Genomic DNA, 71,592 nt, shown 5'->3' with positions numbered 1-71,592 from the left:
CGTCCTATCTTGCCCCAGCGACCGGCGCGACACACCAGGGTGCCGAGTCGCGACCCTACGGGGAGCAGACGGTGTAGAGGCCCCACGTTCATTACTGCAGATGATATGAGTTTCCTCCTGGACCGTAGTGGTTGTCGTATGCTTCCGTCAGGATTTGTGTCCGAGGGCAAATGCCGGCGCCCATAACACTATAGGACAAATGTCGATGCCCACAATACTGTTTAGGCTCTGACATGCCTAGAAGGGTTTAAAGCTCCTATCTGGTCATATCCTAATGGTACTTTCCTGCAGGCGTGCAGGGTACGATCCTCGGTATTGCGGTTGACTTGAGTGCCCCGCCTTATCTGCACATGTAGTTATGAAGGAGTAGCGCATAGACATCGGGCGAGGCGGAGTCTGCCCCCAGATGTCGGGCGAGGCAGAGTCTGCCCCTAGACGTTGGGTGAGGCGGAGTCTGCCCCTAGACGTCAGGGAGGCAGAGTCTACCCTTGGACGTTAGGCGAGGTGGAGTCCAGCCCCTGGACATCGGGCGAGGCAGAGCCAGCCCTCGAACGTCGGGCAAGGTGGAGCCTGCCCCTAGATGTCGAGCGAGGTGGAGCCAACCCTCAGTCGTCGGGCGAGGCAGAGTCTGCCCCCAGACGCTGAACGAGGCGGAGTCCAGCCGTCGGGGGTCAGGCGAGGTGGAGCCAGCCCTCGGACGTCGAGCGAGGCAGAGTCTGCCCCTGGACGTTGGGCGAGGCGGAGTCTGCCCCTAGACGTCGGGCGAGGCGGAGCCAACCCTCAGGGGTCAGGCGAGGCGGAGCCAACCTTCAGTCGTTTGGGCAAGAAGTGTAGTTGCGTTCTTGTCTATTCAGAAGCATCAATGTTTGATGGTTATTAGCTCCTCCTCTTTGGGTACCCTAGTATTCGGTCCCCGACACTGCTCAATCATGTCAAGACACCACTTCAACCTAGTCTTCTTGTTAGCATCTGTGAGGTATGGTTTGATGACACTAGAGTGATGCCTAAGCAAACCTTTTTTCAAATACTTTTGTATCCTAGCTTTGCTCATACCAAGTTTACTAGACACATCTTCTATGGTCATTCTTTGTTTGAGAGGAATGTTGCGCAATTGTTCCAAATCAAGAGGGACTGCCTTACGGCCTCATCTACCCTTCTTTTTACTTGCAACCACAACAGGAATGTTATGAGCAAGTTGGTGTTTACCTCGCTTCCATAAGCGCTGAACTGACTGAATGTGCACTCCAAATTGATCCGCAACAATTCTTGTATCCTTCTTGCCTAGTGTCCCATTCTTGCATCTAGCCAACAATGCTTGGTACACTTGTCTTGTGACTTCTTCTGCCATGTCCTTCCTTCTATGGTGTACTTCAACAGGAACCTCAACATCTTGTTCTATTAAAAGAAAAAAAGAACATTCTTCTTGTTAGCCACAGATTACATAAAAAATAATCAAAAAAGGAAAGAACAAACCGAAAAAAAATTACCAGCGAGGTTTTGTATGTAATCAAAGTCAACCGCACCATATTCATCGAATGGCAAGTTCAAATCAAATCCTGTCCAAAAATGAAGCAACAAAATCAGAAAAGATGGCGCTTGAGGGAAACAACAAACTCAAACAAGAGAGGTGATTACCATTGTCGTTGTCGGACTCCAATATTGGCTCGTTGAGATCGAAGGCAAGATTGCCATTGTCATCTTCTTCTAAGCGAACATTCAGATCAAAGGCAGCAACTCTAGGATCAGCCATTGCATGCGGTAGTGAAGAGAAGAGAGAGAAAGTGAGGAGATGAAGCACGGTAATGGAAAGAGAAGAGGCTGGGGGAAAGACTTCGTTAAAATAAGCACGGTGGAACACAAACGTTGGAGCTATCGAGCGCAAAAATTAGAATCTCGTGGCGCCACCGCAAAAATCGTTTGCATGTGAAAAACCAATGAAAACATGGCGCCCAACACGCCCAGAAACATGCCCAAACGCGAGCACAAATGCGCTCAAGCGGCTCAGCGCACTCACTACGCCCAACAGAATCAAATCCGCACGCCATGCAGCCATAGTGCACGCGACACGCAGGGCCAAACAGTGCCATGCAAAATCAAGCCAGTAATAAAAAAATGGCGCCCTCCAGGTATCGAACTCGGGTCCTCAGGGCCAATGCCTCGCTGCACTAGCCATCTGAACTATGGTTGTTTCTCGTATGGAATGCACCCACAACCGTTTTTTAATAGGGGCAGACAGGGAAAAATACCCCCTAATTAATCACTCCTTGGTAAGCACAATCATGTCCTAAACGACTTCCTTTACGACTACAGAGGGAGTACTTTGCATAGCCTTTCATAATGACATGGATGGCTAATTTATATATAAATCTAGGGGTTATTTTAAATATTTTTCGTAATGGCATAGGTGAATAATTTAGATATAATTTTAGAAGGTTATTTTAAATTACCTTTCATAATGACATATGTGGCCAAACGACTCTAGCCCAAGTGGTTAGGGAATTCCGGCGGCACCCCTCAGGTCTTGAATTCGACTCCCCGTGGGAGCGAATTTCAGGCTGAGGGTAAAAAATCCCCTCGCCCATCCCCATAAGCCAAAGCGTAGAACGGCCCGGTCCGGTTCTCACAGGGCAACGGATTCTGCTGCGTCAGAATGGGACGAGGGTTCGGGAGTTTTCTCGATCTGTGTGAGAAGATCATCCTTCTTCTAAAAAAATGCCCTGGGGCGTCATGACTGAAAGGATCAAGATGCCCAAGAGGGGGGGTGAATTGGGCTAATTCTAAAATTTCTTGCAATAATCAAATCCTATGAATAGCCCAATTAACCCCTTGTGCCTAGAAAAGTGTTTCTATCAAACTAACGCACAACAGACTTTCAACCTATGTTCCAAACTTACTCTAGCATGGCAATTCTATGAATGTAAAGACAAGTATTGAATTGCTCAAAGTAAATACTCAAAGTAAGTGGAAAGAGAGAGGAATGCGGCGATGTTTTGCTGAGGTATCGGAGAGTCGCCACTCCCCACTAGTCCTCGTTGGAGCACCCGTGCAAGGGTGTAGCTTCCCCTTGATCCGCGCAAGGATCAAGTGCTCTCTACGGGTTGATTCTTCGACACTCCGTCACGGCGAATCACCCAAAGCCGCTCACAACTTGAGTTGGGTCACCCACAAGCTCCGTCGGGTGATCACCAAGCTCCCAATCACCACCAAGCCGTCTAGGCGATGGCGATCACCAAGAGTAACAAGCACGAACTCTCACTTGACCACGCAAAGCCTAATGAGAAGATGGATGCACACTTGTCTACTCTTGATTCACTAATGAGGCTACTCTCTTGGATTCTCAAATCTCAATCACCTCACTAGGACCTTGCTCTTCTTGGCACTCACAAACGTGTTTCTCAGCTATTGAAATGAGCAAAAGTAACTCCACACACGAGCGGAGCTTCTATTTATAAGGCAGACTGAAAAACTAACCGTTATGAGCTTCTGCGGGGTGACCGGACGCTCCGGTCGTACTGACCGGACGCTCCGGTCAGTTCAACCCGCGAACCAGTGAAAATGTATTGACCGGACGCTGGCAGGGTCCGGTCAGCACTGACCAGACGTGTCCGGTCGCTTTAAACACTTACTAGAACCTTACTGGACTCGACCGGACACTGAACCCTCAGGGTCCGGTCAGTACTGACCAGATGCGTCCGGTCACAGATTCCCTTCTCTGGAACCTTACTGGAGTCGACCAGACGCTGCCTTTCAGCATCCGGTCACTTGACCTCTTCAGCGTCTGGTCACACCGAACGCAGACAGCTGATCAAATGAACTGACCGGACCCTGCGGCCAGCGTCCAGTCGCACCGGGGCCAGCGTCCGGTCAGCATTTGACCCTCCATTCACTTCCAACTCTCGATCATATGTGAATAAAGTTTGCTCCAAAGGATCTTAGGCATTCGTAGGAGCTACCTAGAGCTAGTTTTAACAAGTGTGCACCACACCTAACTCACTAGACTCAACTAGGTCAAGCTACCCGTCCATACCCCCCTTAATAGTACGGCCAAAGGAAAAACAAGGTCCTAAACTACTCTAAGTGTCTCTCCAACTCCAATCGACACTTAGAACTAGTCATCCTTAACCTTGTCGTCCATCCTTTAAAAACCGAAACGATTTCCATCGTAGGGGCAGGACAACTTTGATTGCCCAATCGATCTTCATTACCATGACCTAACATAATTGCCTCTGCAAAACACATGTTAGTCATAGTAATTTTGTATTGTCATTTATCACCGAAGCCCAAATAGGGACCTAGATGCTTTCAATCTCCCCCTTTTTGGTGATTGGTGACAATACTACCTCGAGTATGTGAAAGAGTGAGGTTTTTGATGGGCTTGGTTCATATAAGCTTTTGTCGATAAGAACAAAAGTGTTAGTCAAGCTTATATGACCCAAGCCAACATAATGTACTTAAAGGATAGGAATTAACCATGAGTATGAGTAACAAAGCTCATTTGCATCGAAGTATAAACACGGAAGCAAAGGCAAATGAACATAACACAAGTGATATAACATATAAATAATATAAAGTAGCGAGCACACATGTCATATATCACAATCACGTAGATAGCACTATCACATAGATATAAGTGTATGCATGAAAGTAAACACACGAATGCATAATAGTGTATCACACATAAAAACTCCAAATGTAATAAGCTAATAATAAATTAAGCTCTCCCTTAAACAGACGCTTCCCCTCCCCCTAAGTCTACATACTCGTCCCTCTCCCCCTTTGGCGTCAAACACCAAAACTAAGGGTCGGTCGGCAGGGGTGCAGCGGACGAGTCGGGCGCTGAAGTACGTGTAGCAATGTGGAACTGGGCGCCATCATCATCTGATCCTGAACTCTGAACTGATTGACCCTCTGAAGCAGGAAGTGTCGCTGAAGCAGTCTGGGTCTGAGCTGGGGCTGGTGCTGCTTGTGATGCTGCTGGTACATTTGTCGGGTCTGAGGAAGCAACTGAGCTGGGAAGCCGTTGTGTCGTCACGGCGACTGGAGCTATAGTAGAAGGACCCGAGGCATGCATGTGAGGCGGTGTAGGCATCCCCGTCAGCTCACTGAACGATGCTCCAAGACTCCTGGAGACTGACGTGTCAGGCACAAACAGCGAGGCTGACTGGTCCGGTGTGAAGCCCGTCTGTAAAGGAGTGAACTGCGGGGCTACCACTGGTGAAGACAACCACTGGGACACCTAAACTAGAGGTGAAGCAAACTGCACTGGAGGCTGTCCCTGACTCTGAAGCCCACTGGGCTGTACTGCTGGAGTCGTCGAAGTGGTAGAAGGCTGACCAAGCTGGGGCGAAGGTTGTGGCTATGGAGCCCCAAGTGCTGTCACAACATGCTGCATGAAGCCCATAAGCTACTGCTGCAATAGGATCTGCTGCTGATGCATCTGCTGCTGCTGCTGGAGGACCTGCTGCTGCCTCTAAAACTCGTCCTGATGAGCCTGGAACTGTGCAAAGTTGGCAGCTGTCTCCTGTGCCTGGCGAGCCTGGTCCTGCTGCATCCGCTCAAGTATGGCAATCAATGCAGGGTCCGTCTGCGGTGCTGGTGGAGCTGAGCTAGAACTGCCGGCCTCTGCATCATGTCTGCGTGGAGGCATCTGAGGAATCGGCTGATAGTCATCATCCGAACTGTCACTGGACTCGGTCATCTCCTGCTGTGCCTCAAGCTGCTCCTCCTCAGTAGCGGCTATGCCTCTGATAATCTCGTCCTGCTGAGCTGCTGACTCTGGAACACCTGGACGACGACTGGGCCGAGTAGGTGCCTGTGGTGTGCTGTGCCTGATCCTCTGTGCCATGTTATAAGCTGGAAACTCAGTGGTGGCACCCTTGTACTCGGCAACCATCTCTGGGGTCCTAACCTGCATAGACTTGAGCATCAAGAATGTGATCCAATGTGCATAAGGATGCTGCCTGCGACCCTTGAAGCCCTCAGCTATAGTATCCTCCATCTCTGATAGAAGGAGGTCCCAAATGTCAAACATAGTCTGCTACATCAGGGCATTGAGGAGCCAGAGCTGTAGGCGAGTCAGACCCTCTCTGTATCCCAACCTAGGAAGTAGTGTCCTCCTGATATTGGCCTCTAGCACACGAGCTGTAGGTGTTAGGTCACCGGGGATCCTGCTTGACCCCTCACCAAAAGGCTCCTTGAAGCAATGACACACCAGATCTGTAGGGGGCACCAACCCTCCATGAGGACGTCTGGGAGGCTCCTGCTGTCCATAACATACCTCATGCAATTTGACAGGCTGATCCTGTAGTCTCAGTATCTCCCGGGCCCTGAAACTCATCACCCTGTAATCTCTACCGTTGAATGCAAAGTGAATGAAGTTGTGATGCGGATCAATGTAGAGTGAAGCATAAAACTACCGAACCCAAGATGGTACATATACTCCTGTCCGGCCAATCAGATCTACGAGCCCCGGCAAATATGACAAGTAGGGGCGGATGTGCTCTCCAGCTACTGCCACAATAGACTCTAAACTGCAGACTCTCTGAGATCTAAACATTGCCCCACTGTTGAGATAAGCATTGTAGAAATCCTCCTGCAGTGGCGTGTAGAACCCCTCTGTTGCTCTCTCATCCCTCCTCGGAGGGAACCACACGTCGAACTCAACAAACCTCAGCTGGCGAACCTGTCTGGCTGTGGCGGCCCTCAAGTCAAGATGTACCACTGGAGGCGGACCCTGTGGTCTAGGCGGTGGGCGTGAACCCCTGCGCTATGTAGCTGGCCTTGGTGGAACTGCAGCACTGGTATGACCAGAGCGGCGTAACTGAGGTGCCGGCTCAGTCTCTTCGGCCTGCTGACCCTCCTGAGTCTCCTGAGCTGGCTGAGGCTCTACTGGTGGGGGCTGGTGCTGTGGCTCCTGCTGGGACTCCCCCTGGCGCTGAGGCTCCACAATGGGAAGACATCATCCTGCCATAGTCATTGTCCCTGGTGGACTACCATGAAGATCCTCAATTTGCCGAAGTCTATCCTAAGCTCCTGGTGAAAGCCGGTCAGCAATGACAACTCCACTCTGGCGTCCTCCTGCCTCTACACGGTCAGCTGCCTCTGCAACTGCTGCTGCTCTGGCTGTCTCTTTATCAGGGTATTTTCTCTTCTTGGATGCAGTCTTCTTTGTCGCCTTGCCTCTTGGATCTACAGACAGGCGAGGCGGGGGCCTACGATCATCATCTCCCGGACCACCACCAACATTCTTGGTGCGAGCCATCTGATCTGACAAGAGGATGAACTACCACTGATGAAGATCAACTGTCAAACTAACACTCCCGAGGCTTGGCCTCGATCCTTACTCGCGAGCTTGGCTCCGAGTTGACTGCCAACTGCCATAGGAATCTCAATGGCACCGACTCGCTGCACGATGGAATAGATGGATATACAAATAAATACAATATATCTAATAGATGCGAAAACCTAGGAAGCAAGCAATGTAGGTACGAAATTTGAGACGACGGGCAAGCTACCTAACGATCAGCGATCCGGGAAAAGAAAAGATGTCACGCGGGGGAAACCTCAGAACCGGCCGGATCTAGGGTTGCGAAGAACGGTGAATGGATTGACTGCCCTAGATATAATTGGAAATCATTGCTTGGAATTGATCTAGGTCATGAACAAATCACAGGGGCATTGTTTTACCGGTGCTTGACGTGGATGGCACTAAGAAATTCGGTGACAAAGGCGAGCTTGGCGACTGCTAGCTAGGGCACGGTGGTGGCTCACAGGCAGGGCAGCGTGGAGGTGCGGGCTGGCGAGACAGCAGTGGTGGCACGGTGGCGCGGGTGCGCGGGGAGGCTCGGGCGGCGCTGCTGGCGCGCGGTGGCGATGGCGAAAGGCTATGGCGGCGCGGAGGTGCGAGCGCGTGGTGGTGCGGTGGCTACTGGCCCGGAGGAGCACGGGCGGTGGCTAGGGTTAGGCGAGGCAAACAAGGTACGACCGTGCGGTTATAAGGGTCCCCTGATGCGACGGAAAAGGAAACGGAAAGAGGAGTCCTGAAGCCATGCGAGATCCATTGAACGGACGCTCCGGTGGTAGCGACCGGACGCTACCACCCAGCGTCCGGTCGATTCCAGAGAGGTCCCATTCCTCTAGAATCACGACCGAACACGTCTGGTGGTCCATGACCGGACGCAGGCAGGGTCCGGTCAGTATAGCCTGTTCCTTCTCCAAACAACCGGACGTTGGATCCCTTCCTGACCGGACGCACAAACTCAGCGTCCGGTCACTCTTTCAGCAGCAGTTCACCTCCTGTGAACTGACCGGACACTGGACAGCAGCGTCCGGTGTAGCGTCCGGTGCACCTTTTCCAGCAAATCTTCAAGGATCCTTTGCGCTGCCTGTTCCCAAACAAGTCCCAACTTGAATAAGATCCAAATAAACACCAATTGGGACTGATGTGAGTGACCTCTCTCAAACCCTCAAGTTTTTCAAAATATTTTGCCTTAGGCTATAATTCTTTTTAAGAAAGTAGGCAATAAGAGGGCAAATGGAACAAAACGACAGAACAACATTCATGCATATGAAGTACTTGTAAGTAAATCTAGTTGCTTGTCAAGTTTGATCCAAGATTAAGCTTCTTCACTCGCTTTTCGGCGGTTATCTTAACCATGTTAGACAAGCCCTATGTGCATTGACATGAAATAAACATGTTATATATTACAATGAATGCAAAGGACAACACAAGCTCATCTTTAAGTGAAGTTACTAAAATCAAGTACATTGAGCTCATTCCGCAATCTACAAAATGTAGCCTCATCTAGCGGTTTAGTGAAGATATCCGCTAATTGATCTTCGGTTCTTACACCTTCGAGTGATATATCATTTTTAGCAACATGATCTCTTAGAAAGTGATGGTGGATATCTATGTGCTTGGTGCGAGAGTGTTGAACCGGATTGTTAGCAAGTTTTACCGCACTTTTATTATCGCACAAAAGAGGTACTTTTTCTAGTACTACACCATAGTCTAGCAAAGTTTGTTTCATGTATAAAATTTGTGCACAACAAGCACCCGCGGCAATGTATTCCGCTTCGGCGGTGGACAAAGCCACACTATTTTGTTTCTTGGAGGACCAAGACACAAGTGATCTACCAAGCAAATGGCACCCTTCGGATGTGCTCTTTCTATCAACTTTGCATCCGGCATAATCCGAATCGGAATAGCCAATTAATTCAAATATAGCTCCTTTGGGTTACCAAAGGCCAATGCTTGGTGTGTGCTTAAGATACCTAAGGATTATTTTTACGGCAATTATATGAGTTTCCTTAGGATTAGCTTGAAACCTAGCACACATACACACACTAAACATGATGTCGGGCCTAGATGCGGTTAAATATAACAAGCTACCAATCATAGAGCGGTAGAGAGTTTGATCAACCGGGTTACCTCCCTCATCTAGGTCGAGATGTCCATTTGTAGGCATTGGTGTCTTGATTGGCTTACATTCATCCATCTTGAATCTCTTGAGAAGATCTTTTGTATATTTTTCTTGAGAGATGAAGATGCCTTGTTTCATTTGCTTGACTTGAAAACCAAGAAAGAATGTAAGCTCTCCAATCATTGACATCTCGAACTCCTTCGACATCAATTCACCAAATTCTTTGCATGAGTCTTCATTTGATGATCCAAAGATAATATCATCAACATATACTTGGCAAATGAAGATATGTCCTTTAAGCTTCTTGGTGAATAGCATGGTGTCGACCTTCCCAATGGTGAAGCCCTTCTCAATGAGGAAGTCCCGAAGGCGCTCATACCATGCTCTTGGGGCTTGCTTAAGCCCATATAGTGCCTTGGACAACCTATAAACATGATTAGGATATCTAGGGTCTTCAAACCCGGGAGGTTGATCAACATAGACTAGTTCATTAATAAAGCCATTTAAAAATGCACTTTTCACATCCATTTGATATAATTTTATTTCATGATGTGAAGCATATGCAAGTAGGATACGAATGGCTTCTAACCTTGCAACCGGTGCAAATGTCTCTCCAAAATCCAAACCTTCAACTTGAGAGAAACCCTTTGCAACTAGTCTTGCCTTGTTCCTCACAACAACACCTTGATCATCTTGCTTGTTGCGGAACACCCACTTAGTTCCAATAACTCTTGCTCCTTTAGGTCGCTCTTCAAGAGTCCAAACTTCATTGCGAGTGAAGTTGTTCAACTCTTCATGCATAGCATTGATCCAATCCGGATCCTTGAGAGCTTCCTCTACCTTGGTAGGCTCATAGCAAGAGACAAAAGAGTGATGAGCTATAAATGAAGCAAGTTTTTGAGATCTAGTCATCACTCCCTTTGATGGACTCCCTATGATAAGATCTTGTGGATGATCTTATAGTAGAGGTGTATTCTTTCTATTGACCACTTGAGGAGGAGGTTGTGGAGCATCAACATCTTGTGCTTGTATCACCATTTGCTCATGGGAGACATGAGTATCTTCATTTTCAACTCTCCCATCTTTTTCACCATCTTGTGGTACACTTGATGAAGAGGGTTGATCAATCACTTGTACATCATCTTCATCATCTTTTGGCTTGATGTCTCCCACTGGAATGTTCTTCATAGCCTCCCTCAAGGGTGCATCACCTACATCATCAAGATTCTCATGTGCTCCTTGGGAGTCGTTAGATTCATCAAACTCCGCATCATATGTTTCTTCAACCAAGCCGGTGGCATGATTAAATACTCTATATGCTTTGGATTTTGATGAGTAACCAACAAGAAAACCAATATCACAACGCCTTTGAAACTTCCCTAGGTGTTGTCGCTTCTTGTAGATGTAGCATTTGCAACCAAACACTCTAAAGAAGGAGACGTCCGGCTTCTTCCCATTGAGCAACTCATAAGGTGTCTTGCCAAGGAACTTTTGAAGGAAGAGGCGGTTGGATGCATAGCATGCGGTGTTGATTGCTTCCGCCCATAGAGCTTCCGGGGTGTTGTACTCATCTAGCATTGTCCTTGCAAGAGTGATCAATGTCCGGTTCTTCCTCTCAACTACACCATTTTGTTGAGGGGTATAGGTTGCGGAGACTTCATGTTTGATTCCAACTTCATCATAGTATGCTTCAATGTTTGTGTTATCAAACTCTTTGCCATTATCACTTCTAATCTTCTTGAGCTTCACTTCAAATTTATTTTGTGCTCTCTTGGCAAACTTCTTGAAGCAAGATGCAACCTCGGATTTGTCATGAAGGAAGAATACCCATGTATACCTTGAATAATCATCAACTATCACAAGACAATAAAGATTTCCTCCCAAACTCTTGTATGTTGTTGGTCCAAATAAATCCATGTGGAGGAGTTCAAGCACTCTTGTGGTTGACATGAAGGCTTTAGTTGGATGGGTGTTTGCAACTTGCTTGCTGGCTTGACATGCACTACAAAGCTTGTCCTTCTCAAACTTCACATCCTTCAATCCTCTCACCAAATCATTCTTCATAAGCTTCTTGAGTGAGCTCATTCCAACATGAGCAAGTCTTCTATGCCATAGCCACCCAAGTGTTGTTTTGGTGAATAGACAAGTCATCAAGTTTGCATCTTTGGAGGTGAAGTCCACTAAATATAAGTTGTTGTGTCTACATTGAATATTATTTGATTATCATCCACCTTGGATACAACAACCTCCTTCTCGGTGAACAAGCATTGGAAACCAAGATCACATAATTGTCCAATGGATAGCAAGTTGAAGTTCAATGAAGCAACATATAGTACATTGGAGATGGAATGATCATTTGATATTGCCACTTTGCCCAATCCTTTAACTTTGCCCTTTGAGTTATCTCCAAATGTAATTTTCTCTTGTCCATCAACCTCTTCATCTAGTGAGGTGAACATACGAGGATCACCGGTCATATGTTGAGTGCAACCACTATCAATAACCCAATGACTTCCACCGGTCTTGTAGTTCACCTACACATAATAGATTCAAACTTTAGGAATCCAAACTAGTTGAGAGCCCTTCACCTTCTCAACAAGTGACTTAGCAACCCAAATCTTCTTGGGCCTACTCTTATTAGGGGGTCCTAAGAACATGACTTTCATCTTTCCATTTGAATCTTTTCTAAGCATGTAGTGAGCATTGAAAGCAAAGGGTCTAGCATGCTTGGGCAAGGGTTGTGGTGGTGGAGTTTGGCACTCATGAGCAAAGTGGCCTTCTTATCCACACTCAAAGCATCTCTTTGGCTTTGGCTTTGGCTTTGATTGTTGTTGTTGAACTTGAGCTTTCTTCTTCTCTACATGTGCCACATATCCAATGCCACTTCTATCCATCTTCATGACGGTGTTCATTAGAAGCTCACTTTGTAGATTATTGCCTCTTGCAAATTTGCTCAAACCAATCTTGAGATGTTCTTTCTCCAACTTGAGCTTCTTGTTCTCTTCCATGAGTGCATTACTACTTTTATCTTCATTGAGTGCAACATTGTTTCTCTCTTCTTTGAGTTTCTTGTTTTCTTCTTTTAGCTTCTTATTCTCAAAGACCAACTCTTCATCATGATCAAGAGTTTCTAGCACAATGGTGTTGTGGCTTTTGATCTCTTCAAGATCTTTCTTGAGCTTGGCATTGTCATTCTTGAGCTTGACAAACTCATCATAGTCATCGGCCTCAACCACTTGCTTGCCCTTGCTACTAGATCCTTGCTCAATACTCTCATCAATTAAGTCATCACATGATGTTGCTATATCAATCTTAACAACATGGTTAGTAGCATCATGTGGCTCATTTGGTAAAAATTCTTGAGCAATAACAAGAGTATCATAGTTGACCTTAAGAGTAGTATATTCATCTTTTAGCTTATGGTGGCTAGTGATGAGCTCATTGTGCACCCACTCAAGTTTATCATGTTTATCTTTAAGCTCTTTCTTGGAAGATTTGAGCTCCTTGAGTTTGGATGATATAGCATCATTAGTTTCTCTAAGCTCATCATTAGCCTTTTCCAATGTATCACACTTAGCTAAGAGTGAATCATTTTTAGCATCAAGCTTTTCATTTGTAGCTCTACTCTTTCTAATGATCTTAGTGTATTTTCTTAGTATTTTGACAAGATCATCATATGTAGGTGAATCATCATCATCGCTATCACTATCATCATCACTAGCTTGCTCATCATCACTACTATCATCACTCTTAGTTACCTTGCGTTCACCCTTAGCCATAAGGCATAGGTGTGTAGAGGATGATGGCGGTGAAGATGCAAGATCAATAGCAATGGCGGCCACCTTCTCATAGTCACTATCATCATCGGATGATCCACTTGATGAATCAATGTCCGTGAGCCAATCACCGACGATGTAGGCCTTTCCACTCTTCTTCTTCTTGTGGAAGTCTCTCTTTTTGACATCTCTCTTCTTGTATGGCTTGTTCTTTTTCTTCTCATCTTCATCTTCATTGCTTGAGTCATCTTTCTTGCCCTTGTTCTTGTTCTTGAACTTGTCTTTCTTGGGCTTTGTGCATTGATGAGCAAGATGGCCAAGTTCGCCACAATTGTAGTAATCCATCTCGGAGATTGGCTTTCTTCTTGAGCTAGTGAAGAACTTCTTCTTCTTGCCGTCAAACTTGATGCCACTCTTGTTTAACTTCTTTAGCATCTTGGCGGTCTTCTTCACCATGAGAGCAAGACTTTCTTCACCATCTTCTTCATCACTTGAGCTCTCATACTCAAGTCTTGCTTTGCCCTTATCTTGGCTAGCTTTAAATGCTAAGTCCTTCTCTTTCTTCTTTGTAGAGGATGAACCATCTTGTGGGGTGATGTGCATGTACATCTCATGAGCATTGATCTTTCCCAAGATTTGTGTCGGTGTAGCGGTGGAGAGATCACCTTGATGTAGCACGGTCACGATGTGCCCATATTTGTCAATGGGGAGGACACTCAAGATCTTTCTCACAACATCGGATGGTGACATTTGAGTAAGTCCAAGCCCATTGACTTCCTCTACAAGAACATTTAAATGAGAATACATCTCATTAGCACTTTCTTTAGGAAGCATCTCAAAAGAATTTAGCTTTTTAATCACAAGATGATAGCGTTCCTCACGCTCACTCTTGGTTCCCTTATGGAGCGCACAAACGTCCGACCATAGTGCATGGGCGTCTTTGTGGTTCCTTACACGGTTAAACACATCTTTGCAAAGGCCTCTAAAGATGGTGTTTCGAGCCTTTGCATTCCATTTTTCATAGTTAACCTCATCGCCTTGTAGGTTAGTAGCATCCCGAGGTTTTGGGAAGCCTTGTGAGGCGGCTCTAAGAATACCAACGTCTAGAGCTTCTAAGTACGCCTCCATGTGGATTTTCCAATATGGAAAGTCATCTCCCTCAAAGATAGGAGGAGATCCATCCCCATGAGACATCTTTCTCTAAGCGGTTAAGCTTAAGAAGGAGAGCACGAGGCTCCGATACCAATTGAAAGGATCAAGATGCCCAAGAGGGGGGGTGAATTGGGCTAATTCTAAATTTTCTTACAATAATCAAATCCTACGAATAGCCCAATTAACCCCTTGTGCCTAGAAAAGTGTTTCTATCAAACTAACGCACAACGGACTTTCAACCTATGTTCCAAACTTACTCTAGCATGGCAATTCTATGAATGTAAAGACAAGTATTGAATTGCTCAAAGTAAATACTCAAAGTAAGTGGAGAGAGAGAGAGGAATGCGGCGATGTTTTGCCGAGGTATCAGAGAGTCGCCACTCCCCACTAGTCCTCGTTGGAGCACCCGCGCAAGGGTGTAGCTCCCCCTTGATCTGCGCAAGGATCAAGTGCTCTCTACGGGTTGATTCTTCGACACTCCGTCGCGGCGAATCACCCAAAGCCGCTCACAACTTGAGTTGGGTCACCCACAAGCTCCGCCGGGTGATCACCAAGCTCCCAATCACCACCAAGCCGTCTAGGCGATGGCGATCACCAAGAGTAACAAGCACGGACTCTCACTTGACCACGCGAAGCCTAATGAGAAGATGGATGCACACTTGTCTACTCTTGATTCACTAATGAGGCTACTCTCTTGGATTCTCAAATCTCAATCACCTCACTAGGACCTTGCTCTTCTTGGCACTTACAAACGTGTTTCTCAGCTGTTGAAATGAGCAAAAGTAACTCCACACACGAGTGGAGCTTCTATTTATAAGGCAGACTGAAAAACTAACCGTTATGAGCTTCTGCGGGGTGACCGGACGCTCCGGTCGTACTGACCGGACGCTCCGGTCAGTTCAACCCGCGAACCAGTGAAAATGTATTGACCGGACGCTGGCAGGGTCCGGTCAGCACTGACCGGACACGTCCGGTCGCTTTAAACACTTACTGGAACCTTACTGGACTCGATCGGACGCTGAACCCTCAGGGTCCGGTCAGTACTGACCGGACGCGTCCGGTCGCAGATTCCCTTCTCTGGAACCTTACTGGAGTCGACCGGACGCTGTCTTTCAGCGTCCGGTCACTTGACCTCTCCAGCGTCCGGTCACACCGAACGCAGATAGCTGATCAAATGAACTGACCGGACCCTGCGGCCAGCGTCCGGTCGCACCGGGGCCAGCGTCCGATCAGCATTTGACCCTCCATTCACTTCCAACTCTCAATCATATGTGAATGAAGTTTGCTCCAAAGGATCTTAGGCATTCGTAGGAGCTACCTAGAGCTAGTTTTAACAAGTGTGCACAACACCTAACTCACTAGACTCAACTAGGTCAAGCTACCCATCCATACCCCCCTTAATAGTACGGCCAAAGGAAAAACAAAGTCCTAAACTACTCTAAGTGTCTTTCTAACTCCAATCGACACTTAGAACTAGTTATCCTTAACCTTGTCGTCCATCCTTTGAAAACCGAAACGATTTCCATCGTAGGGGCAGGACAACTTTGATTGCCCAATCGATATTCATTACCATGACCTAACATAATTGCCTCTGCAAAACACACGTTAGTCATAGTAATTTTGTATTGCCATTTATCACCGAAACCCAAATAGGGACCTAGATGCTTTCAATGACACCCGCAGGTCGAGTTTTTTAATGACATAGGTGGACAGTTTATATGCAAACTAAGGGTTACTTTATGTGTTTTTCACGATGGCATAGGCAATTATTTTTTTTAAAACAAAATAGACCCGATGGCTATTTTTTGTCCTATGGTTGTAGTCTACCAAATTAAACGCCAGTTGTTTTTATTGCTATGAGAAATTTTAGGATTTATCTTTTTTTTTCTTAGTGTATCTTATGATGATTAACATGCCGTCTCTAATTAGCCTTAGTAAGATCATATCATAAAATAACTCTTTTGCCTAATAGTGCAACACGGTGGACAATTTATCACGTATGTTTCATCGAAAATTTATGGATCTTAGATTAGAGTTAACATGGTGGAAGCTACTTCTGATTTTGTCCACCTACTAAGGTATATATAGAGTTTAAATCATTTTGTTTCTTCTGATATTGTCAAGGAAAAAATAGGACTCGTTTTTCTTCGAGTTGTACTATATATACATTCAGATATACAACCCTGCCAAACCTGTTGTTGTCTGAGACAGTCAGGCTCTCATATTGCACTAGTCCTTCGGGCGCGCCCATGCGCGCGGTCCACTGGCCACACGTATTTTTTGGGGGAAAAAAAGATATAATCAAAGTTGGCCTGTATGTTGATTTGAGAAAAATCCGAGGAGGTGTTCGCAAAAAATGGTGAGAGGGTTTGTGGAGCGCGGGTTGATTTTCGAAAAAGGTAAGGTTTTTTTTGCAAAAACCCGGAGGGCATCCGTTCTGGACTGCGGCTTGATTTCAAAATAATCTGAGGAGTTTTTTGCAAAATATCCTGAGAGGGACTCTGGAGCGTGGGTTGATTTCCGAAAAGTAGAAGGGTTTTTTCAAAAAATGACCGCGGCTCGCCCGATCTGGGCCGTCCGCGCGGCCGATCGGACGGCCACGAAAAGCAGGCGACGTGGCCACCCTGAGGCCGCGCCGTGGCCACAACAAATGTAATCTTTAGATTTGTTCAGTGCATGTGGACTCACTTAACTGATGATGAGTAGTAGGGTGTTTCTCGATCCAACTAATAATAAAGACTCGTTGACATGTAGTACGTACCCTCGCAGCGCCGCAAACCTTGGCATGCATCAGATTGATGGATCCAATGCAACCTGACGGTCAGAGACGCGCCCGTGATCGATCGATGACAATTGACGATCCACACGTATTTCAGTCCGCGTATACACGCGTACTGTACTGCAAGTTGCCACAAGTACAGTCGTAGTCCTGCTTGCAGCAGTTTGGATCCTTCCAGGAAGCTGCAGCTGCAGATATATACACTTGTTGCCTTGCGTACGTCCAATCCAACATGCATGCTTCATTCTAACACCCTACCGTAGCAGTACGTGTGTGGTTGCGTAAGAATAGAGGCCGTGTTACACAATCGAGTATATATTACCGCTGCATGGACCCAGAATTACAATGAAGATCTTTTGGAGTAGACAGTGGACTACATCATGCATGAATGATGGATCCCGCGATCAAGTGATGATTAGCAAAGCTGAGCTACCCAGCTCTCTGGTAGATTGGTACTGATAGATGGTACATGTACATCTACAGGATGCTTGTCATGTGAGTCGGTCAATGTTGGCTCCACTTGCCTAAACTACTGCTCGTCGTCGTTGATCTTGACCTCGGGCTCTGTACTGCGAGGTTAAAAGTCTCTACAGGGGGGCAGGGGGGAAGAGAGAGAAAAGAATCGCATCGTTTGGTTGCACTCGTGCTTGTGTGGTAATATAAGAGTGAGACACCGTCGTCTCCACATCTCAACTAAACTAAACTGGATCTCTCAAGCTAGTATATCGGTAAGTCATGCATGACGTGAGAATATATTATTTGTAACAAGCGTTAAAAAGAAATGGGTGCGATGTGAAACGCGCCTAGCCAACCAACTTTAATTTAATTAATAATTTGGATGGGCGGTGTGGTAAGCACATCGGTTTGATTTGGTGGCACATAAGATAATTAAATTCTTTTACGTATTGATTTAGCTGGCAGAAAATACGTACATAAGTAGCAGAAAAATAATACTCGTTAATAGTACTCGATTGTGCGTCGTGTGAACGAACGAGAAGAATATGCGCGCACGGGGGCGTCCAGTCGTCCACGACCATCCATGCAAAATGGACAATGCATCGCGTCCTAGCACTACTAGAGAATAGACTTTAGAACGATGTTCTAATTTGACATTAGCCTCGGCATTTTTTGTCGCCGGGACTAAAGGTCCCTGCCCAACGGTCGTCCGCGTGGCAGGGATCTTTAGTCCTGGTTGGTCATACCAGCCGGGACTAAAGGTTTTAGTCCCGGTTTGGCCACCTAACCGGGATTAATTATGCCGGCCTATACACCGGCTCATTTCTTTCTCCCCGAGCCCGAGCCATTCCATTCAAACTCACTGCCTCTGTTCTTCAGCTTGCTGCTGTTCTTGCTCTCTCCCCCTCCATTGATGTTGCTCTTCGATTTTGGAGGTAACAAACTTAATCCTCTTATGTTTTATCAGTAGCTTATCTCATTTTGCGATGTAGATGCATGTGTAACTTTATATGTTGGACTTTATTATGATTTTATATGTCATTTTTAGCTCAAAATCACATGATGATTTGCATATATGTTTAGATAAACAAAAGTTAAATTAGTTCATCAAAATCACGCCTCGCTCGTCCTCGCTGAACTTGCGGACCGTGATCATCTCGGCGATCATGTTCTCTGCTGAGCGGTAACGGACGTCAAGGAGGAGCTTTGATTCTACGAGGGAGAGCGGCAACGGTCGTGGAAGACCGTGTTCCCTTCCTCGTAGAATCGGAGCTCTTCCTTAGCCAAGAACGGTGTCGTCCGATGGAGAAATGCTCGCCGAGATGATCACGTAAGCAAGGTCAACTAGTACGGATGGTTATTTATTGAAACATGTTTTTGAGCTATAATTTGATGGATATTTGATAACTTCAGACCTACAAATGTTATCTACAAATGTTACTATCCTCGGCAACCTAAACGCCCGCGAGCTCGCCGATATCGAGCAGGTCACTTAGAATTATTTTTTCCATAAAATGAAATACTTAGAAATCATGCCTTTTATTTTTTAGAATTAAATTTTTCATTAAATGAAAAACTTAGAAAATAGTTAGAAAATTGTAGAAAATCCGTACTAGTTGAACTTGCGGACCGTGATCAGCTCGGCGAGCATGTTCTCTGCCGAGCGGTAACGGACGTCAATGAGGAGCTTTGATTCTACGAGGGAGAGCGGCAACGGTCGTGGAAGACCGTGTTCCCTTTCTCGTAGAATCGGAGCTCTTCCTTGGCCAAGTACGGTGCCGTCCGGTGGAGAAATGCTCGCCAAGATGATCACGTAAGCAAGGTCAACTAGTACGGATGGTTATTTATTGAAACATGTTTTTGAGCTATGTGATTTCTATGTCATTTTTAGCTCAAAATCACATGATGATTTACAATAGTAAAATCACTTGATAGTTTGGTATTTTACTATTATACATAGTACATATTTCATGGTTTAGTTAGATAAATAAATAATTTTAGTTTTGTTTAAATATATTATTTTAGAAAATGTGAAATTTACACTAGTTTGCAAAAATAAGTATAGAAAGTAGATGACAACTGGTACCGGATCCTCGGCCTCTCGTTCGGTTGCGAAACGACTGAGGCCAGAACTCCCTCTCATTATCTGCGGCAAGTGTAAGCAGAAGATTGTGATGGAGTACCGAGTCAAAGAGACAGAGACCCAACAAGGGTCGTGTTTTCTACAAGTGCCCGGATCGCGATATGAGTTTCTTACGCATTTGATTATTATGGCTAATTGACTTGCTTTTCTTGAATATTTTTGACTAAATATTTTTTGGCTTTAATTTCAGTGGGAGGGCAATGGATGCGATGGTTGGTACTGGGAGGAAGATTATGCTACATACGTGCAGAATTCGGCTGCGCTTGAGGTAGCGGCTGCTGCTGATGAGGCAGTGAGCCAGCAGGAGAAGCTTATTGATATTCAACAGAAGAATGATTTGTCTGTTTTAGTTGCGTACGATCACGAAATAATTATATTACTGAAGTGCATTGTAGTTTTAGTTTGTTTAGTGATAGTTGAGATTGCTTACGTTGTAGCCAGGCTTAGTTAATTAATCAACCGTGTGTGTGTCATCTATGTTGTGTAATAAAATACTTAATTATGTTCAAGGTTTTCATAATTTGTCGTGTAATGCAGATTATGTCACGCCATTGGATGTACAATGCCGATCGCCGCTCCCAAGACTTTATTGAGGGCGTGCACTATTTCTTAGATGTGGCCGAGGCAAATAAGCGGGATGGTTTCGTGTGCTGTCCATGTGCCCTATGTAAGAATTTAAAGGAATATTCAAGCTCAATTAGTCTTCATTCACATTTGCTTAAGTCAGGTTTCATGTCAAACTATATATGTTGGACTAAGCATGGAGAAAGCAGGGTCATGATGGAAGAAGGTGAAGGAGAAGATTTAGACATTGATGACATTATTGCTCAGTATGGTGCCTTTGATGATACTACAATGGGGGGAGATGAAGAAGAGGTAGCGGCAGAAGATGATCTCGGTGATGCTCTTGGCGATGCCATTGGTGATGCACAACAAGAATGCGAAAGTGAAAAAGAGAAAGTTAAGTTCGAGCGCATGCTTGGATCATAGGAAGTTGCTATACCCGACGGCCGAAGAGGGACAAAAAAAGCTGGGTACAACATTGGAATTGCTATAGTGGAAGGCAAAGAATGGTGTATCCGACAAGGCATTTGGGAATTTATTGAACCTCATAAAGAAGATGCTTCCGAAGCCAAATGAATTGCCCACCACTACGTACGAAACAAAAAAGGTTGTCTGTCCTTTGGGATTAAAAATCCAGAAGATACATGCATGTCCTAATGACTACATCCTCTACCATGGCAATGAATACGATAATTTGGATGAATGCCCGGTATGTAAAGCATCGCGGTATAAGATCAGGCGCGATGATCCTGGTGACGTCGAGGGCGAACAACGTCCTAGAAAGAAAATCCCTGCCAAGGTTATGTGGTATGCTCCTATAATACCACGCTTAAAACGTTTGTTCAGAAATAAAGACCATGCAAAGTTGTTGCGGTGGCATAAAGAAGACCGTAAGGTAGACAATATGCTGAGACACCCAGCTGATGGGTCCCAGTGGAGAGCGATAGACAGGGAATTTCCAGAGTTTGCAAATGAGGCTAGAAACTTAAGGTTCGCCTTAAGTACAGATGGTATGAATCCTTTTGGGGAGCAGAGCACTAGTCATAGCACTTGGCCAGTTACTCTATGTATCTACAACCTTCCTCCATGGTTATGCATGAAGCGAAAGTTCATTATGATGCCGATCCTCATCCAAGGTCCGAGGCAACCTGGCAACGATATTGATGTCTATCTGAAGCCATTAGTTGAAGAACTTCTAGTTTTATGGAACAAACCAGGTGTACGTGTCTGGGATGAGTACAAACAAGAACACTTTGACCTACGAGCAATGTTGTTCGTAACCATCAATGATTGGCCTGCTTTAAGTAATCTTTCAGGTCAGACAAACAAAGGATATAATGCATGCACACATTGTTTTGATGACCTTGACAGTATATATTTGAAAAGATGTCGAAAGGTCGTGTACCTTGGCCATCGTCGATTTCTTCCTTTGAATCACCAAGTAAGAAAGAAAGGGAAGCATTTTAAAGGTAAGCCAGACCACCGGAAGAAGCCTCTTAACCAAACTGGGGAAGATGTACTCGCAATGGTCAAGGATGTGAAAGTAGTATTTGGAAAGGGACAAGGCAGTGAATCTATTCCCAAAGATGCTAAGGGACACGCACCCATGTGGAAGAAGAAGTCCATCTTTTGGGAGCTACCCTATTGGCAAGTCCTAGAGGTCCGCAACGCAATCGACGTGATGCACCTAACAAAGAATCTTTGTGTGAACCTGTTAGGATTCATGGGTGTGTACTAGAAGCCAAAGGATTCACTTGAAGCACGCCAGGACTTGCAGGGCATGAAAGAACGAGACAACCTTCATCCAGAGAAGACAGATGATGGACGTCATTACTTAAGTCCTGCTAGCTACACGCTTAGCAAAGAAGAGAGGGACAGCATGTTCGAATGTCTAAGCAGCATCAAGGTCCCATCGGGATTCTCCTTCAATATAAAGGGTATAATAAATGTGCCAGATAAGAAATTCCTAAACTTAAAGTCCTACGACTGCCACGTGCTTATGACGCAATTGCTTCCCATTGCTTTAAGAGGAATTCTACCTCCACATGTACGTCTAGCCACCGTGAAGCTATGTGCATTCCTCAATGCAATTTCTCAGAAGGCAATCAATCCAGTGGAACTAGCTACTCTATAGAATGATGTGGTTCAATGTCTTGTCAGCTTTGAGTTGGTGTTCCCTCCATCCTTCTTTAATATCATGACACACATCCTAGTTCATTTGGTGAAGGAGATTTGTATTCTTGGACCTGTGTTCTTACATAACATGTTCCCCTTCGAGAGGTTTATGGGAGTCTTGAAGAAATATGTGAAAGTCTGTTCTAAGCCTGAAGGAAGCATCGCCCAGGGCTATGGAACAGAGGAGGTCATTGAGTTCTGTGTTGACTTTATTCCTGACCTTGCCCCGATTGGCGTTCCCAAATCACGACACGAGGGGGGACTCAGTGGTAAAGGAACTTTAGGGAAGAAAACATATATCGACATGGAAGACGATTATTTCAATAAAGCACACTACACAGTTCTTCAGAACTCGTCATTGGTGCATCCGTACATCGAGATACATAAGGAGTTCTTACGATCCAAGTTTCTAGGGAAGACTGAAGCTTGGATTAGGCGTCAGCACATGGAAAGTTTCAGTGGTTGGTTGTGAAAAGAATGTCAAGGCGATGACAATATTGATGAGCAACTGTATTTGTTGGCTAGGCAACCATCATGGCATATCCTCACGTACCAAGGGTACGAGATAAATGGGAATACATTTTACACAGTTGCCCAAGATAAAAGGAGCACCAATCAAAATAGTGGTGTTCGCATAGATGGTACAGATCCAAAAGGAAATATACAAACATATTATGGCCGCATAGAAGAGATATGGGAACTAGACTACGCACCTAATTTTAAAGTCCCTTTGTTCCGGTGCCAATGGGTGAAGCTGGCCAGAGGAGGGGTAACAGTCGACAAAGAGTATAGAATGACAACAGTTGACCTCAACAATATTGGGTACAAAGAGGAACCATTTGTCCTTGCTGCCGATGTGAGTCAGGTGTTCTATGTGAAAGACATGTCTACAAAATCAAAGAGAGGAAAAAACGAAGACATCAACTCAATGATCAATGAGCCAAAGCGCCACATAATTCTTTCTGGGAAAATAAATATAGTGGGAATTGAAGACAAGTCAGACATGTCAGAAGATTACGAAAGAAATGTCCGAATTCCACCCTTCATAGTGAAGAAAGATCCAAGCATCAAGTTAAACGATGAAGACACTCCATGGTTACGACAAGATCATAACCAAGGGTCATACGTCAAGAAGAAATTCACTATTGTGCCCGCATGATACAACGATGCATGTTTAATATATTATGTTTTAGAGACGGATATTATGTAATATGTTATGAATTCACATTGTAATATGTTTAATATATTCAGAGTTTTTTCATCTGAGGTCATTTAGTGTCTCATTTGAGCAAGTTTGACCAAGTCAAATTTGGTCAAATGAAAAAACAACACTTTGACTCTAGTATTATGAACTCTAAATTACTTCTAATTGAAAAGTTTTGAATACCAAGTTTGTTAAACTCAAAAAGATCTACAATTGTTGTTTTGGTCAACTCTCCATTTGAGAAAGTTTGGATGGTTCAAATTTGTGATTTTTAAATTTCGACTCCTACAAACTAGTTTTCGGGACCCTAGATTGTCTCAAATTGAAAAGTTTTGAATACCAAGCTTGTTAAGCTCATCAATATCTACAATCCTTATATAGGACATTTTTTTCATTTGAGAAAGCTTGAACAAAATGTAGTTCAAATTTCACAAGTGTGTGACATAGTTTTAGAAAGTCTATGAGATTCAAGAATTTGTGACTAGTGTTTGATAAAAAATTCTCAAATGGGAAAATGAGCTATGTAACAATTGTAGATCTTGCTGATATGATCAGACTTGGTATTCAGAGTTTTTTCATCTGAGGTCATTTAGTGTCTCATTTGAGCAAGTTTGACCAAGTCAAATTTGGTCAAATAAAAAAACAACACTTTGACTCTAGTATTATGAACTCTAAATTATTTCGAATTGAAAAGTTTTGAATACCAAGTTTGTTAAACTCAAAAAGATCTACAATTGTTGTTTTGGTCAACTCTCCATTTGAGAAAGTTTGGATGGTTCAAATTTGTGATTTTTAAATTTCGACGCCTACAAACTAGTTTTCGGGACCCTAGATTGTCTCAAATTGAAAAGTTTTGAATACCAAGCTTGTTAAGCTCATCAATATCTACAATCCTTATATAGGACATTTTTTCATTTGAGAAAGATTGAACAAAATGTAGTTCAAATTTCACAAGTGTGTGACATAGTTTTAGAAAGTCTATATGAGATTCAAGAATTTGTGAGTAGTGTTTGATAAAAATTTCTCAAATAAGAAAATGAGCTATGTATCAATTGTAGATCTTGCTGAGATGATCAGACTTGGTATTCAGAGTTTTTTCATCTGAGGTCATTTAGTGTCTCATTTGAGCAAGTTTGACCAAGTCAAATTTGGTCAAATGAAAAAACAACACTTTGACTCTAGTATTATGAACTCTAAATTACTTCGAATTGAAAAGTTTTGAATACCAAGTTTGTTAAACTCAAAAATATCTACAATTGTTGTTTTGGTCAAGTCTCCATTTGAGAAAGTTTGGACGGTTCAAATTTGTGATTTTTAAATTTCAACTCCTACAAACTAGTTTTCGGGACCCTAGATTGTCTCAAATTGAAAAGTTTTGAATACCAAGCTTGTTAAGCTCATCAATATATACAATCCTTATATATGACATTTTTTCATTTGATAAAGCTTGAATAAAATGTAGTTCAAATTTCACAAGTGTGTGACATAGTTTTAGAAAGTCTATATGAGATTCAAGAATTTGTGACTAGTGTTTGATAAAAATTTCTCAAATGGGAAAATGAGATATGTAACAATTGTAGATCTTGCTGATATGATCAGACTTGGTATTCAGAGTTTTTTCATCTGAGGTAATTTAGTGTCTCATTTGAGCAAGTTTGACCAAGTCAAATTTGGTCAAATGAAAAAACAACACATTGACTCTAGTATTATGAACTCTAAATTACTTCTAATTGAAAAGTTTTAAATACCAAGTTTGTTAAACTCAAAAAGATCTACAATTGTTGTTTTGGTCAACTCTCTATTTGAGAAAGTTTGGACGGTTCAAATTTGTGATTTTTAAATTTCGACTCCTACAAACTAGTTTTCGGAACCCTAGATTGTCTCAAATTGAAAAGTTTTGAATACCAAGCTTGTTAAGCTCATCAATATCTACAATCCTTATATAGGATATTTTTTCATTTGAGAAAGCTTGAACAAAATGTAGTTCAAATTTCACAAGTGTGTGACATAGTTTTAGAAAGTCTATATGAGATTCAAGAATTTGTGACTAGTGTTTGATAAAAATTTCTCAAATGGGAAAATGAGCTATGTAACAATTGTAGATCTTGCTGATATGATCAGACTTGGTATTCAGAGTTTTTTCATCTGAGGTCATTTAGTGTCTCATTAGAGCAAGTTTGACCAAGTCAAATTTGGTCAAATGAAAAAACAACACATTGACTCTAGTATTATGAACTCTAAATTACTTCTAATTGAAAAGTTTTAAATACCAAGTTTGTTAAACTCAAAAAGATCTACAATTGTTGTTTTGGTCAACTTTCCATTTGAGAAAGTTTGGACGGTTCAAATTTGGGATTTTTAAATTTCAACGCCTACAAACTAGTTTTCGAAACCCTAGATTGTCTCAAATTGAAAAGTTTTGAATACCAAGCTTGTTAAGCTCATCAATATCTACAATCCTTATATAGGCCATTTTTTCAGTTGAAAAAGTTGTAGAACAAAAATACTATATTTTCTTTATTTTTATAGGTTCAACAAAAATTTCCTGTCAATTTTGGTCAAAAACCGAGAAAAATTGAAACATTGACGTCACAATAATGTGATAATAAATTTCCTATCGAATAATATTAGTTTTATTAATTTTAAGTTACAAATATATTTTTGCATTAACAAAATACTTAGTATTAGTAACATTTATATTCTATATTCATAAAAGAAATTAAAAACTTTAGGTTACAAAATTTTCTTATTTACAATAAATAATTAGTTAATCAATAGTATTTTTTAAAATAAATATTGCAAAGTATTGAAGTTGCTATGGAATTAATTGATTAACCTAGTATTAAACAAAATTAAAATCCCAGACCTTTCCAATTACGCTGGCGGGTTGCCAAAATTTTCAGCCATCAGTCCCGGCCCAGGACAAGAACCGGGACTAAAGGGTGGGTGGCAATTTCGGTGCCCGCCCAAAAAAACCTTTAGTCCCGGTTGGTAACACCAACCGGGACTAAAAGCCTTTAGTCCCGGCTTGTAAGGAGAGCCGGGACTAAAGGGTTGTACCTTTAGTCCCGGTTAGTGTTACCAGCCGGGACTAAATGGCCTTTAGTCCCGGCCTATATATATCGAACGCCTGTTCGATCTGTTCATCTTCGATCTCGCCTCCGTCGTCCAGCCCCGCCCGGCCGCGCCATCCGCCGTCGTCGAGCTCGTCTCTGCCGCGCCGCCGTCGTCGTCTACCCCCGCCCGGCCGCGCCATTCTCCCGGTCCGCATCGCGCGCCGCATCCCGTCTCCGTCGCCGCACCCGACCCCAACCTCCGTCGCCGACGCTTCCCGCGCGCCCACCGTATACGTCTAGCTGCTGCTCTCGATCGATCGGCCATGTTTTTTAGTTTTTTTTACAAAGTCTCGGTCGTAATTTAATTAGTAGTTTATTGTTAGTTTTTAGTTATTTTTAGATAGTTTTTGATATATGTTAGATTTAAATGTATTAAAATTTAATTAGTATTTTATTTAGATAATTTTTTATTATAGTTTTTGATATATGTTAGATTTTGATTTTGATATATGTTTACTAGTTTATCTAATTAGTATTTTATTTAGATAGTTTTTATTATAGTTTTTGATATATGTTAGATTTAAATGTATTATAGTTTTTTTATTATAGTTTTTTTAGATAGTTTTTTATTATAGTTTTTGATATACATGTACTTATTTTCATGTGTTGAGAGAGAGAGAAAATTGTATCTAGAGAGACATATATGTGTTATCACATGCATATATAGAGATATATATAGACATATGCACTTATTTCTATGTGTTGAGAGAGAGAGAAAATATATTGTATCATTCTATGTGTATATATATACATGTACTTATTTTCATGTTTTTGGATCAAAAGTGTTTTTGATTCGATTCCAAAGCCTATACCTTATTATTGTTTATCCTTATGAAATATTATTTGTTATTATATTTAATTGGATTTAGTAATTCTATATGTGTTATCACATGTACTTATGTTATGTACCATAATAATTCTATCTATGTGTTATCTTGAAGATACAAATGGCTGCTCCGGATGATAACTTGAGTGATGACATAATGACGGATATTATCAACGCCGGCACCAATGTGGATGTAGATGACACGAGTCAGTACTTTGCTGATTATGAGGATATCCTGAATATGCCGGTGGTTGAAGATCAACAAATTGTCGCGCAAGAAAATACTGGCGAGGTATATTCGATTATCTATCATCTCTTATAGATGCATGCGTACGTATATTTGTTGTTAATTATTGTGTTTCTACTCATGTAGCCGGTCTCTGGATCTACATCAACCACCGACAAAAGTAGGAAAGTCCGAGGGCCAAAAAAGCCATTAGAGGGCCGTTTCATAATATCAGAATTCGACACCGACACCGACAAACCATTGGGACCACATGCTCAGACATATGTCAATCAATATGGGTTCATTGTAAGGGATAGGATCCCAGTTAGTGCTCATGAATGGAAGCAGAAGATATCCGCTCCTAATGTTAGTTTTGTATCTGATCGTGACAAGAACCTAGCTTGGAGAGATATCACTCAGCATTTCACATTACAAGCAGATGATGCTTTGAAGGAGCTAGTGAGGGATTGGACAATAAAGAAGATGGCAACATTGTTCTAGAGTTGGAAGAAGACATTGTATAAAAAGTTTATCTCGAAGAATGCTACGCCGGATTTCAATGCTAAGGCATTTGTCAAGTTGGAGTCCCATTGGGATGCCTTCGTAGAATACAAGACATCTTAAGACAGTGAGGAACGTGTGATGAGGAATCAGCAGAATGCCCGACAGAAGCAATACCATCATCACATGGGATCAGGTGGTTATAGGAGTGCTATTCCCAAGTGGCAGAACCTAGAAGCAGAGATTACTACCAAGGGAATCATACCTGAAACAATAGAGAAGAACTGGCCTCAACGCGCGAAGAATTGGTTCTACGCTCATGGGGGAAGCCTAGACCCAGACACTGGCAAGCTAATTTTCGGCCAAAAAATTGAGAGAGCAACACAGAGACTAGCTCGTGCTAGGGAAGAAGCTGATAGTGGTGTTTTCAAGCCCAACAGAGAGAATGATGAATTGACATATGCCCTAGAGAATCCCGAATACGGTGGTTGAACAAGAGGCTATGGGGCGGTTTCATGGCTACACACATTCCCAGCAGACAAGGATACCTACAGAAGCCACCAGAGAAAGAAGGTTGAGGAGGCAGAACGAATCCGTGTATTGGAGCAATTTGTTGATGAGTCACGATAAGCATTGCTTGAATCACGTGAACAAGAAAAATCTCTTGAGGCAAGAATGCAGGAGGAGATCAAGAGGCAAGTGCAGCTAGCAATGAGTCAAATGCAATCGTAATCAACGCCGGGAGTCACCATTAGCCCCGTTGGTCAGATGAAAAGCAGTTGTGCTTCCACGGAGCTGCCAGTTATTCAAGATGACGCTGGGTTGCGCTTCCCTGTTGATGACATTACCGAGCCTCTAACAACATGTGAGCTGCACATTCCAGATGGTAATAATGCACCAATCATGGTGGCTGTCGGGGTTGTATCTCCAATAGACTGAACGAAGACACCAAGAATCCATGGGTCAGTTATTCAACCTGGATATGCTAGCGTCTCGGTCGATAGAGTGCTCAAAGGTTACAGTAATGTTCCTCTTGACATTGAAGGCGGTGATGGGGAAAAGACACTAGGAAAAGCAGAGAAGACATTTATTCAATGGCGCAAACGCTTCATCATCATTCCTGGGGCACCACCGCTTCCCCTACCTCACCCTAGGTACGAATGAAAGTGAATGAAATATTATTTTCCATTAATTTTCTATTGGCTTCAACACTAATTGGCCAACAACTTGTTTTTGTAGCAGGGTCTCCCCCTAGCCTAGCCCACCAATCATTCATTCCCCATCTCATCACAGCGTCGCGGGGGGCGAGACGACTTCATCCCCACGGCGATCTCCAACTCCTACACTGGCCCCATCGCCTCCACAACGATCTCCAACTCCTACACCGGCCCCACCGCCTCCACAACGATCTCCAACGCCTCCACGCCATTCTCCACCAACACCGGCCTCATCGCCTCCACGCCGGTCTCCAACACCGCCCCCACCCCCTCCACAGCGATGCACTACAAAGACGTCTAAGGTCCCGGCGGCAAAGAAGACCCCGAGAAAAAGAGTTATTTCTCAAGAAATACCTCCTGAAAAGACTGATGAGCAAATAGCAGCTGAAGAAGACAAAAAAGTGAAAGATTTTTTTATAGATATCAAAAACAAGAGTCAAGTGAAGCTTAAGGAGAAGCCGTACTTTTACATACCACGAGATCAGCTGAGGCAGAAGGTCGAAGCTCACAAGAAAAAGATGATTGAAGTTCGTAAGCCTCCGCCACTATCAGACTATGACCGCTCCCTCGTGAAGTCACATGATGCAGATAAGAAAAGGAAAAGAGCATTAGGGAAGGATGTCCCACAGCTCGGACAATAGAAGCAACGAATGCAAAATCTTGTTGTTGGTAATGAATATGGTTCCAACATAGAAGTCTATCTACCAGACAACTCTGGAGAAGTGTCGGTTCAAGCCCTTAATGTTTTTTTTGAAGATACTGGTTTAACCTTGGATCAATTGACGGGCAAAGCTCCAATCTAGAACCTGGAAGTTGATACCTGGAAGACTTATAAATATGGCAAAAGTATGTACAACCCTGCGGCTCTGAATGAATTGGGTACGCAAATGTACTTGCTCAACAAGTGGTACATGCAGGCGTGTGGCAGGAGGGAGCAGTGGATCTTTGTCAGATTTAGAGACCATCATTACTTCCGTGGCGATGACATCTTACATATTAGTTTCGAAGAATTGCATCAACTATACCACTTGGACGCTCTGGACAAATCAATCATTAGCTCCTTTTATTTGTAAGTGATTCTTACTTTTATTTAATAAACTCACTTCCATGCGTACGTGTATATAATTATCCTCACATGTAACTTATATTTATATACAGATTTCAGATGTCAGAGCTCCAAAGAATACAAGACACCAGTGTTGGCTTCATTGATCCTTATATCGTATTCAAAACCGGTATTATTGTCAAGGAGCGGTGGGTATCTGAAGCACAGGACAATATCATGAGGTTCTTCGTGAAGCAGCACGACAAGACAACAATACTTTTCCCGTACAACTTTGAGTAAGTGTTAATAATAATGTAGTCTACACATTTTATGTAATATCAATACAACTTATATGCATGTACGTGTGTGTATAAACCAATGCAGGTTTCACTGGATACTCATTGCCATTGAGTTAAACTCAAGTCGGTTAGTAATCTTTGACTCGTTGAGAAAAGAGCGGGCACTATACCAAGATATGTTAGACATTATCCAGGGGTAATTTCGATCTCTCGCGCACAACTATTATTGAATAGACTTTGCTATAATTTATTAACGATCGTACATTATTGGTCGCACAGAGTTTGAAAAGAGTTTATTCGGCAACACCGCAAGGATTGCAAGGCACCACTTAATGTAGTTGAAATACCAGTAAATTGTACTATATACACTTCCCCACGTGTTTAATTACTATATCGTACTTCAATTTACGTGTGAGATGATGAGAATAATCTTCTTCTCGTACAGTGGTGTTTGCGGCAGCAACCAGGTAATAACTTGTGTGGATACTACGTTTGTGAATTTATCACTACGCACATAAGAAGAACTCCTGAAGATGTCCTCAGAGTACGTATATATCAATTTTTATTTATTTTTAAATGTATATATATATATATATATATGTATTAATACTTTTCCTTTTATTTCAAATGCAAGACTGAATGGTTGAAACGAAGGGCCATGCAAAAAGACCATCTGAAAGCAGTTCAAGAGTCAATAGCAGGATTTCTTCTAGAAAAAGTGCTAAATCCTAACGGCGAGTTCTACTTTGATCCTAAGGAATAAATGATGTAAATTAAATGTTTATTGATATCGTTATTTTCGAGAACAAGATTATGAAAGTGTTGTATATATACATATATATCTATAATATATATAGTTTCATACTTTATTCGAATATAATAATGCTTGAGATGAGAATTAGATGTAATTATATGCGTGCGTGTATTTATATTAGCAGCGTAGAATACGTACATAAAAACATATTATATATTAAACAAATACGTGTAACTGAACTGAAAATAAATTAAACAAAAAAAAAGAAAAAGAAAAGGAACATTTAGTCCCGGTTGGTGTTACCAACCGGGACTAAAGGGTGCGGCCACGTTTGCTCGGCTCGATGACCCGGGACTAAAGGTGGCACCTTTAGTCCCGGGATCGTTGTCCCGACGCGGTAACCGGGACTAAAGGCCGTTACCGTCCGGAACAACAAGTTTGTTCTGTAGTAGCGTAGTGCGTGTGTGCGTGCCGTCACATGGCGAGATCAAGGCATTAGGCAGAGATACATAACCTAGCCAGCTAGCTGTTTCAACTTCAAAGTTCAAACAAATGCACATCTGTCATTTTTACTGCCAGTTAAGCAGTGGTAAGCCGGCCGGTGGTTGGTAATAAACTATGCGTACCTCAGGGCTCCGGCGTCCGTAGGTCTCTCCGGCAGCGCGCGGATCGGCGTGCGGCACATGGTAACTTTGACTGAGTAGGCAGCCATGTGGCGTACTGGCGTGGTGCATCGTCATGCATGCCGCATTGCTGGGTCGATCGGTTGTCGTCACCTTGCCGACATCACTGGCTCTCATGCATCCACGGCCGTTTCAAGCAAGAAAATTCGACAAACCGCGTGGAGTGGAGAAACTGGGCGCATCGATCACGCCGCGCTAACCTAGCAATATGCAGCGCAAGGCATGGGTCTCTCACAAACTCACTAGCTAGCCCATTAGTTCCATCCGCTGGTCGCGGTGGGCCGGTGGTCGTGGTGGCCCTGTGGCCCAGCACGACATGCATGACGGGCCGAGACAGCAGGCTGTGCACAGTGCACTCTTTGCTATTCTGCCGGTTGATGGGAAGAAAGCCTGGCGTGCTCGATCTCTCCAAGTCCAAAGGGTTTGCTTTGCCATGTTTGTGGCTGATGATCGAAACTTTGTGCGTGTAACGTCTGTACATGAGGCCGTCTCGTTGGGAGTTTCATTCAAGTTTTATCTACATTTAATTAGCAGCCATGTAGGTATTTTTTATGACGTGGCACCATATTTAAAATGAAACAGAAGAAATAAGTTTTATGTGAATAAAACTCTTCTGGCATAGTTACTGACTCGCAATGAGTCATGGAATTAAATGTCAATGAAACTATAGAATAAAACTATGCATTAAGAGTGATTGTTTCATTCAAGTTTCATTATATTTTATCTAACGTTGCATTCTTGGAAACAACAATATGAAACTCTCCACTGAGACTGGCCTAATGTGACTAGAGCAAGACAAAAATAAGTTGACGATCCAAAGAATATTAGTAATCTTTTTGACATTATTACCTAATGCAAACGACAGTACAACGCATTGCTATTTGATATATAGTTTTAGGGTTAAAGTTAACTCTAGCGTGTAAATTTACTATTTATTTTGTGGAATACTTATTGGTATCAATAAATCACTGCTTCTTTCTATTTTGAAAATGAAACAACTTTCTTGCAAAAGCATAGCAAAGCAAACTTGGTTTCTATAATTAATTCAGTGATGGTAGGTGCCTTGTCTAACCACATAATAAGTGTGGTGAGTCTGGACGTGGATCACTAGTGGAATATGAAACACAAAGTCCTTGATGAAAAAAAGTGGAAGCATAAAGCATCCTTTATCCTTGATGAAAAAATAGATAGTTGCATTTTGAGTCAAGAACAGTGAGAAAAAATAAAAAGAAAATAAGCACAGTTAGAAAAGTATAAAAATGGAAAATAGTTATCAGTTGCATTTAAGTCAAGCATAGTGAGAAAAAATAGAAAGAGAATGAGCACACTGAGAAAAATTAAAAATAAAAAGAGAATGAGTACTAGGAGAAAAGTAGTAAAAAGATAATGCAAAAATAGTAGTTGCATTTTCAATTGAGCACAGTGAGAAAAAATAAAACAAGAATGAGCACAGTGAGAAAAGGAAAAAAAAGAGCGAATGAACACAGTAAGAAAAGGAAAAAAAAAGACAATGCAAAAGTAGTAGTTGCATTTTCAGTTGAGCATAGTGAGAGAAAAAAAAATAAGAATGAGCACAATGAGAAAAGAAAAAAAAAAGGAGAATGAAGGTGAGAGCTGTCTCACTGAGTCACTAGGTCGTGGATTCGAAGCAGCCTCTGTAGATTTTACGGGGAAGACTTGCCTCGGTTTTTCCTTCCCCAGACCCTACTCATGTGGGAGCCTCCGTCACTGGGTCTATCTTTTTTTTTAATGAACACAGTAAGAAAAGGAAAAAGGACCGATGCAAAAGTAGTAGCTGCATTTTCAGTTGAGCACAATGAGAAATAAAATAAAATAAGAATGAGCACAGTGCGGAAAGAAAAAATGAACACAGTAAGAAAAGGAAAAAATAAAGAGACCCCCTCGCCCGCCTCACCTTTCTCCGGCTATCCCCGTCGATTTCCCCGGTGATCTGCGCTAGAAACTAGGAGTTTGTACTCGTGGTCAGACGCTCGTTCGTTTGATCGAAGTATTTTTGGCTATTATCGGAGATATGGGGAATCGCAGGCTTACGCTTGCTGTTCCCCTCTTTGCGGTATCGCCCTAGAACTAGAGATCATCGTCGAGTTCTGGAGGGCGAGGAGCACGGCGCGAGTACCTGGTGAGTACCCCGTCCCTCTCCTCTAGCATGGCTCGGGCCGTTCCTCTGGATTTGGCGATGGATTTGGAGGATTGGATGAACGCGGAACATTTTCCACCCTTGAGCTCTCAACGAAATATCACGAAGATTGCTTTTGGCCTTCCTAAACATTCACAACCGAGAGATGAGATTGTGGAAAAGCATTTTCAATGTCAACATCTTCCCCGATTGCTTCTCCGGGCTCAAGCTCGATTGTTGTTGGCAATTTATCGTTCAATTTCACTTGGAGTTCTTCTGGTGAAGATGCGGCATGCAAACGAACTACGGATCAAATTCTGGAGAGTCTGAGGCCACCAAAGAGTTCGTTTGCTGATGATTTGCCGAAGGGCCCATCTGCTACTGCTCAGGGGAGCACCCCGAGCTCGAATCCGCCATTATTGGAGCAGAGCGATGGGACTTCTCAGGGGAGAGGGAGGAGGTTGAAGAAAGCTGAAAAAAAAAGCTAGTTGTTGGACCGGCCTGTGTTGGTCCATCTATTGAAGATCTTTTTTCACATTCCTTCTCCCCTCCATCTGCAAAACCCAGACCACACCCCCCCACCTCTCGATGGCTCTAGGTCGCCGCCACTAGGGTTTGGGACCCAAAAGCGGAGCGCTTCCCGGCGAGTGCAGGTGACATCAGAAGGTTTGGAGCTCAGGCAAAGCGTCTCCGTCGAATGTTGCCGTCCAATACTGACGGGGGATCCTTTGTTGAGGTAGCCAAACATCTGATGGATAAGAGATCGTATCAAGGCCGGGATGGCAGAGATGGATATGGTCCTCAGGAAAACTAGGAGCCGCATGAGAGCTTCCAGCGCCGAGATGGTCGTGAAGCTTTTTAGCATGACGGTCGGGTGCAGCGCGACTTGCAAACCTAGGGCAATAGAGATCTGAGACAACTCCATTAGCCTCCTAGAGATCATGAACAAAGGGATTTCTAGGAGCGCAAGCGAGTTGGCGAACAACAAGCAGGAAGAGATGTTCGACAGATGACCGAAGCTGATCTGTGCCATAAGATTGAGGACCGACGCAGGAACTACAATCAACATCAGCCTTGGGAGCATAATCAAGGTCAGTACTCAGGCCCTCCAATGAAATGTTTCAACTGTAATCAAGAGGGTCATCACTAGTCGGTCTGCAGAAATGAACTGTTTTGTTATAGTTGAAGAGATGTGGGTCATAAATCAAACCAATGTCCTTTGATGAGATCAAATAAAGGCTTACATCTGTGTGGTTATGGCATACCGGGTCAGCTCTTTTATTCTCTGAACTTGCCTGAACCGAAAGCTTATCAAAAGCAGGGAGTGGAAGAACCAATTAGAGCTATTGTTTCTGTGTTGGAAGGTAGAGGTACTAAGTTTAGAATCATGACAGAGCTTCAGTATCTCATGAACTCAAAATGGAACTGGAATGTTAAAAGAATCTTGGGCAGTGAATTTCTAGCGAATCTGCCATCTAGGTTGGCCCTGAATCTGCTTACCAAGATGGGGAACATTAAGTTCATTACCTCTGATATTGTTGCTATTGTGGAGAAATCCAATATGGATCCTGATGCTTTTTAGGTTCTCTAATCTATATGGGTAAGGGCTGTAGGCATACCAAAGGTTGCCAGAACTGAGTTTGCAGTGTTAGAGTTAGCTCACCTTATCGGGGATCCTGAAGAAGTGCATTTGCCATCCCTTCAATGGAAATCGGTTTGGGTCAAAGTTTCTTGTAAGAATCCTAACCAAATTGGAGGTACCTCAGAGGTGTTCATTAACAAACAGGGCCGGAAGATATCTTGGTTTTTCTCTGACAAGCTTAAGCAGAACCCTCCCGCCAAACCTGATGAGTATTTCGATTTAGATGATGACGAAGTGACAGATGAAGAGGACCCATAATCTCAAGAAAGCCATGGTTGGCTTGAGTCAGGAAAACCACCTCCACAGGTCCCTCCTAAATCAAATGATGCTGGTCCATCTGATTATCAGGGGAAAAAGAGAGATAGTGATGACACTGCTGTGTTGGAGGATGTGGTTAGTACTGAATCAGAGATCTCCCAAATACAAAATAGAGATGTCCAATACCATGAAGCTATGCCTGAATTATCCAATACTATACCGAATACAACTTTTGTGGAAGCTATACCAGTACCTTTGTCTCAGAAGCAGCTGACTGATCCTCCTAGTCCAAAAATGATGTGTGAAGCTGAGATTGATATTGCTCAAGACTCTTTGCCTGGTGATAGAGTTATTCATGATTGCCAAGAATTGATGGGCTTTTCAGATATTTTTCAGGAAATGAATGATTTGGCTCTCAAGTTAAACTCCACTCAACAAAATGAACAAGCTGTAGGTGAGATAAAATCTCACTTTTCTGGGTTGATGGAAGATGCTATTGGGAAGGATGCTGAAAGTTTGGGTCCTGGAATCCTCAACAGCCCGCTCTCGAAGATGGTTACACTGACTGAAGAGAGTTCTAGTATACTAAAAAATTGCGGTGAGGTGGAAGTGACTAAGGAGCCGAGCCGTGATGACATAGCTGGGCACTCTGTGAAGCAAGCGGATGTCTACCAGCTGACCAAGAATGTGGAAGAAGAGGTGACTGACTCTAACAGAACCAACGCTAAGATCTATACCTCTAATATCCCGTGCAAGACTAGACAAAGCTCCAGACTCCAAGATGCTGATGTATGTATGCAGGGGAAGGCCATTGCTAGGAAAGCTTTTACCAAAGGTATAACTTCTTCCATACCCCCTCCTCCTCCCAATTCTTCTTGCTCTTTAGATCTTCTAGCTAGAGTTTGTGGTTTTTCTCTTGGGAATGATGAATCTTCCAGAATTGCAAACATCTCTTTAATTCAAGCTAAGAGTTCTAATGAAGATGCACTTAGTGATATGCCTGATATTGAGAGTTCTTTGACACAACAAAATAATGATTTAGAGGTTGAAGAAAATGGAGCTAATACGGTTACTAATTTATCATCAGTTGATCACGGATGAAGATTCTTTTCTAGAATATTAGGGGTCTGGGTAATGCAGGGAGAAGAAAGCTGTTAGTAGAGTTAATTGATAAACATTCCTTCGACTATATCTGTCTTCAGGAGACAATCAAGAGTTCTTTTAGACAAAGGGAGCTAGACAGGTTTGCTGGTCAAAAAGAGATGTTTTGGTCGTGGTTACCTTGCTCTGGTCATTCTGGTGGTTTGTTGTTGGGTGTGGACAAAGATCTTGCAACTGTGTCTGACAAAGTCTTGGGTGAATTCTTTCAGAGCTGTACTCTAACAATGAAGATGGTTTTGTGTGGAGGTTAGTTAATGTCTATGGTCCAGCTCATGATGATAGGAAGAGCGAGTTCATAGAGGAAATCCAAACCTTGGTACAGAGCTCAGACTTACCTATTTTGCTTGGTGGTGATTTCAATTTAGTAAGGAAGATTGAGGAAAAGTCTTTAGGAAATGTTGATCTTTATATGATGGATGCTTTCAATGAAATGATCAATGTAAAAAGCTCAGAGAAATACAAAGGACTGACAGTCGATTTACTTGGTCAAATAAACAAACCCCACCCATCATGTGTGTATTGGACAGGGTGCTTGTTTCAAATAGCTGGGAAGACAAATATAATCTTACCTCAGTCCTTACTGCACCTAGGCTGGGATCTGATCACAACCCTCTTATTGTCGATACTGGAGTTATTGTTCCAACTCAGCAACGCTACTTTAGATTCAGTTCCCACTGGTTGAATCAAGATGGTTTTAGAGAGTGGGTAATAAACAAATGGCCTATCAGATACAAGTTTGATATTTTGGATCATTGGCATATCTTATCAGGCAAGCTTAGAAGAGCTATTAAGGGTTGGGGTCAAAACTTGGATAGTTATCAAAGAAGAGCTAAGCAGGATTTAATGTCCATAATTGACCTCCTGGATGAATGGAGTGACAGTAGAGATTTATCACTAGCTGAATGGGAAGAGAGATATACTTTAGACATGTCCCTTCAACACATTTTGACTGATGAGGAAATTCAATGGCAGAGAAGAGGTGGTGAGAAGTGGTTACTACAAGGCGATTCCAATTCCAATTATTTCCATAAGTGTGCTAATGGAAGGAAGAGGAAAATGCAGGTTACTATGTTGGAAATTGATGGTCAAGAGGAGATAGATCCAAATTGTCTGAAAGACCACATAACTGATTATTACAAACAACTTTTTGGCTGAGCTGAAGTGGCATAGATGCACTTGGACCCTGATCTATGGCCTGTCAACCAGTAGATGCAACAAGCTGATAATAAGTCTTTGACTAGACCTTTTACTCTTGAAGAGTTGGACATTACAATCAAACAGATGAAAAACAACACTGCCTCTAGTCCAGATGGGTTCTCAATCGAATTCTATAAAGCTTTCTGGCCTTTCGTCAGAGATGACATCAAAGAAATGCTGGATAGATTATTTGAAGGTCAGTTAGAGCTCTGGAGACTTAATTATGGTGTCATTATCCTAATTCCCAAAGTCAAACCGGCTGTCAATGTTAAAATTTAGACCCATATGTCTCTTGAATGTCATATACAAGATAATTACTAAGACTCTTACTATCAGACTGACTTCTGTGATTGATAAGGTTATCAGTCCCTATCAGACAACTTTTATCCCTGGCCAGAATATTCTTGAGGGGGTTGTTATTCTACAAGAGTTTTTGCATGAGTTGAAAGCCACTAAGAATTTTGGAGTTATATTGAAATTGGACTTTGAAAAGCCTACGATAAGGTGGACTGAAATTTCTTGGAAGAGGTATTACACAGAAAAGGTTTTTCTGACACTTGGATTCAATGGATGAGTAAGGTGGTTAGAGGGGGCAGAGTTTGCATTGATTTAAATGGGGAAAGAGGTGAATTCTTTAGAAGCTTCAAAGGTCTGAGGCAGGGTGACCCCCTGTCACCTCTACTTTTCAACTTGGTTGCTGATGCCCTATCAGCGATGTTATCTAGAGCTAGTAGAGCTGGTGTGATTCAGGGCCTAGTCCCTCATTTAATGGATGGAGGTATCACACACTTGTAGTATGCTGATTATACTGTGTTATTGCTGTAGTTTTCTGTTGAGAACCTAACAAATGTCAGATTGATCATGTCTTGTTACGAAGCTATGTCTGGCATGAAAATTAACTTTGAGAAGAGTGAAGTATTTTCAGTTGGACTGTTAGTAGATGAGCAGCAACAGACGACTGCAATCTTGGGATGTAAGATTGGGACATTCCCCATAAAATATCTAGGCATGCCGGTGAGCCATTGTAAAATTACCAAAGCCCAATTGAGATATGTGAGTGATAAAGCTAAAAAGAGGTTAGGTACTTGGCAATGTGATTATCTGTCTTCTGGAGGTAAATCTACCTTGATTGAACCTTGCTTATCCAGCATTCCCATGTATACCATGGGTGTTTATGAGCTCTATGAGGGTAATTACCAATTACTTGATTCCATTAGATCTAGATTTTTCTGGCAAGGCACGGGCAAGAAAAGGAAATACTATATGATTAAGTGGGAAGCTCTCAACAGACCAAAAGAGTTTGGAGGTCTGGGTTTTTTAGATGTGAGAGTGATGAATAAATACTTGTTGGCAAAATGGATTGATAAGTTAGAAAAGGGTGAAGATAGCCTATGTTGCTCTTTGCTAAGGAAGAAATACTTGGAGCAGAAGAGCATTTTTCAAATCAAAAACAGAAAAGGTTCTCAATTTTGGAGATCTTTGTTGGATATGAGATTTTGGTATAAAAAAGGCAGGAAAATGGAGGTTAGAGCGGGTCAGCAGACAAGGCTGTGGCATGACTGCTGGTTAGGTGACTGTCCATTGAAAGTCAGATTTCATAACCTATTCCGAATTGCAACTAATCCTGACATAGCGGTCGCTAAAGCTTTTGAGCAAGGACAATGGTCCATCTCATTTAGGAGACAACTCAATGATAACCTAAGAGAAGACTGGCAAGATCTCCAAGACATTGAGTGAGGTTCAGCTATCATATGGTACAGATGTAGTTCGCTGGGCATTGGAAAAGTCAGGAAAATACTCTACGAGTTCTCTATACAAAGCAATGACCTATGGAGGTGTCACTGATACTAGAGCTATGATGATCTGGCAAAGTCCCATTCCATTGAAGGTTAAGATATTCATCTGGATGGCCATACATGACAGAATCCAGTGCGGAGTTCAGTTAAAAAAGAAGTGGTCAGGCCGGTAGAAATGTTTTGTTTGTGATAAACATGAAACATCTGATCATATACTTTTCCAATGTCCTTTGGCTATTTTCCTGTGGTCATTCTTGTGGGACTGCTTGGGGTGGTCTGTGTCACCAACCAGCTGTTCCTCACTGTTCTTAGAGATTGTGGAAAGATGTCGGGGTAAGAAGCAGACGTTAACCCTGTTTCTATCTGCAGGTGCACTATGGTCCATTTGGAAGTCTCGCAATGATGTGGTATTCAACAAGAAGATCGTGACGTCGCCGGTAGCGCTGATCTACAAGACGCTGATGCTGTCCAAGACCTGGCGTCCTCTACTCAAGCAGAAGAGGAAGCCCATGGCGGATAAGATAAACAGGATCTCGGCGAACGCGGTTTCTGTGATGTAGTTTCTCTCCTAGTGGAGATTCCTGTATGTTTTTAGTTGCTTTTGCTGCACCTGTTTGAGTTAGGAGTTGACGGTGGCTTTGTCGAGTTCTTTAGTCGAGCTCGTTTAAGGCTTTTCTGCACTGCTATTGTAAAACTAGAATCCCCAGTGCCGGATCAAGGTGTTCGATACGCTTTCTAATAAAGCTGGGTCCTCTCCTAGTGGAGATTCCTGTATCTTTTTAGTTGCTTTTGTTGCACCTGTTTGAGTTAGGAGTTGACGGTGGCTTGTTCTTTTGTCGAGCTCGTTTAAGGCTTTTCTGCGCTGCTATTGTAAAACTAGAATCCCCAGTGCCGGATCAAGGTGTTCGATACGCTTTCTAATAAAGCTGGGTGAATACCTTTGATCTAAAAAGAAAAGGAAAAAGTAAAATTAATCGCGGTGAGCGTGGATCGAACACGCGATCTTCAGTCTGACGCTCTCCCAACTGAGCTATCCCCGCTTGTGTTTTATTTGTATATTTTATATTATATATTCCTAGGCAGCCACCACTATATGACCACTAAGCTGTCAGCTGTGTGACTGTGTCCCAAACAGAGTACCCCAGTCCAGGGCTCGATCCTTGGTGATGAAGTTCTTCCTCTGATTGAGACAACCCAATGTCCAAAACCATCCCATGGATTTGCCTGAGACCGAAGCACTGCAGATCTGAACACCGCTGCTAGCACCTTTGGATAGTACTTTACATGCTCATCCGTCATCCCTTCCAGGGATGTGTATTTGGTGCTATGCATGTTCCGTCTTTTTTTTGCTATCTGGATCATGAATCAAAATGATGACACCATCAACATCGCTACAAGAGTTAAAGGACCGTGGCATGGTTATTAAGAAGCTTGTAGTTGTAATTCAGAGCTGCACTGATTGGCACAGTTCAAATAAAAAAGTCCATTTTGCTTTCTTAAAAAAAATAGAAAAAAAATTATTGCTCACCTATCATATGGCACCGTTTTCTGGATGAACACGCTGCAAGTTTCAATATTTTTGTCCACCGACTAATCATTATTCGATATTGCAAAGGAGCGCCATTAATTGCGGCTACATGAATTCCGCATAGTCAAGCTTAGTACTGTAGTACACTAGTACCTTGAAGAGTTGGGGTTTGTGGTCAATCCAATAGCTGTACTGCTGTACGTTCTCTCTTGCAACTGTCACTCTTGAGATGACTAGTATATTGTCCGTGCTAACGCTACGGTAACATCTTAAAAAAAAAATCATAAAACTATATCATATAAATATAATTTAGCCCCTTGTTTTTGGAAAAGGCAGAGCAATTAGTGTATGAACTACTTGCCATTGCCATAAACCCACAATTTGGAATCCCATTAACCGTAATATTTCCAATCACATGATTCCAGGTTGCTATCATAGGATCTTTTTGGAAGTCTGTAGCTTACTTGTGGCTGATCATATATCTAGAAATATCAAAACAATAAACATCACAGCAAAAGTGCAAAACAGAGTACATGTTGATAGGCACAAAGAAAAGCTACAATCCTACAAGCACAAAGAGAAGCATCATCCATCAAATCATTCCAGTTGTAGATATCACCATCTTTACACAAAGAAGGTTCAGACAGATTACTCTTCCAATATCTTCGGCTAAAGTAAGATGATGAAGTGCCACCATCAGCAAAATCCACTGCTGAAAGAAGCTGCAGTAAACACCTCTTCTCATAAATTGTTGAACAGGTTGAGAGGACAGCATCTGCAGCTTTTACAGCTGTAATGGCCACCCATTCTGCTATAACTAACACTTCTTTGGAAGAGTTTAGTTGAGTATGAGAGGCTTCATCTTTTATTCTCGCTGAAAACGATGACAAATGCACAAAAGCCTCGGACAGACACATTTGAGAAAATGCCTTTCAAGGGTAACAAAGAAATACTCAAATTAGTTGAATATTATTTGCAAATTAAATCTTGATGCAATGACACTCAGTTCTTCAGCATGTTTGAGAAAAAAAATCACAAACTAAATAAACAATTACCACTGACCCGGAGAGTACGAATGAAGGAAAGAAGAGAGCAGGAAGGCAAAAACATTTCAAGAGCATGCAAAATATTGTTAGAAAAAAAATCATACTATGCTCAAGTTATTACCTTGCGGCTGGAAAGCATGAAGCAATCATGGCAAGCAAAGACCACTGCATTTGTTTTGCTTTAATCAAAAGTGCCTCCCCAGGGTTTTTTTTTGTTGCTTTTCACAGACTCCAAGAATGCAGAATTTTTCCATGGAATTATTGCCATCAACCATAGCAAAAGATGAATCACTGCTTTCTGAAGGTATATTACCAGATGCTTTCCTTCGAAGTGACATCATATTTTTCAGAACAGTCAGTTTGTGAGTCCTCAATCTTGAATCCCTGATCTCTTTGGCTGTCCAGTGAACAAAACACCGACGGCAATAAATTAGTACATGGTATTCGCAACAAGTTATCATCAGAAACCCTAAAATACAAAGATTAAGAAAATTACCACTTCATGCAAACACTCATGCATAGGTCATGTTATCACTCAATCTATCAAGTGTGCAATTTCATCCAGGAGATCAATAAGCATCTGTTTGAGGTCACCTGCTCGTGAACCCAGCTCAACCTTGACACATGAGTACATACATACATAAATAAAATCAAAATAAAGTTTGAGAAGTGGCCGCTGAAATTGATTCCAGAACGTAGTTTTTATACCAATGCTTGTTTACTTAGACAAAGCTGCTCCAGCACATCAGCTGTCAATCGATTTGGTAGAACTCTTCTAGCAATGTAGCCACCTGAGATGCAAGTGGAAAGCAATATTTGTCATCGAAGTTTAAAGTGCTTGCGTAATATATGATTCAACACAAATGCAAAGACCTATGCGGCTCATAAACTTCATTTCACAATGAAATGAAAGCAAAAAACTACTAATTGAAGTAGTGAAGTACTAAGTCCACCATACCTAGAGCGGCACATTGAAAATGAAGAATCAACTTGGTAGGGATCTTCCTACTCGTATCTCAAAGGAGCATAGTCAAAAGCTGACGACAAATTAGTGGATTAACTTTCTGAAAGTGCTGTAATGACATTTGGGCTGTGAATTTGCAGTTGGGCTTCTGGAAGGCATATAAGAGATGGAAATAACTGGAAGCATTGTTGTTTGAATTCCACTGTGTGCACTATAATGAAAGTTGACTAAATTGAAATCCCAAGGAAATACGGGATGGGAGTAACAGCTTAAAGGTCTGAAGCCAATAATCGAGAAGCATGTAAGTGACATTGCTTAAATGGAGTATGCAGTAAAACACACACCATCGTGTACAGTTTTCTACAAGAAGAGCCAGAGTTATATGTAATATAAAAAGTTTAAGGACGCAGAGACTCACATGAGGCTCAATTTCCATTAGTCTCTGCTCCAATCTTTGTATTCTAGAAATAAAGTGCAGCTTCAACAACCTGAACACATGGAAGTCATGCAATCGGCGGGGAAGGCCTCGACGATGGCTGATTTCTCCTAATTTTTGGTGACTCCTCCATGACTGCAAAGATGATAAGAGAAACCTCATAATGCCCAAAGTTCATATAGATAAGCTGCTCCACTATGTATATAGCCAGAATAAGCCAACAAAAATCTCCAACCTTCTATGATTTTTTTTTATTTTTCTAAAATTAAAAGTACTCAATGTACTCAGTAGCTAGAATAGAAAAGCTGTAGAAATAATGTTGCTTCATACCTTATCTTGATCATACATTCTGATATCTTTGATGATAAACATTAGACCAAATCATGAAAGAATGGTCGTCTGAAGCCAATATTATCTCGTGCAGTCTGATGAGCATCAAAAGAATGGTCGTCTGAACAGTTTATATACTTTAAAAAGATGGATACTTATTGAGTCAATAAAAACATGTTTACCAACCATAAGATCATCATAGAGTCCTGCAATTGGATTGGCAGCTGCAAGAACTGAAGTCCTCGAATTGAGTCCTGTTGGAATGCCAGCTTTGGCAATAGATATTGTATGCTCCATGGCCTCATGAATTGCAACTCTGGAATAGTAGCATAAGAAAACGGGGACTGTGTTAATGTGGTTTTGAGAGCAGACAAAAAAAGAGATGTAATATGTTTATTCTAGTTTCACCAAACATATAAATTGATTGATGCCTACCTGTCTTCAGGTCTCATCTTGTCAAATTCATCGATACAAACTATTTTCATTTCTCCCGAACAAAGAACAAAGGTCACTAACAAATCAAATTCCACTACAGCTCGACAATTTGGCACAGCTAATGCCGTTGCTACCTCTTTCCGATGAAATAGGTATCTCTTACCACCACAGTATAGCCTAAAATAATTCGCTGATCCAAACTTTTCGAGATGTAAAAAAACACGCCTTTAAGGTAAACCAAGACGGATGGGCAAACCCTAACCTCCGAATCGATCCCATGGATAGGAAGCGGGGTTCCTGGTGACCGGCCGCGCGAAACCGGAGGCCGCTGAGGACAGGAACTGGGGCAGGGGTCGCCACCACAGCTGCGCCGCCTGAGGCCTCCCATGGATCCGGAACGCGAGCGCGAGAAGCCTTCTCCTCGCCATGGCAGCCCGAGCCGATGGCCCTGAGCACGCGGCCGGTGACGGCCTCAGCTCGTCGTGGCCCCGCGCCTGCGGCTGGGGCGTGCCCTCGGCTGGCACCCCCGCACGGTTGCCCCGCTTCCCGGCTCCGTATGCGAGTGAGAGAGAGGGAAGGAATCGGAGGAGTCGCCGTCATGGCTGGAAGACAGGGCGAGGAAGCAGCGGATTGTCAGTCTGTTCGTTTGGCTGTGGCTTGTCGTAAACGATCGTAAATTTCCAGCCGAAACGGTATTTTTCTCTCACACAAATCAGCCAGCAGTACTTTTTCACGAACCAGCAACGATACGAACCAGCCAACCGAACAGGCTTTGTGTTTCAAATTTTTTTTCGAAAAAAACACACTCCCTCACAGGATCGAACCGCCGCTGCTGGGCGTGGGTGCCGGGGGCAACGGAGGACAGACACACTAAACATGAGCTGTCGGATTTGGACGAGTAACGAGAGAGAATGACTAAGAGATAATCTGGTGCATCCGTTTCGATGGTGTTATATTTTCTGGACGTATTCATGAGTGTGGATGTAGCATAGGTCATGACTGTGGAGGCATTTGTTGTGTGACTGTAGATTTATTCTAACTGATGTATTATAGGGTGTAGATAGATAGATTGTGCAAAACTGATGTCCCTTCAGTAGTGTTGCACCTGACAGACATTGTAGAGAATGCACTCTGCTTTCACAGGCTTCCGTGAACACTCGACAGCCATGTGCAGTCTGAACTCCAAAACTAATCCGTGCCTTGGCCCTTGGACCGTTCCTTGCGGTCGGTGCTGCTCGCCGTCCAAGTTTATTAGCAGAGAAAAAAATGAGTTGCTTCAATCCCATCCCCATTATGTCTACTGAAGGTTCAGACTTTAGAGCATTTTGCGGGGTTACTCGTTAGCAAGAAAGCAAGAAAATTGAGGTTAACATTATTTACACCAACTCTTTTGATTACAGAAATCGCATTCTCTCTCTCTCTCTCTCTCTCTCTCTCTATATATATATATATATATATATATATATATATATATATATATATATATATATATATATATATATATATATATATATAGAACTTCCGGCAAGGCCAATCAGGAAAACCGTATTCAGCATTCAGCAACATGAGCACTTGGGCAACGAGGACAAGGTTTACAAGTGAAACAAAACCCTGTGCAGAATCAGAGAACCTGTCACAAGAAACATCAGTTTTTTTTTTAAACTAGAAACATCAGGTTTTTGAGGCTACAGAGTGAAAAGAACAATACTTGGCACTTTTGGCATTGGCTTCTCGCCCTTGGGCCGTGGTCAACAATAAGCCTTGTAATTTGTAGCAGATCTCCTATGAGAAACAGGGAAGTGCTTTCAACACTTGCTCGAACAGCTTGTAACAGTATGATACTCCTATAGTCCTATAGGTTATGAAGACGGTCACTGCAGCCATGGTGTCAGCTTGAATGCCTGCAAATAGACATAAAAAATTATGTAAACCATCAAGATAACATGGTCAACGGTAGAAGTATACCTTTCAAGGCGAGATGTGGAGAAACCTGTAATCAGTTCACATAATTCCCATCAATTTTTACATTTAGCTTGCTTGTCGCTAGCATTCTGCATTGCTCGGTTAGCTCCATGCTGCAATGGCGGACCTCCAGTTTTTCCAGGGAAGGTGGGAGGCCCCTTTCTGGCAGCTTTGTGATCCTCCGGCAATCATTGATCTCCAACCGCTTGAGAGAGAGAAGGCTATGCAGACCCCCAGGAAGATCCGAGAGTTCGCAGTAACCAAATTGGAGCTCTTGCAGGGACGTGAGGAGCTGAAGTGCTGCCTCTTGCTTGCATGTTAGTCCTGCTTCGTCGGTATCGTCCTCGAGCTGTAGGCATTGGAGAGAGGTGAGGTGCTCGCAGAATGGCGTGGTAAGAAAAGACGAGTCATCGATCCGAAGCCTTTCCAATCGAGGGCACAGCTCATAACCCTGCGTTGATAGACTCTTCAAACATTGAGGTAAGCCAGGGCATCTGTGTAAGTCCAAATACCTGAGACTGCGGAGGGATCGGACACCCTCTAGTGCGTCTAGCGATTTGCAATATAGAATTGCCAGCTCTTCCAGTGCTGTGCAGGAATGCAGCTGTAGAGATTTCAATGCATCATTTTCCCACACTTCTAGTAATTTGAGGCGGGTCAGATCTCCCGGAAAGCAGGGCTGCAGCGTTTCTAGGGAAGCGTTATTGATATCCAGTATGCCAAGTGAACACGGGAGAAGCCATCTTCCGTTTGCCTGGTCATCGATTTCGTCTTCACGCACCAAGGACGATATCAGCTCGGGGCATTCAACAATTGTTAGGTCCTCAAGGGAGGTGAATCCAGAGAAGCATTCCTTGTTCCCCAGAAACTTTAGCTTGCAAAATACAATGGACATCTTCTTGAGAGAGGGTATGAGGTTAGATGGAATCCGCAGGAGTTTGTTAGGACATGGCCTTGTCGATGCGCCATCTGGATTTCCCTGTGATGAAACACATGGAGCCGAGGTGAGGTTTGATAAAGTATTCTCTTTACCTTGTATCAATAGTCCTGTTATCTCCTCACACCTCCTTAGATCCAATGTCTCTAGGGCTCGCACATGTTGCAATATCACAGATAACCAATGGCCACTTATTCCACAATTTATAATGCTGAGACACTCGAGAGATGGACCGGCATCAAAATTTGTGTTTGTCATGTATTCATGGGTATGTGTTGACGACACATCTGAAGAGAAAATTGTTTGGCATGACCATATTTCCATCCTCTTCAAGCAGACGAGTTGCTTCAAACCTTCTAGTGAAATAGACAACAGATTATTGCAGCCCACTATTTGCAATTGAGTTATGGTCCTCAGGTTGTGGAATGACAAAATTTTGTCATCAAGGAAATCAATGGTAGATGGATCACCATAAGATCCAATTATGTATTCCCCGTTTGATGATCCCTCCATCTTTGGAAGTGCGGAAACTTTTGTGATGGATAATTTACAAAGGCTACTTGAAGGTGGTAGAGGATTTGATACTATTAAATAAGGACAATCCTCGATGGTAAGCTCTCTAACATGGAGCAACCATGAGTGCTGCTCGATTTCACATTTTTCACAGCTCTGAAATAGGGGAAATGCCTTCAGTACACAGCACCGCCTAATCTCCAGCACCCTCAAACTACAATTCAAGTCCCTCACTGAACTGGAGGAACATCTCTCTAACTTTGGCATATCAATTAACACCAGTTCCTCAAGTGAAGGAATTGACAACTCCGCTACTTCTGGCATATTCCTTAACTTCAACTTCGTAAGAGACGATAGACTTTCTAGAGATGGTAGTATTTCCCATCCTTCACAATCCTCTAGATGGATCTTCTGCAAGCAAGCAGACCATGCTGAGCAAGCACCGAAGGCTCCCTTTGTTAGAATAAGATTCCTCATGCTGACAAGATCACTCGTACCATCAACAATAAGTGGTTGTCCAACATCTAATACTTCAAGATGGTAAAAATTGCTCAGAGATATAAGCAAAGCTTCATTGCTCCCTTTGTTCTCAAGTTTTAGGTAACGAAGATGGGTACAATTTACCAAGCAGCACATGAAGGTATGGAAGGACCGGAAGAATAATGAGTCATAATGCCCAATTAAGATCAATGTCCTCAATCTTCTCACTGAAGAAATCATACTCATCAACTTTTCTTCAAACTTCCCATTACGAAGTATGAACCCACGTTCATCTTTATGATACATTGAATCAATTAGGATTGAAAAATGGCGTACAGTTGGTAGAACTTCTTTGCACTCTAAACCATCCATAGTTGCAAACTCGGCCCTTGAAACCAGTCTTGCAAATTCATGCATCACACCACACATAACATAGCATTTTTTATGGCCAAGTATAATGAAGTCTGTTATAATAACCTGCTCAAGGAAACCTGAGTTAACCAGAGCATTGAGGTAATCTTGTCCTGCCTCAACAGATTTCACAAATCCCGACGATATCCACATTTGAACCAAATTGTCAATATGGAAGAAATAGCCATTCGGAAATATAGAACAAAACAAGAGACATTGTTGTAAATTGTATGGCAACTGATAATAACTAATCTTCAAAGCAGTCACGATGCCTCCACGGAATTGCAGAGATTCCCAAACACCATTCTTCATGATGCTTTTCCAATGGTGAAGACCAGGCTGCTCTCTTAACATGTCCGCTGCATTTTCTGCTGCTAATGGGTTGCCATTTAACTTTGTAGCTATTTGACGGCCGATATCTAGATGTTCTTTGCATTGGTTATCACCAAATGCACATGCTTTAAACAATAGCCAAAAACCATCATTTTCTAGAGCTCTTAACTTAACTGGTTCTATTGTACCTAGCCTTTTTGCAACGGCCAAATTTCTAACTGTCACAATAATCACATTACCCTTTCTGCAACTTGATCCCAAAGCATCTATTAGATCTTTCCATTGGGAATTATCCATGCAGTCGTAGACATCATCTAGAACAAGTAGAAACTTTTTGGACAGACATGCTATATGTTTCTTTAAGGCCTCTAGAAGTTTCGAGTAGTTGCTGACTCCTTCATAGCTTTCTCTTTTGCGAGATCCTTCATGGTTGGCTAGAGCAACAACGTCTAAGATCTCCCTTGTCACTCTTACTTCATCAAAGATGTTGGACACCCAAACCCATATCCGCTCAAATTTTCTTTCAACACGTGGTGCATTGTATACAAGTTTAGCTAAAGCTGTCTTCCCAACTCCTGGAATGCCTACAATAGGCAGCACAGTAATGTTGTCCGACTTAGCAGCTTTGATCGCCCTTATGATTTTGGCTTTCTCCACATCCCTTCCATATACCTTTCCAGGAAGAGAGCTTGATGTTCTTACTCGTGTATCTGAGTTGTTAATCTGATACTGATCAGGCCTTGCAATAGAGTCCTTGAGATACTCAATCACATCGTATCGGATTCTTCTTAACTCAAGAACTATTTCCTGGATCATTTTCAAAAAGGGCGTGGTTGCAGCTACATTGTACTCAATTCTTTTTCTGCCCTCTGAATCATAGGTCGAAATTGTGGCACTATTTTGTACACTGTCGCCAACACTACAAGAAGAAAAGGATCACAGGTTGGTCACCAGAAATTTATTACAGTGATTTAAAGTTGCACTGGATGTCATAGTTTCAGTAAAACGATCATATTGCTTTCCTATAATAACAAAAACTTGTACGCATATATTAAGGTGCTGGCTCACGCTTGTGTTTTTAAAAAGAATGAAAGCATTGCAATGTTCATAATTTTTGTCCATCATAGTTGTATACAATGCAGATCTTGAAGGGTAAGTAGTACCTTGGACGGTTTGGCGTCTCTTCAATTACTGAACGTTTTTTGTTGCAACTTTTGAGATGCTTGCGCAAAGCTGATGTCCCGTGACCCGATGTAAGCTCTCTGCCGCAGCAATTGCACTTCGCTTTTGCAGGCTGTCCGTTAACAGATGGTATAATCTGAAAATAGTCCCACACCTCGGATCGATTTTTGCGGCCGCTATTATTCAGTGTACCAGTATTGTTGGCCGATGCATCTGCTTGTTCTTCTCTATCTTTGTCTCCATCTCCAACCATGCCTTCCGGTTCAGTAGCAGGAGCAAGCATCATAGCTGAAAAAGAAAGGATAAAGAACATGTCATGAGGATTATGATTATCACAATCTAAAAAAAACACAAATCGCAAGGATGGATGTATACATACCTCTTTCGACCTGGTGCTGGAGCCTACAATAATCGAGCTCATCCACGACGTCGTCAGCGTCATACATGAGCTCCTTGACACGAGCGAGGGAGCGGGCAAGCGGCTTGTTCCCGACCGCCCTGCCCCCGACACCGTTGACGACCGTCTCCATCCTCTCCACCTCAGACTTGAGTTCCCCGATGGCACCGGCGAGGCCGACTCGTTGAAGCCACGCGTCGAGCTCGCCGGTGGGTAGAAGAGTTTCGAGGATGGTTTTCGCCAGCCATAGAATCGCGCCCACCAGTGCGTTCGCCTCTCCTGCCTCCAGCAGATCTGGCCGAAGCATTGTTCTTGAGCGGTGGTCAACGGAGGAAGACAGCGCAGACAAGACAGAAGAGCACGCAAGGTGGTAAAGAATGGGAGAGCAGGTTCATGGTTCTGTGAATGATGTAGACAACGCAGAGAAGACAGAAGAGTTCAGACAAAGCATCAAGCCATCAACCACTGACTGGTGTGAATGATGTGGGCCAGTGGCCCAAACGAATATCCCCGGCCCAGGGCTCAATCCTTGGGTGGGGTTCGTCCTCCGACTGACTGGGCAGACGCCGGAGCACTGGGACCTCGGCGGAGAAGGCGAAGGCCGTGGCAGACGTGGGGAGCTCGCCGTCGGGTGAGTTCTCGTTGCAGCTCTAGCACGTGTCCCTCATCTCCTTCCTCTCGAACCACCGCCCGGCGCGCCGTAGCCGTTGGGCCCACGCCCTTCGAGGCGCTCCTAGAGGAGAAGACGAGGTGGGAAGGGCAGCTCCCGCGGGGACCAGACCCGCTGCCGCCGCTTCCTCAGCCGCCGTCCCCGCAGCCGTAGGCCTCACAGATGGACACGGATGACCCCATGGAGGAGAACGATTGCTGCATCCTCAACCAGGCTTTCTTCTGGTAGGTTTCGAATCGTGCTCAGTCTCAACTCAATTAACCACATTGCTATTCCTTTTCTCGCTGTTTTTCAGCACCACAGATTACACCACTCCGGAGATGCCGCAGTGCTGCCGTGCTGGTTAATGTATAGGAGAACATCCCTTGCCCCAAATCTCCGGAGAAGTCAGGTCAGCTAATCTTCAGAGCAAGTGGTACGGAACCAGACTTCCACCTCTCAGACTGATTATCGATTGATTATAAAGTGTATCTATTTCTGCCACAATATCCAATCATCCAACTATAATGACTTACTCAGTAATTGTCATGGACTCATCAATTGACTGGCTCGCTCCATTTCCTTGTTCCCTCTTGAGTGGGTGAATGCCCAATACTTGTAGATTGTTCTCCCAGAGGTCTCAAATCCACATTTTTTTTTCTTTCCACCTGCAGATTACTCCATTCCAGTTTCACAATCTGATTCGGAGGAAGAAAGGTTGATATGACCTGTGTTGCATAAGAGTGGCGGCGGTTATGTCTCCTAGTCAGCAGTGGCTACGCGCTGCTGGGTGATGCCTCCATAACTTAATACACATCCATGTACATGATGATGTTTATGGTGGGAGGCAAGGCAGCTCAGCAGGTATCATTTATGTATTTTGTGGCATCAAAACAGTTCAAAAGTGTGTACATTTGTTATAGACGCCTTTGTAGGGCGTTAGTATAGGCGCCGGCCCAGGCCCAGCCGTGGCTAAGGGGCTCGGCTGATTAAGTTAGGAGAGGAAAGGGAGGAAATTTAGGAAATCTATATTTAGGAAATCTATTTTGGGTTGTTAGGAGTGCACCTATTATATAAAGGGCACTTAGAGATTGTAATAGATCTTATCGAAGAAGGAATAAACCTCCCAAGGTGGGCGGGTTACCTTCGACGGTGGCTGCGAGCGATTCTGCCACTGTCGCCGGCGAACTTTCCGCTGCACCACTTCCTCGCTATCCCTTGCGCACCAATTCTCAATCAAGCCTTCTACTCCACTCTCCCCTGCGATCTCCCCATCGTACTCGTCCACGCCGTAACAATTTGGTATCAGAGACCTTCACGAGTGCATCGATCACCATGTCCGGCACCCACGATCCTGCGGCCATGGATGCCAAATTGGATCGCATCTTGGGTCAGCTCACCACCATCACCAATCGCCTCAACTCCCATGACCAGCGGCTAGCGCGCATCGAGTCAGGCAAGGCCGATGCCGGCAAGGGCGCCGCTACGGATGATGCTGCGGGTGGCGGGGATGACATCCGCGCCGACAGAGACAACACCCGCGACGGCGGTGATGCTCATGATGATGACATGGATCAGGACCGCGCCTGGGAGGAGTTCCGTGAGCGGCCTCTGCGCGACCGCGAGCGGTTCCTGGACCCGCGCGATCGTTTCGGTCGTCGCGAGCCGGGTCGCATCGATCGCGACTCTGTGGTCGGCTACAGACGCGACTACGGGCGCAACGGGCGCGACAGGGGCTTCGAGCGCGGCCCCTACGCGCGTGACCGCGGCGGCTACGACCGTGACCGCGGTCGCGATTTCTGCGGCTTCGATCGGGACAGGGGCGGCCGGGAGTTTGATCGCGGCTTCGACTGGGACAGGGGCGGCCGGAAGTTCGATCGCGGAGGCCGCGACTACCGTCTCTTCGACAGCGACCGTCATCAAGGCAACGTCGAAGGCCGTCGGGAATCTCATCGCCCACCCAAAATTCCGTTTCCCAGCTTCAATGGAGAGGCGGATCTGTTGAATTGGCTCAATAAGTGTGACAACTACTTTCGCGGCCATCGCGTGCCAGAGGACGAGAAGGTGTGGATGGTGTCATTGCATCTGGATGGCATCGCAGCAGAGTGGTACTATCAGATGGAGCGCGACTTTGGGATGGTCTCTTGGCCACGCTTCGTCGAGTTCGTCAACCTTCGCTTCGGGCCACCCATCCGCACCAACTCTGTTGGCGAGATCAAGGCCCTGGTCCGCACGGGCACCGTGGAGGAGTACTCGCGGCGCTTCCTCGCACTGCTCTCACGCTGCGACGACCTCTCCACGCGGATGACCATTGATCTCTACACCGGTGGCTTGGGACAGCCGCTCGCTGCTGATGTGGAGATGCAGCACCCTGTCAATCTGCAGCAGGCCATGAGCTTAGCGCGGGCCTATGAACAGCGACAAGAGCATACCTCCACCGTTAACAGCTCGGCACCAACGAAGTCATCCACTCGCCGCGCCTTGGCTTCGACCAGCGCTACGGGCTCTGCTGCTGGTCTGCAGGACGGCAAGACAGAAGGGATACGTTCTCTCTTTCGCCGTCTGACACCGGCCGAGATGCAAGAGAAGCGACAGGACGGGCAGTGCTATTTCTGCCCGGAACCGTACTCCAAGGATCACAAGTGTGCGGCAAAGGGCGTCTTCCTCATGGAGCTTGAGGAAGGCGAGGAGGACCCACTCGGCGACGACATCTCTAACTTGGAGATCTCCCTGCACGCATTGACTGGCCTCGGCCATGCTATTTCTATGATGTTACAGGTGACGATTGCGGGGGTTCCACTCAAAGCGTTGGTTGATACCGGCAGCACGCACACCTTCATCCATATGGAGGTGACCGCTCGCCTGGGCTTGTCAATCTCGTCACGTGATGGGCTGTCTGTGTTGGTCGCGAATGGTGATCGTGTCCGCAGCCCCGGCGTGTGCCTTGCCACGGAGGTTCTCATCCACGAGGAACCCTTCTCCATCGACTATGTCGCCCTCGACTTGAGCGGCTTTGACTTGGTTCTCGGTGTTTAGTAGCTGCGCTCTTTGGGGCCCATCGTTTGGGACTTTGACGCCCTCTCGATGGCCTTTTGGTACCGAGGGCGTGCTCACAGATGGACCGGCCTGGGCAGCAAGGGGTTGGCTGCCCATGCTATCGCCGATCCCCGAACTATATTGGAGGAGCTGCTGCTGTCCTATGCAGACATCTTCGAGGAGCCGCGCGGGCTGCCTCCAAGCCGACGCCATGACCACCGTATCCACCTCGTCCCTGGCACCCCACCGGTGGCTGTGCGGCCCTACCGTTATCCACAGCTCCTCAAGGATGAGATTGAGCGGCAGTGCGATGATATGTTGCAGCAAGGGATCATCCGGGAGTCGACTTCGCCGTTCTCCTCCCCGGTGCTCCTCGTCCGCAAGCAGGATGGCAGTTGGCGCTTCTGCGTCGACTTTCGCGCTCTTAACGACAGCACCATCAAGGACAAGTTTCCTATTCCGGGGGTTGATGAGCTCCTTGACGAGTTGAAGGGTGCTCGTTTCTTCACCAAGATCGATCTTCGTAGCGGGTATCACCAGGTGCGCATGCACCCGGACGACATTGCCAAGACCGCGTTCCGGACGCATCGCGGTCATTTCGAGTTCCTCGTCATGCCCTTCGGTCTCACCAATGCGCCTGCCACCTTCCAAGCACTTATGAATGATATTTTGAAGTCATATATCCGTCGTTTCGTGCTTGTATTTTTTATGACATTTTGATCTTTAGTTCGACATGGGCAGAGCACTTGCAGCATGTGCGGACCGTGCTGCAGCAGATGCGCATGCACCATCTCTTCGCCAAGCGCTCGAAATGTTTCTTTGGCGAACTCTCGGTCGGCTACCTTGGCCACATCATTTCGGCCGCGGGAGTTGCTATGGATCCAACGAAGGTCGAGGCGGTGGAAGCTTGGCCGCGGCTGACTACAGCTCGCGCCCTCCGCGGGTTTCTCGGCCTCACAGGATATTATCGGAAGTTCATCGCAGGCTATGGTGGTGTGGCTGCGCCCCTTACGACGCTTCTCAAGCGTGAGGCGTTTTCCTGGACACCGGCAGCAGAGGAGGCCTTCCTGGCGCTCAAGAGGGCGTTGACGTCCGCCCCTCTACTACAACTGCCTGACTTCGACAAGCGCTTCATCGTTGACTGTGACGCGTCCGGGGCTAGTTTTGGTGCAGTCCTTCACCAAGGAGATGGTGCGGTGGCCTTCTTCAGCCGCGCTGTGGCGCCCTACCATGCCAAGCTTCCGGTCTATGAGCGGGAGTTCATTGGTCTCGTCAAGGCAGTTCGTCATTGGCGGCCTTATCTCTGGGGCCGTGCCTTTACTGTGCGGACGGATCATTGGAGCCTGAAGTTTATTCTCGACCAGCGCCTAACGACGATACCACATCACACTTGGGTCACCAAGTTATTCGGATATGACCTCTCAGTCGAGTACAGACCAGGGAAGCTGAACACGGTGGCGGACGCCTTATCACGCCGTGATATGGACTCCAGTACTGTTGCTGCATGTGCACTCTCCGGGCCTTCGTTCGCCATCTATGATGTCCTGCGCGCTGAGATTCAGCGCGACTCTCAGGCCCAGGAACTCCAGGCGCGGATCATTGCTGGCACTGCGCTTGATGGCTGGGCGATGGTGGACGGTCTGTTGTTGTACCAAGGACGTCCCTTCGTTCCTGATGAGTCGCCGCTCTGGCCGCAGCTATTGCGTGAGGCTCACACTGCCGGTCATGAAGGCTCGCAGAAGACACTCCACAGGCTGCGTGCATCCTTCTACAACCGACGCACACATAGGCTGGTTCGAGACTATGTCAAAGGCTGCGATGTTTGTCAGCGTAATAAAACCGAACACCTGCATCCCGCTGGTCTTCTTCAGCCACTTCCTGTTCCTGAACATGTGTGGAGCGACATCGCCATGGACTTTGTTGAGGGCTTTCCGCGTGTGGGCGGCAAGTCCGTGATTCTTACTGTGGTTGATCGTTTCTCCAAGATGGCGCATTTCATCGCCCTGAGTCACCCCTACTCAGCTAGCTCCATCGCTCGTGCCTTCTTCGACAACATTGTGCGGCGGCATGGGTTTCTATGTTCTATTGTGAGTGATCGGGATACTGTTTTCACTAGCAGTTTTTGGGAGGAGCTTTTCAAGATGGCTAGTGTGACCTTGCTACGCAGTTCCGCATTTCATCCACAGACAGATGGGCAATCTGAGGTCACTAATCGTATCATAGTTATGTACCTGCGTTGTTTAGCGGGGGATCGACCTCGTTCTTGGTTGCAGTGGCTTCCTTGGGCGGAATTTTGTTATAATACTTCCTACCAGTCTGCCCTGCGCGCTACGCCGTTTGAAGTGGTGTATGGCCGGTCTCCATCGATGGTTTCCTATCTTCCTAGGTCGGCTCGGGTGGCTGCTGTTGATCGCCAGCTTTGTGACCGCGATAAGTTCCTGCTGGACATCCGTGATCGTTTGGTATTGGCTCAGGACACTATGCGGGAGATCCATGACAAGAAGCGCCGGTTTGTGCAGTTTGCTGTAGGTGAATGGGTGCTGCTCCGCCTTCATCACCGCACAGTTGTTGGTATTACTCTGGCGGCCTCCTCCAAGCTAGGGCCGCGATTCTTTGGACCCTATCAGATTGTTGAGCGCTTGGGCGCCGTGGTTTATTGTCTGCGTCTTCCGCCGAAGGCTCGTATTCAAGATGTCTTTCATGTGGCGCTGCTGAAGAAGTATGAAGGGGATCCTCCAGGCGCCATTGTTCCTCTTCCATCCATGCTTCATGGGCGTGTCATTCCAACTCCGGCTGCGGTGGTGCGTGCTCGCTTGAACCGGGGTCGCTGGCAACTCCTTGTTCATTGGGAAGGGCGGACTGCGGCTGATTCTACTTGGGAAGATATTGTTGACTTCAAGGAACGCTATCCAGCATTCCAGCTCGCGGACGAGCTATTTGTTGGGGAGGAGGGAAGTGTTATAGACGCCTTTGTAGGGCGTCAGTATAGGCGCCGGCCTAGGCCCAGCCGTGGCTAAGGGGCTCGGCTGATTAAGTTAGGAGAGGAAAGGGAGGAAATTTAGGAAATCTATATTTAGGAAATCTATTTTGGGTTGTTAGGAGTGCACCTATTATATAAAGGACACTTAGAGATTGTAATAGATCTTATCGAAGAAGGAATAAACCTCCCAAGGTGGGCGGGTTACCTTCGACGGTGGCTGCAAGCGATTCTGCCGCTGTCGCCGGCGAACTTTCCGCTGCACCACTTCCTCGCTATCCCTTGCGCTCCAATTCTCAATCAAGCCTTCTACTCCACTCTCCCCTGCGATCTCCCCATCGTACTCGTCCACGCCGTAACAACATTTCCCTGTCATCTAAGAGTCCTACTTCAGTAACTATCTTGTACCACATATCTTTTCTGTTTTCCCTCAGTATAAATAAAACATATTGATATCTGTGTAACTATAGTGTAGGCTGAAACATAGAGCTAATTTATTTCTTTTGTTTAATTTATGAAGGTTTTCCCCTTTTCAGTTGGCAGCAATGGTCTTTCATGCTACAAGACTGGTTTTCATCAAATTAGGTATGCGCTGAATGTATGTTACTTGTGTGTTCGTCTTCAGGCTGCACTCATCCATTTTGATGGGGCAGTTTTATTCACTGATATATTGACATACTTAATTTCTAGAAAATTGGTCATGTCCTCATGGGAACTTCGATGTTGTGTTCAAAGTTCTGAACAGGATATCCGTGCTTGTATGCAGCGAAACAGAGCATCAAGCAGTTGCATAATTAAGTGATGTTTTGAGAAGGAAACATCACGTGATGTTTACCAGTAGGGTTGATGCATAACATTAGTGACCATTCTTCTATTCATGACATTGTGTTCTATACAAAGCAAAAAAATCTGAAGGAGCTGTCCATTTTAGTCATTTGTCTCCAGCCTTATATTCATTCTGATTTTGATATTTTGCCTTGCTTGAGATCTACAAAACACCTTAATTTTTTTTTCTATGAGTGCTGGAGCTAATGCTAACGGGAAAACTCCAAAAATGATATGCATCAATATTTGGACATGTGGTGATCTATCTACTATGAATATGTAGTTGCAAACGAGAGCTCTTTAGTGAAGTTAATCAGTAGGTGAATAGTATAGTCGGTTGGTCTGTCCACAGATTAAGTTTCCTTGCAGTAAATTATTGTTGCCTGAAGAAATAAATAACTAATCGCATGTTGATGGATTGCCCTGCTTATTTGTGGTGACAAAAAAAATATTGAGTAGTTCCTTTTTAAAATTTTTTGTTGCTCTGTTTGTCTGCTGTTAATGTCCTCTTTTCTGGCAGGTGTCACTACCTCTACCAAATCTGTAGGTTTTCTGTCCAAGTGGCAATGGGTGTCAACAACCTGGCAAAACAATGGGCATCCGGCATCCCTCGGTACAAAACTAATGGATTGATCATTTGAGCATGGGCTATTTGTTTCGCAAATATTTCACAAGACTCTGAACTTCAGATTTGTGCTGAGTTAGTTCTTTTAGATGGTATGTAGCCTCAAGTCTTTTATTGCTTTAGCTGAAAATTAGCTCTTTGGCATTGTGGTTCCTGTGTCAAGACTTGTCATTTTTATCGTTCATCTAGACTACATAGGTGTTTGTAATGTATATTTTTTGATAAAAAAAATAAGCCTTATCTTTACTACTTAAATATTTTTTGAGGCATGAATGTATGATTTAGATGTTTTGACTGACATAATAAACAAATCACCACATAGAACATGTATGATCCTACCACAAGTCAATGTAATTTTGGATTTATGCAGTTTCAGATAAATTGGGGCAGTGTTTTTATAATTTTACACATGTGGGAAAAGTTTTGAATATGAGATTGTTATTTTGGTTGCAACGCATGGACATTAATTCGAATATGAATCCTAATTCCTCATTCCTAGCAGAGAGAGAAACGGGTTGCTTCAATCCCATCATCATGTTGGTTGTCATCACATCAGAAGCTGAAAACTGGACAGCGCCTTGCTGTAGGTTCAGAGAATTTTGGGTGGTTAACAAGAAAATTCAGGACAAGATTTATTTACACCAACTCTTTTTCTTATGAAAAAAGTGCATTGTATATACTCCTATATCAGAGCGCCTTCTGTAGTCATCAACAAAATAAACAGTAAACATCATTGGGAAGGAAACAGTATTCAGCAACACGAGGACGTGAGGACAAGGTTTACAAGTGAAATAAAGCCTGTGAAGAACCGAGAACCTGACAGAAGAAAAAACAGTTTTTTTTTTCAGGTTTCAGAATGAAAAAAGATAACACTTTTGGACTCTCGTTTGTGGCCATTTTAAGCCTTGTAGGTTGTAACAAATCACATAGGAGCTTTCAACACTAGTTTGACCAGCTTGTAATAGTAGGATACTCTTATTGATTGTAAAGATGGTCACTGCAGCCATGCTGTCAGCTTGAATGCCTGCAAAGAGATAGCTTACTTTAGCTTGAAACCATGTACAAAAACCCTGGACATAACATGGGCAACGTTAGAAACATACGTACCTTCCAAGGCGATGCGGTGAAACCTGCTGTGCTGGTACGAACGTGTGCTTAACAAATAACAAGCCACCCAGTAATCAGTTCACATATTCCTTATCAATTATTACCTTTAGCTTGCTTGTTGCTAGCTTTCTGCATTGCTCTGATAGCTTCTCGCTGCACTTGTGGACCTCCAATTCTTCCAGCGAAGGTGGGAGGCCCCTCTCTGGTAGCCTGGAGATACTCGGGCAATAAATGATCTCCAACCGCTTGAGGGAGGGATGGCTATGAAGACCCACAGGAAGATCTGACAGTTTGGAGCAATGGTGAAATCCGAGCTCTTGGAGGGACGTGAGGAGCTGAAGCGCTGCCTCTTGCTCGCATGTTAGTCCTGCCGCGTGGATATGTCTAAATTTGTCCTCGAGCTTTAGGCATTGGAGAGAGGTGAGGTGCTTGCAGAATGGCGTGGTAAGAAAAGACGGGTCGTCGATCTGAAGCCTTTCCAATCCAGGGCACAGCTCATAACCCTGCGTTGATAGACTCTTCAAACATTGAGGTAAGCTTGTGCATCCGTATACCTTCAAATACCTGAGACCGTGGAGGGATCGGAAGCCCTCTAGTGCGTCTAGCGATTTGCAATATCCAATTGCCAGCTCTTCCAGTGCTGTGCAGGAATGCAGCTGTAGAGATTTCAATGCATCATTTTCCCACACGGCCACACTTCTAGTACTTTGAGGCGGGTCAGATCTCCCGGAAAGCAGGGCTGCAGCGTTTCTAGGGAAGCGTCATCAATATCCAGTATGCCAAGTGAACACGGGAGAAGCCATCTTCCGTTTGCCTGGTCATCGATTTCGTCTTCACTCACCAAGGACGATATCAGCTCGGGGCATTCAACAATTGTTAGCTTCTCAAGGGAGGTGAATCTAGAGAAGCATTCCTTGTTCCCCAGAAACTTTAGCTTGCAAAATGCAATGGACATCTTCTTGAGAGAGGGTACGAGGTTAGATGGAATCCGCAGGAGTTTGTTAGGACATGGCCTTGTCGATGCGCCATCTGGATTTCCCTGTGATGAAACACATGGAGCCGAGGTGAGATTTGATAAAGTATTCTCTTTACCTTGTATCAATAGTCCTGTTATCTGCTCACACCTCCCTAGATCCAATGTCTCTAGGGCTCGCACATGTTGCAATATCACAGATAACCACTGGCCAATTATTCCACAATTTGTAATGCTGAGACACTCAGAGAGATGGACCGGCATCAAAATTTGTGCTTGTCATGTATTCATGGGTATGTGTTGACGACACATCTGAAGAGAAATTTGTTTGGCATGACCATATTTCCAACCTCTTCAAGCAGACGAGTTGCTTCAAACCTTCTAGTGAAATAGACAACAGATTATTGCAGCCCACTATTTTCAATCGAGTTATGGTCCTTAGGTTGCGAAATGACAAAATTTTGTCATCCAGGAAATCAATGGAAGATACAATTTTGAATTCCCCGTTTGATGATCCCTCCATGGTTAGAATTGTTGAAACATCTTTGATGGATAATTTAAAAACACTACTTGATGGTGGTAGAGGATTTGATACCATTAAATGTGGACACTCATGGATGGTCAGCTCGCTAACACTGGGCAACCATGACATGTGCTCGATTTCAAAAATTTTGCAGCTCTCAAAGAGGATAAAGGCCTTCAGTACCCAGCATCTCCTGATCTCCAGTACCCTCAAACTTGAGTTCAAGTCCCTCACTGAATTGGAGAAACATGTTTCCAACTTTGGCATATCAATCAATACCAGCTCCTCTAACGAAGGAATTAGCAACTCTGTTACTTCTGTCATATTCCTTAACTTCAACTTTGTAAGAGATGATAGACTTTCTAGAGATGGGATTATTTGCCATCCTTTACAATCCTCTAGATGGATCATCTGCAAGCTAGCAGACCTAGCTGGGGAGAAAGCGCCGCATGCTCCTTTTGTCAGAACAAGATGCCTCATGCTGATGAGATCACTAATATCATGAACAATTGTTTGGCACCCAGCATCTAATACTTCAAGGTGGTAAAACTTGCTTAGAGATATAGGCAAAGATTCACTTTTGCCTTTGTTCTCAAGTTTTAGGTAGCGAAGATGGGTACAATTTACCAAATTGGAGATAAAGGTATGGAAGGACTTGAACTGGACGAATAAAGAATCATAGCGCCCAACTAAGATCACCGTCCTCAATCTCCTTAATGAAGAAGCTATACTTTGCAATTTTTCTTCAAACTTCACGTTACCAACTATGTTCTCACATTCATCTATATGGTACACCAAATCAGTTTGAATTGACAAATGGCGCACGGTTGGTAGCACTTCTTTGCACTCTAAACCATCTATAGTTGCAAACTCGGTCCATGAAACCAGTCTCGCAAATTCATGCATCATACCACACATAACATAGCATTGTTGTAGAATGGAGTCATCTTTTGTTCCAACCTGCTCAAAGAAACATGAGTTGACCAAAGCATTGAGATAATCCCATCCTCTCGAGCTGGCGCACCCGAGCCATGATCTCGATGGCACAAGCCGTGAGCGAGCTGGTCCCCTCCGACCGCACCACCTCAAGGTCATCGCAGACCACTCCGAGGGCGGCGCTCAAGATACCAAGCTCATCACTCTCCGCCTGAAGATTTCTCCTCACCCCGACGAGATCCACAGCCAGCCTGACAAAAACGCTCTCGGCCTCTAGCCTCTGGGTCGTCTCCCTTTCGAGCTCGGCCTAGAGGGAGCCAACCTTCTGCTACGCATCGTCGCACTCTTGGCAGCCCTGGTCACTTTTTCGGAAAGCCTAGTCGCGCTCTTCGCATGCCGCGCCGCATTCCGAGCGGAGCCTCTCCACGGTTCGGATCAGCTCATCCCACTCCTTGCGCAGTCCAGCGACCGCCATGGCATCCAAGCTCGCCCTTTTCTCCAGGGCCGCGAGCTTCTCCTCAGCCCACAGCTTCAGATCCCTTTCTTTCTCAACCTCACCCAAAAGGTCAAGGATCCGCTGTCGGGTTTCGACGTCCTTCTAGAGCAACTCATCCTGCACCTTCCTGACCCTGACAGCATCTTCGTCATCCTTTCGCGACCACGCCGACTGGGCCTCGAGTGCTTTCTTGGCCTCGTTAGCATCCCGATTGGCCTCGGCCACCCATGACCGAAGATTGGCCGCTTCCTCGACGAGGGGAGTTAGCTCGACCACCCTCTATTGGGCGGCAACGAGCTAAGCTGTCATCTCCGCACGTAGCCATGCCTCCTCGACGAGGCGGTCACAAGTTTCCTTCTGTTGATGAAGGAACCGAGATTTCCCTCGGCTGTGAGCTATAAGGGACTGCAGGGAGACGATGGTCAGGATACAAAAAGTATATAGATGAAGAAAAGGGCAAGAAGCATGACCAAGCAATACCCTGCTAGAGGGAACAACGGCGTCGTGCAATGCGCCTGCGGCGTGTCTAGGGCCTCGAGCACGGATGTGATCCCTACGTCGAGGCTCTCCCGCTCCATGCTCTCTGCGGCGTCGTCAAGGGTAAAAAACATCGATGCTGGATCCTGCGGATCTGCCCACTAGAGTAGGGTCTCGCCCCACACGGGCAAGCCACTGTCCACCGATGTTAGGGTCAGGGACGACTCCCCGCCAGCCCTAAGCACCGCCGACCCCTCTCGCCATGACGTCTCCGTCGGGACGCTCCCTTCAGCGACGGAAGGGGTTAGCGGTGCGGACGTGAACCTCTCTCCTAGCACCAATACTCCTGGGGACCCCTTAGCCACGTCCCCCTCCGTCCGGCCCATGCCACGCACCGTCGCTTGGGCCACCGATGGCATGGGTCACGCCAATGCCTCAGACGATGCTACGATTATGCTTGGCTGTGACCCATTTGTCACGGCCGCTGCCACCTCCACCTACGTCGACGGGGTCATGACCGGCTACATCGCGCCCACCACGGTCGGCGCCACGAGTGCGGTCGGTTGCCCCGTTCGCCCCACCATCGACAGCGGTATCACGGCCATCACCGACTGCTCCGCGACCTCCGAAGGCACCCCTTGAACGCCCGCGTCCACCCGTCCCGCCGAGGGCACAAGTGCCACCGTGGGCGGCGCCTGAACGACCAGCGATGTGGTCACATTGGCGCCGCTCCCGCCTAAAATGGGTGTGACACTAGCCGATGGCCGCCGATCTGATTGGAGGGCGATGCTCTTCTTCGGCGCCAGCACCAAAGGATTCTGATGCCTGTCGACGCTGCAAGGGACGAAAAACATAAGTCACGATGAAATCCGACTAAAATAGGAAAAAATAGAGGAATTGATAACTCACCTCAGCGTCGTCGGGTGGTAGATGCGTTTGGGGGACGAACCCCCCCCCCCCCCCGCCGACCCTTGCTCTGCCTCATCGGAATGAGGCCATTTCGAGCCCACCCCCTACTCCTGGGTAGAGGGGCTCGCCCTGGTAGCTCCTTGAGCACATTGGCGGAATGCCTCGCTCCCCTTAGCGCTTGGGGCACGACGGTAGAGCCCCCCGCCTCCGCTGGCACCTCGGGCGTGAAGGTAGAGCCACCCACCTCTGTTGGCTCCTAGGGCAGGCCAACGGTATGGACCGCCTTCGTTGGCTCCCCAGACGTGCCCTCCCTTCCATGGAACGGGAAGGGCCCCGACGCCTACAAGGATGAACCGATGCTTGTCAGCACATCCTCGTTCTTCAGGTTGTCCCACTCGATATCATCGGCTACCATTTCTTCTTCCTCCATCACCTCATCATCGTCACCATCATCATTGTCATCATCATCATCCGTGTCCTCCCCTCATTTTCATGCCTGCAACTTCTGCTGCTTCTTCCTCTTCTTGTCCTCTGTCGCCTTCCTTAGCCGCTCGCCCTCGGCATGATTCGCCACCCTCATGGCTGAATCCCTCGGTAGCGACGCTGGGTGATCCATGAGAATGAGGTCCCTCAGCTGGTCCCGCCCCTCTCAAAGTTAGTCTCATGGGGTCGGGAAATCAATTGAAGAGAAGGCAAGAGAAAGGGAAAATTACGAAGACAACGTAGCCTAGCTCTGGCCACATTGGAGGATGCCCCAACACCGAGTAGACAAAGTCGAGGGCAGCACCCACGTCATCCTACAAAGGCTCCATCGCCTCCTTGATGCGTTGCATGATCTCGGAGTTGGGGAGTGTTCCTTCGGTGAGTGCCGTTCCATTGAACAATGCCTCGGGCGCCATCGCGTATAGCGGGAGCACACGCGTCATCAACAGCGCCACCCTCCTCGCATGGTAAGCCTCGATGATGCCTGACCCTTTCAGGCCATTCTCCTTTAGGATGTGGATGGCGGCTATGTGGTCTCAGATCTTCTTTTTGTCCTTCTCCGGGATGCCCCACTTCCTCCACTGCTCCGAGGCCTCTTCGATCAGTCGCTTGGTGAACTCCGGCAGAGGGGCGGTGGCGTCATTCTTGAGGTAGAACCACTACGAGTGCCACCCCTTGTTGGACGTCGAGAGCCACATGGACGGGTACTCGCATGACCCAATTATTCCAAAGTTGGATGCCGGCGCACCCCATCGGCATGTGCAGCTCCTGCCTGCCGCCCTTCTCCCTCTTCTTCTAGAGGCTGGTGGCGATGAAATACCTCCACAAGTCGAAGTGGGGGCTGATCCCTAGGAATCCTTCGCATAGCGCGATGAATGCCGCCATGTGCTGGATCCTATTGGGATTGAGATGCTGTAGCTCAATCTTGTAGAAGTGCAGCAGCCCCCGAAGGAATTTGTGGGCGGGGGTCGTGAGCCCATGCTCATGGAAGTAGGCGAACAACACCACGTAGCCATCGGGCGGTGACGACAAATCCTCATCGTCGGGCAACAGCCACTCCTCGGCCGAGGTTCGCACGCGGAGAAGACCAGAACAAATGAGGCCCTCCATGCGCTGGAAGGTGATGTCGGAACGGCACCACGGATCCATTGGAGGTGAGGGCGGATGGATGTGAGCTCAACGGTGGCGGAGATGCGGAGGCAGGAAACTTAAGCATTGGTGGCGGTGGTGTGGCTACAGAGGTAAGGATGCATGTGTGCGTATAAAACACGGAGGGCTAACCCTTTATTTTTATAGGGGCGATGGGTGTGAGAAAACCAACCGCCCACCTAGATCTCCGCACCTACCACGACCTATCACCACGTCTCGTCGCAGGGTGTGCGCACGCAACCTATGGCCATCCCCTCAAAAAACGTGTCGGACGTTTTGCCTCCCCGAACGAGCCACGACCCGTCATAGGTAGGAGGGATATGGAGCTAAAGACGCTCCTACAGCCCGTCAAGGCCCAGGAGTTCGAAGGTTGGCCCACCAACGGGTTCGACAACCCCTCCGGGCACCTTTAGAGTGAGGGGTGGAAAGGGATGGGCCCGCTAGTAGCTAGTACCCGGGCGCACGAGCGCCAAGGGCATCTCGGCCCACGTTCGAGTCTCGGTCGGATACGATCCATGGTTTTTCCTCGAAGAAAGGCAGAGAGACCTTGGGACTGGTCGAACGGACCCAAGAACTATATGGATTAACCGCTGAGAATCTAGAGTCGGTCAACAGCTGACCAAAGTCGGACCCCCTTGAACGGGATGCCGGGGCCCCACTCGGGCTAGCCTGTTAAGAGCTCACCGAGCGCCATGATTCGTCCATAGAGGAAAATCGTGGCATGGCTCAGCCCCTCCATTTTTATCGAAAAAAACGCTTGAGGGAAGACGATCACAAAGATGAGCCGACCCTCGACTAGACCCCTGCTATGGGTGGGGCTCGAGGAAAGTTGGACTCGCAAGGTGACCGAACGCACGGTTGTAGAACGACAGACCCCCGTAGGGGTCGGAATCAGGAAAGACCTTTTCCGACCCGCCAAATCTCATGGCTATACCCCCAAGGGGTCCGATCACGACGAAAGGGAATCGCCGTCCCCAGGACATGCCGTGGGCGACAAAAGAAATCCAAGGCCCTCAGAGTCCTCCCGTTCAAAAAAGCCTCCGAAGGAGTATTCTACTCCTCCATAGGCTCGGAGGCTACCGTCGGGGACCAATACTAGGGTACCCAAAGAGGAGGAGCTAATGGTCAGCAACATTAATTCATCCGAGCAGTCTAGAACGCGACTACAACTCCAACCGACATAACACCTCTGGTGTTACGAGCTCGCTTAGCACTGAGATTATGGCCTGAGAGATTGATCTATTAATATAGTGAGTTAGTTACGTAAATGCCTATATGTGTTAGTGAAAAATCCTAACGCGAAGAGTAGAATAAGTAGTTCTAAACATTGGCACGGGAGCATTTTTTATAAACAAAAATACAATACAACTTGCATATAGTACTTAAATAAAATTCGGAGAATGATTTTTGTTGCATTTAAAATGTCGAGTAACAAACTTTAGTACTTTAGCCGTGTTTGAAAATATATAAAGTTGGCTTGGAAAATGAATTTTTGAGAGCTAAAATGATTTATAATGTGGGTAGAAAAATTATGCCATCAGCAAGGTAAGAACGTCGTGAGTATGTTAGTACGTTTGTTTCGAGTGTTGATGTGATGTTTGTTAGTTTAAAAATTAGTATAAAAAGGAATGAAAACGGAAAAACCTAGTTTCCAGTTGTGTCGATGAAATAATGGTTTATGTAATTATCAAGTAGGATTGAAAACCAATTTTTATAGAGCAAAGATAATATAGAACATGTGTTGATGTTTAAATAAAAATTGAGGTATGAGTTGTGTAGAGGAAAATGCAACTTTGGTTTTGGAGAATGAATATTGTTAACTAGGGTTTTTGCCAGCTCAAAAATCGAATTTAAAATTTAAAAACCTGCTTCTCGCGTCAACGGTAAAAATATGAAATTATATTTAAAAGCGCTATTTGTGGCAATTTGTTTTGTGCAAAATAATTACATAACACCCTAATGTTTTGTTCCATGGCTTGGTATGGAGTATGAGCTATCGCGTGAAATATTTATTGGTGGAAGTCAATAGGATTTATATCTTTTAAAGTTGCTGACAAAGTGTCGTTGTTCACATCCGTGTCGCGTCGTCTCACATACAGGCGCGCAGCCAGCAGAGCCACGCGACGCCCATGTATTCGGCCACAGCGTGCTCCCTCGCGTCCGTGCTCTGGCGGGCGTTATAGAGGAGGAGCCGTGCCGCTGCTGCCTCGCGCACAGGCCGCGTGCAGGGGCGCCATGTGCCGTGCCATAGCGCGTGGAACATGTGCATCCTTGCTGCTATCGTGCTGCCCCTGCGTTCACGCTCAAGTGGAGGCCGAGCCCTCGCGCTGCTTCCTCTCCTTTCTTTTTCTGCTGCCGAGGGGAGGCGCCCCAGCTCCTGCTCGCCCTCCCCGCTCACTCTCTCGCTCGGTCTCTCTCTCTCTCTCTCTCTCTCTCTCGCTCGCTCTGCTGCACACACTAGGCCATCGTAGCCGGCTGCTATCCCCGCTGACCGGATGCTGCCCCTGCCGGTCGCGGCGCCCGCCGCTGTGCGAGGCCCGTCCCGGCTGCCAGTCGGCCGACCGAACCCTAGACGCCGGCCACGACCGCCGTCCCATGCGGCTTCCTACGAACAGAGGTAGAAGGACTCAAACGCAAATAGAAACTCTTTACTGTGTTCACTTTGTAAAAATGCTAGACTCATAAATTTATAAGTAGGGTCTTGGTTAATTTCAAGGAATGTCAGGGTTGTAGATGTAAAGTGTTTGCCTTATATGTTTTAATCTTTTTTGTTTTCAGAATATGTGTTTAACTTGTAAAATTCATAACTCGAGCTAGGCAAGTCCAAAATTAGTGTTAGTTTCCTCTCTCTGTGATCTACAAGTTTGGTATTTTGCTATTTGAGAACTTTTTGTAGGGCTTTCCTTTTATGTGATAAAAGTGCTCCTAAAACTAGATAAATTCATAACTGCTGTTGTAGTGCTCCAATTGATATAAAATTTTTATGGTAGACCACCTAGTTATTGCTTGCGCTATGATAAAAATTTGAGCTTCAGTGGGTGCAGTATGATAAAGTTATTGATTTAACTTGCTTAGTACTTGATAAATGCTTCTAAGTGATTTATAAATAATATATATGAGAGTGGGGAGCGGCTGGGCCTTGCGTCCTGCTCGGCCGTGGGCCTCTGCCACCTCCTGGGACACCGACCGCGCACCCCGCCTGGCCGGCCTTGTGCAGCCCGCGCCTGGGCCGCGTGCGCGCGCTGTGTGCCTGGGCCACGCGTCCGCGTGGGCCGCCGCGGCTGCGGGCTGGCCGCATAGCCCAGTGCCGGGAGGAAATTTCATTTTTCTTTTTTCATATTTGCAGAAACTTCATAAATCCGCCAAAAAGTGTAGAAAAATCACAAAAATGCCAAACCAATTTTGTTAAGTTTCTATAATCATGATCTATCTGATAGGGTATTCCATTCCCATAGATTCTATATGTTTTTAGGGTTGCTCTAATTATTTTAACATGCTTAATATTGTTAAGACATAAACTTGTAGGAATTTCCGTGATAAATCGGTGATAGTGTTAGCCCTAAAATTTTTATAGTAGGTTAGAAGTGTTATCAGGTGTTCTCTGTAATTTTTGTAGCCCAATAATAATTAGTTTACTAGAGTAGTTAATGTGCCCTACTTTCGAGTATATTAAATCATTAATAAATCAGAAAGAGACTTGATTTGGTAAGAATTAGTACTTGTTGATGAAAATAATGCTTTGTTTAGTGAAGTTAATACTTAGCTAATATATTAGTCATTAGAGTTAGCTTGTTAGCTTGATTTGTGCACTCGTATTTTAAGAATTGTTGTTGCCTGTTGATTGATTGCGCCGTCTCTGCATTTGCATCAATATATATCATAATAGAACGATGATGGATCGTGGAATCAACTGGAGTATCTAAAAAGATGGTGCTAAGGATCATGTCACGAAGATGAAATGCTAACTTTTGGTTATATTTTGCCCAGGCAAGCCCCGATGCATAACCCCTATTATTCTGCACTTTAATTTATGCTTGTGCATTAAGTTTTAAGGAGTTGAATGAAACCCACTTACATATATGTATCTTTATCCTATGAGTCTTACTAGTATGATAGGATCATGTAGATTGCTATTCTATAGGACTTCGATAGAAGTCAGTGATCGTCTGTCACTCGCGAGAGATAGAAAATATATTATTGTTGTTGCTATATTATTATCATCTAGAATATATATGAATGATAATTGGAGACCGGGCGGAATGGTACTTTAGATCTGGACTTGGTTTGGCATTCGATCGAGACTCGGATTGCATTTGTTCTGCCTGTGTCGGTTAAGGACCGGCCGTTGCATTGGGTTCTAGGCAGGTCATATACTTATTATCCTGAACACATACTTGTGTATGGGCGCAGGAAGACTCATTGCTCTCTTGTCATGGGTTCTGGCTCTTTTCGGACCGACTAATTGGAGGCGGGGATGGTGGAGGTCTAAACACCGCACTGAGTCCGGGACTCAGGAGCGGAGGCTTAGAGTCCAAGTTTGGACGGGGACCTGGATCCCGTGATAGGAGGGTAGTGGGTTGGTCTTGCTTGTGCCTGGGGTACAAGCGGGGCGTGTGTTTCAGGGTACCCAGCTAGGATACATTGATTCGTGAATCACCGGGTGATCTGGTACGACTTGTCTACAGTCTAGCACCAATGTAAGAACTGGAAGATGAAAGATGGTAAAATGATTCTGATTGCTTACCACCTGCTTGAAAGTAGTACAGGTGCTTACATAGAATGGTTAGTTAATGAACTAATGATGACTGCTAATGAAATTGAATATAAGGACACACTTTTAGTAATGCTCCCTGCAGATACAATAACCCACAAGCCAGATAGCCATGCATATCCTTGGAGTCTTTTATTTCCAACCGTCGGGTAAGTCTTGCTGAGTACAATTGA

General features: G+C 44.9%; 2 protein-coding genes, 1 long non-coding RNA gene and 2 pseudogenes across 6 annotated transcripts; 1 reads left to right on the top strand and 4 right to left on the bottom strand.

Annotated features, from left to right (window-relative positions):
• LOC136511228 (uncharacterized) overlaps positions 1-1,750 on the bottom strand; it is a 5,329-nt pseudogene extending 3,579 nt beyond the window's left edge.
• A 32,476-nt stretch (positions 1,751-34,226) lies between these two features.
• On the top strand, positions 34,227-41,316 carry LOC136514261 (uncharacterized). The gene is made up of 2 exons (XM_066508249.1): positions 34,227-37,210; positions 40,899-41,316. Exons 1-2 carry the CDS (start codon positions 36,571-36,573, stop codon positions 41,087-41,089), a joined length of 831 nt encoding a protein of 276 aa, XP_066364346.1. The 5' UTR covers positions 34,227-36,570; the 3' UTR covers positions 41,090-41,316.
• Positions 41,317-42,857: 1,541 nt separating this feature from the next.
• Positions 42,858-45,891, bottom strand: LOC136513830 (uncharacterized). 2 transcript variants are annotated; one of them, XR_010773444.1, is made up of 6 exons: positions 45,531-45,891; positions 44,834-45,149; positions 44,486-44,555; positions 43,600-43,894; positions 43,225-43,500; positions 42,858-42,986 (listed from the first exon to the last, which is right to left on the bottom strand). It is a non-coding gene; the product is annotated as an uncharacterized lncRNA (long non-coding RNA). The 2 variants fall into 2 exon arrangements; XR_010773443.1 differs by lacking the exon at positions 42,858-42,986 and having other exon boundaries at positions 43,365-43,500; positions 43,600-43,719; positions 43,812-43,894.
• Positions 45,892-46,799: 908 nt separating this feature from the next.
• Positions 46,800-51,807, bottom strand: LOC136514036 (putative disease resistance protein RGA3). 3 transcript variants are annotated; one of them, XR_010773504.1, is made up of 5 exons: positions 51,466-51,807; positions 51,068-51,374; positions 47,234-50,823; positions 46,977-47,169; positions 46,800-46,898 (listed from the first exon to the last, which is right to left on the bottom strand). XR_010773504.1 is itself a non-coding variant. In XM_066508016.1 (4 exons), exons 1-3 carry the CDS (start codon positions 51,788-51,790, stop codon positions 47,265-47,267), a joined length of 4,191 nt encoding a protein of 1,396 aa, XP_066364113.1. In that variant the 5' UTR covers positions 51,791-51,807; the 3' UTR covers positions 46,850-47,169; positions 47,234-47,264. The 3 variants fall into 3 exon arrangements, 2 of the variants coding, with proteins under 2 accessions (XP_066364113.1, XP_066364115.1); XM_066508016.1 differs by having other exon boundaries at positions 46,850-47,169; XM_066508018.1 differs by having other exon boundaries at positions 46,850-47,169; positions 47,259-50,823.
• Positions 51,808-60,963: 9,156 nt separating this feature from the next.
• LOC136511227 (disease resistance protein L6-like) lies at positions 60,964-63,189 on the bottom strand (annotated as a pseudogene).
• Positions 63,190-71,592: the final 8,403 nt, after the last annotated feature.

Source organism: Miscanthus floridulus, chromosome 16 (assembly GCF_019320115.1).
Source record: "Miscanthus floridulus cultivar M001 chromosome 16, ASM1932011v1, whole genome shotgun sequence".
NCBI lineage: Eukaryota > Viridiplantae > Streptophyta > Magnoliopsida > Poales > Poaceae > Miscanthus > Miscanthus floridulus.
Note: the sequence above shows the minus strand (reverse complement) of the source record. Positions and strands in the feature narration are given on the sequence as shown.

Excerpts from the sequence above, each read along its gene's own strand:
- LOC136514261 (XM_066508249.1), top strand. The coding sequence starts at position 36,571 with ATGCCTGAATTATCCAATACTATACCGAATACAACTTTTGTGGAAGCT. Across the intron at positions 37,211-40,898 it reads TAGGAAAGCTTTTACCAAAG|GTGCACTATGGTCCATTTGG; the intron begins GTATAACTTCTT and ends TTCTATCTGCAG.
- LOC136514036 (XM_066508016.1), bottom strand. The coding sequence starts at position 51,790 with ATGCTTCGGCCAGATCTGCTGGAGGCAGGAGAGGCGAACGCACTGGTG. Across the intron at positions 51,375-51,465 it reads CCAGCACCAGGTCGAAAGAG|CTATGATGCTTGCTCCTGCT; the intron begins GTATGTATACAT and ends TTTCTTTTTCAG. Across the intron at positions 50,824-51,067 it reads GAGACGCCAAACCGTCCAAG|TGTTGGCGACAGTGTACAAA; the intron begins GTACTACTTACC and ends TTCTTCTTGTAG.